The sequence below is a fragment of the Nicotiana sylvestris genome, chromosome 1, assembly GCF_000393655.2.
Source record: "Nicotiana sylvestris chromosome 1, ASM39365v2, whole genome shotgun sequence".
NCBI lineage: Eukaryota > Viridiplantae > Streptophyta > Magnoliopsida > Solanales > Solanaceae > Nicotiana > Nicotiana sylvestris.
In genome coordinates, this window is record NC_091057.1 from 118,956,162 (window position 1) to 119,028,250 (window position 72,089).

At 39.1% G+C, this 72,089-nt stretch overlaps 1 protein-coding gene across 3 annotated transcripts; it reads left to right on the forward strand.

The window, feature by feature from the left end:
- Positions 1-18,818: 18,818 nt before the first annotated feature.
- Positions 18,819-42,288, forward strand: LOC104229126 (UDP-glucose:glycoprotein glucosyltransferase). Of its 3 annotated transcripts, none has more exons than XM_009781712.2 (37): positions 18,819-19,147; positions 19,984-20,433; positions 20,556-20,706; positions 20,869-21,040; positions 21,724-21,797; positions 21,995-22,091; positions 22,178-22,290; positions 22,403-22,518; positions 24,060-24,117; positions 24,783-24,935; positions 25,027-25,125; positions 25,254-25,418; positions 26,906-26,974; positions 28,062-28,144; positions 28,304-28,466; positions 29,268-29,402; positions 29,496-29,601; positions 29,687-29,781; positions 29,906-30,018; positions 30,132-30,342; positions 30,883-30,951; positions 31,158-31,303; positions 32,150-32,251; positions 36,463-36,610; positions 37,452-37,508; positions 37,597-37,727; positions 37,817-37,905; positions 38,030-38,382; positions 38,878-38,973; positions 39,061-39,125; positions 39,563-39,665; positions 39,765-39,923; positions 40,048-40,188; positions 40,299-40,342; positions 40,427-40,541; positions 41,242-41,394; positions 41,507-42,288. In XM_009781712.2, exons 1-37 carry the CDS (start codon positions 18,987-18,989, stop codon positions 41,681-41,683), a joined length of 4,932 nt encoding a protein of 1,643 aa, XP_009780014.1. In that variant the 5' UTR covers positions 18,819-18,986; the 3' UTR covers positions 41,684-42,288. The 3 variants fall into 3 exon arrangements, with proteins under 3 accessions (XP_009780014.1, XP_070023494.1, XP_009780015.1); XM_070167393.1 differs by having other exon boundaries at positions 39,064-39,125; XM_009781713.2 differs by having other exon boundaries at positions 39,067-39,125.
- The last annotated feature ends 29,801 nt before the right edge of the window (positions 42,289-72,089 follow it).

Consider the following 72,089-nt stretch of genomic DNA (forward strand, 5'->3'; position numbering starts at 1 on the left):
TTCTTGAAGGTTGACGTTGGTAGAGATTTGGTGAACAAATCAGTCGTATTATCACTTGAACGAATTTGTTGCACATTGATATCACCATTCTTTTGAAAATCATATATGAAAAATAACTTTGGTGAAATGTGCTTTGTCCTATCTCCTTTTATGTATCCTCTCTTCAATTGGGCTATGCATGTTACATTGTCTTCATATAAAATCGTGAGTAGTTTGTTACACGTCAAACCACATTTGTCTCGAATAAAATATATTATAGACCTCAATCATACACATTCTCGACTCGCTTCATGAATAGCAATTATCTTACCATGATTAGATGAAGTAGCCGCGATTGGTTGCTTAGTCGATCGCCAAGATATGGCACTGCCTCCACATGTAAACACATAGCCGATTTGAGATCGAGCCTTGTGTGGGTCGGATAAATAAATAGCATCGGCAAACCAACAAGATCGGGACTGCAATTATTGCAATAAAATAAGCCTATGTCGGTAGTCCCTTTTAGAGACTGCAATATGTGTTTGATTCCATTCCAATGTCTCAATGAAGGAGCAGAACTATATATTGTTAAGACATTAACTGAAAAAGTTATGTCAGGCCTTGTTGTATTAGCAAGATACATTAGTGCACCAATTGCACTAAGATATGGTACTTCGGGACCAAATAACTCTTCATTCTTTTCTTGAGCTAGGGACGGATCCTTATTCACATCAAGTGATCGAATAATCATCGGAGTACTTAATGGACGTACTTCATCCATGTAAAACCTTTTTAATACCTTTTCTGTGTAGGCAAATTGATGAACAAAATTTCTGTTTACCAAATGTTCAATTTGCAAACAGAGACATACTTTTATCTTTCCGAGATCTTTCATCTTGAATTTCTTCTTTAAATAATCAATTGCCTTTTGGAGTTCTATAGGAGTTCCAATAAGGTTTATGTCATCAACATATACGGCAAGTATAACAAATTCCGATGTTATTTTTTTTATAAAACATTATGGACAAATGGCATCATTATATAACCATTCTTTAATAAATACTCGCTAAGACGGTTATATTACATTCGTCCTGATTGCTTTAGACCGTACAAAGATCTTTGCAATTGATTGAAAAAAATTTCCAGGACTTTGAATTATGTGCGTCAGGCATTCTAAATCTCTCGGGAATTTTCATATATATCTCATTATCAAGTGAGCCGTAAAGGTTGGTTGTAACCACATCCATCAAATGCATGTCAAACTTTTGATGGACAACAAAATTAATGAGATAACAGAACGTTATATCATCCATAATGGGTGAATATGTCCCTTCATAATCGACACTAGGCCTTTGTGAAAATCTTTGTGCAACAAGGCGTGTCTTATATATTTGTACCTTATTTTTCTCATTCATTTTGCGTACAAAAACCCATTTATATCCAACAGGCTTAACACCATTAGGTGTTTGGACTACATGCCTAAAAACTTTACGTTTTGCAAATGAATTCAAATCTGATTGGATTGATTCTTATCATTTTGGCCAATCACACCTTTTTCAACATTCTCCAACAGATTAAGGTTCAAGATCCTTACTATCTTTCATAATTCTAGATGCAACATTATGTGTAAAGACATAATCTACCACAATATTCAATCGATTTAAATGTGTCTGAATATCGATTGGATTTATTAATAGTTCCTTATTTTCTTGAGTCTCAGGCTCATTAATTTCCTCATGAATCTTAGGATTGGTTAAATCATGGGTTTCTTTATAAGACTCATTCGTAGTGTCATATTGATCATTTATTTTTATTTTTCTAGGATTTTGATCCTTAGAACTCAATGGTCTGCCACGCTTTAGGCGTGCTTTTGACTCGTTAGATATGGCACTAGAAGATTGTCCAACAGGGACATCAATACGGATTGGAACGTTCTCTGTAGGGATATGTGATTTTGTTATCCTTTTCAGATCCGCAAATGATATGGCATTTGATTTGCTATTTTCTGCAAATGGATAATCTTTTGCACATCTTTTTCACAAATAGAGGCATGTGGATCAAGATGAGGCAATGATGGATTTTTCTACGAAATTTTCCGTTTGATTTCACTAATTTCTCCCCCTAATTTTAGGAAAAAATGCCTCATCGAGTCGACAATCTACAAATCGAGCTGTAAGCAAATCTCCCGTTAATGTTTTCAGGTAGCGAATAATGAAGGATGATTCAAACCCAACATATATTCCTAATCTTCTTTGGGGACCCATTTTGGTGCGATATGGCGGTGCTATAGACACATATAGCATCCAAAAATTCTTAAATGGGATATATTAGGTTCATGACCCAAAACTAATTGCAATAAAAAATATTTATGATAATTTGTTGGTCTGAGACGAACTAGCATTGCTGCTTGCAAATTGGCATGACCCCAAACTGAAGTAGATAACCTCATTTTCATGAGTAACGGTCTTGCTATCAATTGCAGACGTTTAATCAAAGACTTTGCAAGGTCATTTTGTGTGTGAATATGAGCTACAGGATGTTTCACTTTTATAAAATTGATAAGCAATAATCATTAAATATTTGGGATGAAAACTCAGTAGCATTATCAAGTCTAATAGGCTTAATTGGATTATTGAAAAATTGTGCCCGTAAACGAATTATTTGTGCCATTAATTTTGCAAACGCCAAATTGCGAGATGACAATAGGCACACATGAGACCATCTAGAAGATGCATCTATTAAGACCATAAAGTATCTAAATGACCCACTAGGTGGGTGAATAGGTCCACAAATATCTCCTTGTATACGTTCCAAAAACGTAGGGGACTCAATCCCAACCTTTGTTGGTGATGGTGTAATAATTAACTTGCCTTAATAACAAGAAGTGCAAGGAAATTCATTATTTAAAAGAATCTTTAAATTATTTAATGGATGCTCATTTGAGTTTTCTATAATTCGTCATCATAGTTGATCCAGAATATCCCAATCGATTATGCAAAAGTACAAAAAAATTGGAATCAGTAACTTTCTGATTTACGGTAGAATATGTCTCAATTGCACTAATTCTTGTCCAATACAGGCCACAAGATAAAGATGGAAACTTTTCAATAACCCTCATTTGGCCAGAGGCATTTTTGCTAACGATGAGATATTCAAGATTATTCTCATCTATTGTCTCAATATGATATCCATTTTGGCGGATATCTTTAAAATTCAACAAGTTCCTTCTGGGCTTGGAAGAGAATATTGCATTATCTATGATAAGTATTATTCCCCTAGACAAAGTTGTAGTAACACTTCCAGAGCCTTCAATTAGATTACTACTACCAGAAATTGTAGTAATATCTGCCTTACACATACTTAAATGAGAGGAATATTTATTCTCTTTAAATATTGTATGTGTCATACATGAATCAATTAAATAAATATTTTTACAATTAAAATTTGATCTAAGTTTACTCTGTGAGATATCTATATTTGCTTTCCATGATTGGACATACAAAAAAAATATACGAATGAACATTAGTACACAAAAACATAGGACAGTCACTATGTTAAAAAAAATAAGCGTCACAAGTGTTATTTAAAAGAAAAATAGCTATAGATGTAGGGGCAATCGTTTTCAGTATCCAATATACAACAGAATTAGCATAGTATAAAATACCTTCCTTGCAACAGTGTCATATTATTCAGTTGGATCAAGTTGCTTCTTGTACCTTATTCATTTTGAACTATTAATGATTTCTAGTAATATTTTTTTTTGTTTTGGTAAAACTACTCATGATTTTGAGCTTTTCACTTTAACAGTCAAAGCCATCTTTTCTTGTTGGTCTTTTAATAAGATCAATATAAGTAATAAGATTCAAACACAGTAAACTTTGAAGGCAAAGCGTTGTAGTGCATCTGTTAGCAAATAACAAGTAGACTAAAACCAATAATTTTATTAAATGAAGTATTGTACTAATTCGACACACTGATTAATTCTTACTGTAAACTACTACACATCTAAAGAAATATGATTGCATGATGTTTATTCACTAGCTACTATAATTAGGTAAAAATAAAAATCAAACTACTTAATCATCTTTGATCATAGATCCATCACCGATCAGTGGTCTATTTTTCCATCAAGGTATTCAAAGAAATTTGTCACATCCAAGTGGGTGATGTCAAATTTATTGTCAGAGATAAAATTAGTTTAAATGCCTTTATTCTTTAGAGATACTTGATAAAGCTCAACCAAATGTCTTGGTGTACGACAATTATTTACCCAATGCCCTTTTCCACCGCAACGATAACGTTCAGTTTCTGAACCATTTGCTATTGGCTCCTCATCTTTCTCTTTTCACTTTTGTTGGTTATTTTTCTTTGAGGGATGATTAACACCAGAAAAATTTCTTCCTTGGCCACGGCCACAACCACGACCACGAACAGGGCCACAATCTTTTCCACGCTTAGAATAATGGGAATACGCCTCATTCACTTCAGGCAATGGTGTAGACCCAATGGGTCGATTTTCATGATTTCTCATGAGCAAATCGTTATCTCATTCGGCCGCAAGGAGAAGAGAAATCAACTCACAGTACTTCTTGAAACCTTTCTCTCGGTACTGCCATTGCAAGACCATAGTGGAGGCATGAAACGTTGTGAACGTTTTTTCAAGCATATCATAGTCACTGATACTATCTCCACAGAGTTTCAATTTAGAAGTAATTGTGAACAATGTAGAATTATATTTAGAAACAGACTTAAAGTCTTGGAGTCTCGGATGAGCCCAGTCATATCGTGCTTGTGGAAGAGTGATCAACTTTAAGTTGTCATATCTTTCCTTTAAGTCATTCCACAAAACAAGTGGATCTTTGACTATGAGATATTCTATTTTCAACCCTCCATCAAGGTGATGACGCAAGAAAATCAAGGCCTTAGCACAGTCGTGAGTAGATGCTTTATTTTTATCTTTGATGGCGTCTCCAAGACCCATTTGTATCTAAATGGATTTCAACATCTAACGCCCATGTCATATAGTTCTTGCCCGAAATTTTAAGGCAACGAACTTTCTTTTCATAATATCAGTCATAATTAAAAGAGGAAGAAAATTATACGTTAGTCTTCTCACAGAGCTTCTTAATATGGCAGAGTCTCGTGCTGATAACGTATAATAAAACAATAAAAGAAGAAGAACAATATTGCAGAGAAGAGAGAGAGAGAGAGAGAGAGAGAGAGAGAGAATTCTTATTAATTTTGAGTTGATTTACAATGGGGTAAAACCCCTTTATTTATAGGGGAAAAAATGACTAAGCCACAAAGTAACAAACTCTCTAAAAGATAGATATTCACTCTAAGTACAATTCTATTCATGACACTTTCTCTAATTATGTGAGAGTATTTTAGTCAACGTGAAGAAAAAATGGAACTTTCAGAAATAACTATAGTCTGATAGCTAATTACTCAGCGTAGCTACGATTTGCATAATTACTATTCGTAGCTAATATAGTATTTTCAATGTATCAAACACATACAACCAAACTCAATATTTGCTATATCAATGTGCTCCAAGGTTGTATCAATAAATACAACTTTGATGGAAAAATTGTATTAATTATACTCGTTTGTGCATAATAGTTGTATTAATGAATACAGTTTTGATGGAAAGTTGTATCAACTGTAGTTGTTCGCACATAATGGCTATATTTTGGGTATAGTCAATACAACTTGTGAGATCTTGGATATAGGTTAGAAAAATGTATTTACCATGTGAAAACTCTAATACAATTATCAAATAGCTCAATTATACACTATAACAAAAAAACAAAAACATCGATAAATAAAATCAAATACAGCTACATTCTCAATGTATATATGTAGAGAAAAGAGGAAAGTTCGTCGGAGATGGCCTTTTTCGGCCAAGCTAAACATTGAATACACTGTATTTATTCTCAATATGGAGACGAATAAAAAACTGGTCAAATTCGAGAATACATTATATGCATTGTGTCACGACCCAAAATCCACCAAGGGTCGTGATGGCGTCGTTGTCAGGCAAGCCAATACGGAAGTATTAGTAAATTCTTATTTTACTTACTCGAATCGGTTACAACATTTCTTAATTTGCAATTAAAACAACTGATGATAAGCAATATATAATAATAAGTATACAACCCAAAAGAACTGTCTACTAATGTGTGTGCCAAGATCTGGTGTCACAAGTAGTGGGCATCTAGTAGAATGTGCAAAATAATAATACTATCCTATTGTCTAGGATAAAATAGATAGCAAAAGTAAAGAAAGACCTCATCAAGCTGTTGAACGACATAGGAAGGGAACAACTCACCGTGGAAGTCTCGGTCTAAGAATCAGGGGTGCGCACCAGTCTGATAGCCAGATATACCTACCTCAGATCCTGTACAATTAAGTACAGAAGTGTAGTATGAGTACATAAACAATATGTGCCCCGTAAGTATCTCGTATAATCTCGAAGAAGTAGAGACGAGATGTCGACTTGATACTCACTAAGATCAAATAATACAATGAAGTGTTACACTAAGAAGAAGTAGAGACGAGATGTCGACTTGATACTCACTAAGATCAAATAATACAATGAAGTGTTACACTAAGCATGTAAGTCACAAATAATCAGCAGTTTGTAGCAAGAGGTAATATGTCATGTTCTTAACAATTTTATAATTAGCCATTTATATTTCAAATATTTAGTCGGTCAAGTCATGGATAATATTTCATATAGATATCATGCGCACACTATGACGAGGTCGACGACCCGATCCAATAGAAAATAAATTGTGCACTGCCAGAGGGTCAAATGGCGCAAACCATAGATACATCTATTTCTACCGAGGCGATCGACTCGATCCACAAATATCAATTAATATCAAGAATAAAAAAATGAATGTGCATTTAATTCCAAGTAAATTCATACAAGTGTCCAACAAGTGTATACATTTGCTTATATTCCTTTTCAAGTCTCTAGCATGCCCTAAGTGGTCACATTAGTAAGAAAATATAGAGACATTCACAAATATAACATGATACGGGTCCTAGACTACCCGGACAATTAACATAATAGTAGCTACGCACAGACTCTCATCACTTAGTGCATATGTATCCCCCCCGCATTTAGCAGCAAATTACTCAATTATTGCACCTATGAGGACAATTCCCTCTTACAAAGTTAGAAAGGAGACTCACCTCGCTCCAAATTGCACTTCCAATCCCAAGAACATTTTCAAGCCCTCAATTCGGAGCCGAACGATCCCAAACTAGTTAAATGAGGTAGGAACTAGTAAATATAGGCTCACAAGATCGAATTCTAGCTATTTAAGCAATTTCCCAGTCTTTAACACAAGTTTCCTGAAATCTGACCCGGGCCCACGTGTCCGGATTCCGAAATTTTTCGAAGGAAGTTGTTTTCTATAACCTAAGGATCAATAATATATAATTTCTAATTTATTCCATAACAAATTTCGTGGTTAAATCTAACTTTTATTAAAATCCTAGGTTTTGCTTAACCCTTTGATTTTACCTAAATTCTAGTGTTTAATCTACCTAATACACAAGTATTAAACTAAGAATAGGTGGGATAAACTTACCTCAAGATACTAAGTGGAAGTCTTCTCTCAAAAGCTCCCAAAATCGCCAATGGAAGAGTGAAAAGTGGTAAAAATTGGCTTAGAACCCGTATTAAATAAAGCTTACCACTTCAGCGATTTCCGCATCTGCGGTCAGGGGATCGCATCTGCGGTTTGGTCGGGCCTTCCTCGGACGCATCTGCGATAGATGGACCGCATATGCGTCTCGCACATGTGGTCCACCAACCGCAGGTGCGGTTATGACAGAAGCAGCAACTTCAGCACTTCTCAAAAATTTCAACTTTACTCGAGCCTCGTCCGATTGACGCCCGGGGCTCCCGGGCCCCACCCGAACATACTGATAAGTCTAAAATCACGAAACGGACCTACTCGAACCTTCGAAATGCCCGAAACAAAGCTAAATCTAAGAATCACCCCTTAAAACCAATTGAATCAAACTTATGAACTTTAAGTTCTTAATTTTCCTCTAACGGGACAAGACACCCTTAAACTACTCGGATTGACACCAAATTTTGCGGGCAAGTCTTAAATGATATATTGGACCTGTACCGGGCTTCGAAACCAGCATACGATCCCGATACCCGTGAAATCAATCATTAATTAGTTTCTTTAAATCCTTGAAACTTCAGATTAACAATTTCTAATAAAAATTCATTACTCGGGCTAGGGACCTCGGAATTCGATTCCGGGCATACGCCTAGGTCCCATATTTTCCCACGGACTCTCCGGGACCGTCAAATTATGAATCCAGGTCCGTTTGCTCAAAATGTTGACTAAAGTCAAACTTATTCTTTTAAGAAAATCCTAAGGAATCAAATGGGCATATTTCACTCAAAACTCTTCCAAATCCCGAACCAACCGTCCCAGTAAGTCGTAAATTAGCTAAAGCAAGCGAGAAAAGTTTTATTTAAGGGAACGGGGTTCTAAAAGGCAAAATGACTAGTCAGGTCGTTACATTCTCCACCTCTTAAACAAACGTTCGTCCTCGAACGGACATAGAAAAGTACCTGAGCTGCCGAATAAATGTGGATATCTGCTCTGCATGTCCTCCTCGGACTCCCAAGTCGCCTCCTCGATTGGTTGGCCTCTCTACTAGACCCTTACCACAGAAATCCTCTTGGACCTCAACTAGCGATCATGTCTATCAATAATGGCAATTAGCTCCTCCTCGTAACCCAAACTCTTATCCAGCTGGATAGTACTGAAGTCCAACACATGGGATAAGTCGGCATGATACTTCCGAAGCATCGATACATGAAAAACTGGATGAACTCCCGGTAAGCTGGGGGGTAAAGCCATCTCGTAAGCAACCTCCCCAACTCGTCGCAACACCTCAAAGGGGCCAATAAACCTAGAACTCAACTTGCCTTTCTACCTAAACCTCATAATGCCTTTTATTGGCGAGACTTTCAAGAGAACCTTCTCGCCAACCATGAATGAAACATCACGCACCTTCTGATCCGTGTAACTCTTTTGTTTGGACTGAGCTGTGCGAAGCCTTTCTGGAATCAACTTTACCTTATCCAAGGCATCCTGTACCAAATTTGTACCATATAACTTAGCCTCACCGGGCTCAAACCACCCGATAGGAGAACGACAACGTCGACCATATAAAGCCTCGTAGGGAGCCATCTCTATGCTGGACTGATAGCTGTTATTTTATGCAAACTCTGCCAAAGGCAAGAACTGATCCCACTGCCCTCCAAAGTCAATCACACATGCCCTAAGCATATACTCTAAAATCTGAATTGTCCGATCTGACTGCCCGTCGGTCTGAGGATGAAACGATGTGCTAAGCTCTACAAGGGTCCCCAACTCACTCTAAACAGCTCTCCAGAAATGGGAAGTGAACTGAGGGCCTCTGTTTGATATGATGGAAACAGGCACACCGTGCAACCAGACTATCTCCCGAATGTAGATCTGAGCATACCTCTCTGTTGTGTAAATAGTCGCCACTGGAATAAAGTGGGCCGACTTGGTCAACCTCTCAACAATCACCCATAGTGAATCAAACTCCCGCAAAGTCCGCGGCAACCCAACTACGAAATCCATGGTGATGCGCTCCCACTTTCACTCTGGTATAGGCATCTGCTGAAGTAGACCACCCGGCCTCTAGTGTTCATGCTTGACCTACTGGCAATTCAAACACCTAGCCACATACTCTACTATATTTTTCTTCATCTTCCGCCATCAATAATGTTGCCTCAAGTCGCGATACATCTTTGTAGCTCCCGAGTGGATGGAATATCGCGAACTGTGTGCCTCCTCTAGAATCCTCTCCCTCGGACCATCAACATTAGGAACACATAAATGACCACGGAGTTGCAAAATACCATCCTCGCCAATAGTAACCTCCTTGGCACCACCTTGAAGCACCGTCTCTCTAAGAACCGCCAAATGTGGATCATCAAACTGTCGGGCCTTGATCTACCCCAATAATAAAGACTAAGCAACCACACGCGAGAACTCGGCTGGGCTATGAAATATCCAACCTCACAAGTCTGTTAGCCAAGGACTAAATGTCCAAGGCTAGTGGCCTCTCCTATGCTGGAATGAATGCTAAGCTACCCATACTCTTTGACTTTCTGCTTAGGGCATCCGCGACCACATTTGCCTTGACCGGATGATAAAGAATGGTGATGTCATAATCCTTCAGTAACTCAATCCACCTACGCTGCCTCAAATTAAGATCCCTCTATTTGAACAAATGTTGTAAGCTGCGATGATCAGTATAAACCTCACACGACACCCCATACAGATAATGCCTCCATATCTTAAGAGCATGAATAATCGCGGCCAACTCTAGATCGTGCATAGGATAATTCTTCTCATGAACCTTCAGCTGGCGCGAGGCATAGGTAATAACTCGCCCCTCCTGCATCAATACATACCCCAATCCAACGCGCGAAGCGTCGCAATATACCGTATACATCCCTGAACCGGAAGGCAACACAAGGACTGGTTCTATAGTCAAGGCTGTCTTGAGCTTCTGAAAGCTCACCTCACAAACATCAAACCACTAGAAAGGAGCACCTTTCTGGGTCAATCTAGTCAGAGGTGATGCAATAAATGAAAAGCCCTGCACGAATCGTCTGTAGTAACCTGCTTACCCCAGGAAGCTCCTAATCTTGGTCACCGAAGTAGGACATGGCCAACTTTGAACTGCCTCAATCTTCTTAGGGTCCACCTTAATACCCTCTCCTGACACAATATGCCCCAAGAATGCCACTGACTCTAGCTAGAACTCACACTTGGAGAACTTAGCATATAGTTTCTGCTCTCGCAAGGTCTGAAGCACTACCCTCAAATGCTGCTCGTGCTCCCCCAGGCTACGGGACTATATCAAGATGTCGTCAATGAAGACGACGACAAATGAATCAATGTAAGGCCCGAATACCCTATTCATCAAGTCCATGAATGCCGCTGGGACATTAGTCAAGCCAAATGACATCACCAGGAACTCATAGTGGCCATATCTAGTCCGGAATGCAGTCTTCGGAAAATCTGAGTCCCGAATCTTCAGCTGATGATATCTTGACCTCAAGTCAATCTTGGAGAACACCCTAGCACCCTGCTACTGGTTGAACAAATCATCGATACGAGGCAACTGATACTTGTTTTTGTTGGTGACTTTGTTCAACTGACGTAATCAATGCACAACCGCATAGTTCCATCCTTCTTCTTCACAAATAACATTAGTGCACCCCAATGCGATATATTAGGTCTAACAAACCCCTTTGCTAACAACTCCTCAAGCTTCTCCTTCAGCTCCTTCAACTCCTTCAGAGCCATACGGTACGATGGAATAGATACAGGCTGGGTGCCTAGAGCCAACTCAATACAGAAATCAATATCACAATCCAGTGGCATGCCAGAAAAATTAGAAGGAAACACATCGGCGAACTCTCGAACTACTGGAACTGAATCAATCGTCGAAGACTCTGCGGTGGTGTCTCGAACATAAGCCAAATAAGCCAAACACCCCTTCTCGACCATTTGCTGAGCCTTCAGGAAAGAGATAACCCGACTAGATGTATCAACTGTGGAACCCTTCCACTCCAACCTTAGCAACCCTGGCACTGCTAAAGTAGAGTCTTGGCATGGCAATCTAGGACGGCGTGATATGGGGATAACCAATCCATGCCCAGGATGATCTCAAAGTCGATCATATCAAGCAACCATAGGTTCGCTCTAGTCTCGAAACCACAGAACGTGACCACACATGACCGGTAGATCCGATCCACAACCATAGAATCACCCACAAGAGTGGACATATGAATATGAGTGCCCAAAGGCTCAGGAGAAATAACTAGGAAACGAGCAAACAGAGATGATACATATGAATAAGTAGACCCTGGGTTATATAATACCGAAGCATCTCTACCACCGACAGAAATAATACCTGTGATGATGGCATCTGAGGCTAATGCATCTGACCTAGCCGGAAGGGCATAGAATCTAGCTAGAGCGTCGGTTGGCTGGCCTACACCGGACTGAGCAGTAGATGGATGACCTTTCCCAGCCTAGCCTCCACCTCTAGGACAACCCCTGCCCGTCTGCCCTCCACCTCTAGGTGGCGGGGCAGGCGGTGCTGAAATCATATGCTGCTGACCCTATTGTACTGCCTTGCCTTGAAGCTTGGGGCAGTACCTCCTCATATGGCCAAGATATCTGCTCTCGAAACAACCCCACAATATGGCAACATGTTGTCTTGATGGCTGACCCTGATGGCCTGTAGACCTACTGAAAGAAGTTTGAATAGCCGGTGGACGGTATGAACTCTCCGGCATAACACTGAAATAAGAATCAGAAGAGCCCTGAGGACCTGAATACCCTAGAGGAACCCTGAATAGCTGGCGGGCGATACGAGCTTTTTGGCATGACGTTGAAATAATGACGTGCTGGAGCACCCCGAGCAGGCGATGGTGCTGAATATGGGGGCATACTGGGCTGACCCCTCCCAAACTGACCTCTACCCCTAGCCGGGGCACCTCTGACTCTCCAGAGAGTCTAGCCCTCTTATCCTTCTGCATATGCTCTCTACCCCTCTGGCGATATCCCTCAATCCTGCGAGCGATCTCTACCACTAGCTGGTACTTTGTACCCATATCCACCTCTCGGGCCATGCCAGATCGAATACCGGGGTGCAACCCTGCAATAAATCTCCGCACTCTCTCTGCATTTGTGGGAAGTATCATGAGTGTATGGAGAGACAACTCAAAAAACCTCACCTCATAATCGGTCACAGACATCTGACCCTGTTCAAGATACTCAAACTGATACCGTAGCTCTTCCCTCTCAGAGGGTGGATTGTACCTATCCAAGAACAACTGTGCGAACTGACCCCAAGTGATGGGAGGAGAACCTGCAGGCCTGCCTAGAACATAGGACTGCCACCATTTACGGGCCCTGCCCTCAAGCTACAAAGTAGTGAAGTCAACTCTATGCGACTCCAATATCCTCATGTTGTGTAGTCTATCCATGCACCTATCTATGAAGTCTTGGGCATCCTCATGACGCTCGCCCCCAAAGACCGGAGGGTGAAGCCTAGTCCATCTATCCATTAACTTATGTGGATTGCCATCCGCAGATGGTCTGGGCTGGGGTGCTACTGCAGTAACTGGCGGAGCCCCATCTGCGAGTAGTGCACCCGGAGTCTGATACACTACAACTGCATGTCCAGAAGCCTGAGCAGTAGGGGTCTGTGCTCCCCCTCCTGCTTGTGATGTAGCTGGATCTACTGGAAATAAACCAGCCTGAGTCATAGAATCCATGAACCGCAGTATACGACCCATGACCTCCTGAAATCCCGGTGTTGTCATAAAGTCCGCCGGGGTGGGCTCATCTGCGGGCACCTCACCCTGCTCCTTGATGATAGGATCTCCTGCGGTATCTGCTGGTGGTACTACTAGGATGCCCTCATCCCCTACCTCGGGCCTATGCCCTCCCCCGGCCTCTGCCTCGGCCTCTAGAAACAGGGGAAGAAGCTCCGCCCGGGTTTGGAACATCAGTCGTACGTGTCCTCACCATCTGTAAGATAATAGAAGAGGGGAATTTAGCACAACAACCATTGCACGATAGGAAATGAATAAAAAGTAGTTTTTCCTAACACCCCGTAGCCTCTCGAAGATAAATACAGACGTCTTTGTACCGATCCACAAGACTCTATTAGGTTTGCCCATGACTTGTGAGAGCTACGTGAACCTAATGCTCTTATACCATGTTGTCACGACCCAAAATCCACCAAGGGTCGTGATGGCGCCCAACATCGTTGTCAAGCAAGCCGACACGGAAGTATTAGTAAATTCTTATTTTACTTACTCGAATCGGTTACAACATTTCTTAATTTGCAATTAAAACTGGTGATGATAAGCAATATGTAATAATAATTATACAACCCAAAAGAACTATCTACTAATGTGTGTGCCAAGACCTGGTGTCACAAGTAGTGAGCATCTAGTAAAATGTACAAAAGAATAATACTATCCTACTGTCCGGGATAAAATAGACAACAAAAGTAAAGAAAGACCCCATCAAGCTGTTGAACGACACAGGAAGGGAGCAGCTCACCGTGGAAGTCTTAGTCTAAGAATCAGGGGCGCGCACCAGTCCGATAGCCAAATATACCTGCCTCAGATCCTGTACAATTAAGTACAGAAGTGTAGTATGAGTACATAAACAATATGTACCCCATAAGTATCCCATCTAATCTCGAAGAAGTAAAGACGAGAGGTCGACTTGATACTCACTAAGATCAAATACTACAATGAAGTGTTACACTAAGCATGGAAGTCACAAATAATCAACAGTTTGTAGCAAGAGGTAATACATTATGTTCTTAACTATTTTACAATTAGCCATTTACATTTCAAATATTTAGCCGATCAAGTCATGGATAAGATTTCATACAGATATCATGTGCACACTATGACGAGGTCGACGACCCGATCCAACAGAAAATAAACTGTACACTGCCAGAGGGTCAAATGGCACGAACCATAGATGCAACAATTTTACCGAGGCGATCGGTCCGATCCACAAATATCAATTAATATCAAGAAAACACATGAATGCACATTTAATTCCAAGGAAATTCATACAAGTGTCCAACAAGTGTATACGTTTGCTTATATTCCTTTCCAAGTCTTTAGCATGCCCTAAGTGGTCACATTAGCAAGAAAATATAGAGACATTCACAAATATAACATGATACAGGTCCTAGACTACCCGGACAATTAACATAATAGTAGCTATGCACGGACTCTCGTCACCTAGTGCGTACGCAGTCCCCCCGCATTTAGCAGCAAATTACTCAATTATTGCACCCATGTGGACAATTCCCTCTTACAAGGTTAGAAAGGAGACTCACCTCGCTCCAAAATGCATTTCCAATCCCAAGAACGAGTCCAAGCCCTCAATTGGAGCCGAACAATCCCAAACTAGTTAAATGAGGTAGGAACTAGTCAATATAGACTCACAAGATCGAATTCTAGCTATTTAAGCAATTTTCCATTCTTTAGCACAAGTTTCCTAAAATCCGACCCCGGGCCCACGTGCCCGGATTCCGAGATTTTTCGAAGGAAGTTGTTCTCTATAACCTAAGGATCAATAATATATGATTTCTAATTTATTCCATAACAAATTTCGTGGTTAAATCTAAATTTAAACCCTAGGTTTTGCTCTAACACCTTGATTTTACCTAAATTCTAGTGTTTAATCTACCTAATACACAAGTATTAAACTAAGAATAGGTGGGATAAACTTACCTCAAGATGCTAAATGGAAGTCTTCTCTCAAAAGCTCCCAAAATCGCCAATGGAAGAGTGAAAAGTGGTAAAAATTGGCTTACAACCCGTATTAAATGAAGCTCACTGCTTCAGCGATTTCCGCATCTGCGAGAAAGGACCGCATGTGCGAAAGGGGCTAAAAAGGTTGGGACTGCTTCTGCGGTTCGAAAGCCGCTTCTGCAGTTTGGCCGGGCCTTCCATGGGATGCATACGCGGTCTCGCACCTGCGGTCCACCAACTACAGGTGCGGTTATGACAGAAGCATCAACTTAAGCACTTCTCAAAAATTTCAACTTCACTCGAGCCTCGTCCGATTGATGCTCGGGGCCCCGGGCCCGCCCGAACATAACGACAAGTCTGAAATCACGAAATGGACCTACTCGAACCTTTGGAACACCCGAAATAACGCTAAATCTAAGAATAATCCCCTAAAACCAATTGAATCAAACTTATGAACTTCAAGTTCTTAATTTTCCTCTAACGAGCCAAAACGCCCTTAAACTACTCAGATTGACACCAAATTTTGCGGGCAAGCCTTAAATGATATATCAGACCTGTGCCGGACTTCGGAACCAATATACGATCCCGATACCCGTAAAATCAATCATTAATTAGTTTCTTTAAATCCTTAAAACTTCAGATTAACAATTTCTAATAAAAATTCATTATTCGGGCTAGAGACCTTGGAATTCTATTCTGGGCATACTCCAAGGTCCCATGTTTTCCCACGGACCCTCCGGGACCGTCAAATCACGAATCCAGGTTCGTTTGCTCAAAATGTTGACTAAAGTCAAACTTAATCCTTTAAGAAAGTCCTAAGGAATCAAATGGGCATATTTCACTCAAAACTCTTCCAAATCTCGAACCAACCGTCCCCGTAAGTCATAAATTAGCTAAAGCAAGCGCGGAAAGTTTTATTTAAGAGAACGGGATTTTAAAAGGCAAAACGACCAGTCGGGTCGTTACACATTGTATTTATCATTTGAAAATGTGGCGGTTTGAGAGTGAGGCCTCCAGGCTTCGCGTCACCAGAGACGAACTAAAATCCAGCCAAATCTAAGAATACAATGTGTTTATTATGTATTAACATTTATTCCAGCCAGATATGAGAATATAATGTATGTATTGTATCATTGTATATGGCTCCATAACAAAGAAGAGAAGAAAGTTCGTCGGAGATGGTGTCTTCCGGACCAACAAAACACTATATACATTGTATCAAAACTAAAAATGGAGACGAACAAAAATTCTGCTGAAAACACACTATTGTAGGGAAACATTGAGAAAATTTTTCCTTCAAAAATCCGACCAGATCTGAGAGATCATTCAGTGTAGCCAAACATTAGCTAGCGATGGCCATTCGCCGGAGAGGACGAAGCTTTGCCGGCGGAGTAGTGGCAATAGAGCAATAGTGACGGAGCAACGATGATGGATGTAATGAACAAAAGTAGAGTTTGTGACTTGGGTTTGGGGCAAAGAGGCGTTGTAGTTGAGATAGGCTTTGAAAGTGGGTATTTTCTATAGAATTCAAAATTTTGCTATTTATTATAATTATTTTAAAGTGTATTTATTTATGATAAATATAATGTATAAGTTAGTTATGGGGTGTAAATTTTCTAAGAAAAAATTGTAGAAATTTTATGATACAAATTTGAAATACACGAATCGGGGTCAAAACCAGTTATTACCCGACCCAGGGGAAAGTTATTTGAAAAATTGGCATCCTATAACAATACATAATAGAAATTGGCAATTTTTTAGCCTTATATTAGGTTTGGCAAAGATAGCCCCAAACAATTGGCATTATATAGCTAAATCTTAAAAAAACTATTCTCTTTTATATTCTCTCCTAAAAAAAATTACACGCTTATTTTGGCTTCCCTCCCCATTTCTCTCATTATATTTCTTCTTCTATCTCAAAGAGGAGGGGAGAAAATTTAGATTTTTTTAATTTTTCCTTTTATCCACACCAATTGCATCGTCAAATCAGCATCCACAACCACCAATGCCTTGCTGATGTTGTCCAGTTAATTTTCACCGCAATCGAAGAAGAGCAACCTACAAGATATGAATGCTACGAGATTCTTAGGTTTTTGAGGAATTTTCGGATCCTTCTCAAACTTAAGAAAAATACATGAGGGCAACTAATCATGTTATTGAAATGGACGGTGATTCACTCAGCGTAAATGCGCGCCTAAACGAGACTATATACAAAATTTGAGCAAGATTAGCAAAAACTAAGAGAGAAAAATATATTTCAACTTTGTTTTTCTTCTCTCTTCCTTTTTTGGTTAGATTGAATGAGTGAGTGTAATTGAAATTAGTTGAAAATACCTAAACGAGGTTATATACAAAATTTGAAAAAAATTAGAAGTGATTTAGATTGGTTTCATGCTAAAAATCAGACCTAAAAATCTAACTACGACTTGTGTATAACATATTGTAAATCGTGTACGTCAGTGTATATCACACACAAGTTTTTAAGTACGTCCGTGTATATCACTTTGTATATCGTGTATACAACAAAATTTATTTATGGACGCCCGTGTATATCACATTGTATATCGTATATATAAAACAAATTTTCATGGATATACACAAATACAGATAAAATACATGAGATATTACTGATGTACATAGAGATATACACGAGTTACAATAGGGGATATACATGTGGAGCCGTCATGAACTTGAGTTTTCAGTCTGAAATGTGTTATACAAAGAACGAAAATAAAATTTTAATAAACTTTTTTGATATACACATTATTATTATTATGTTATACACTGTGATATACAAATAATATAATTGTTAATTATTGATCAAAAATGGAAAATAAATTTTTGATATAGCATGTTTAAGCAAGTTCTAAAATATAAAAATAATAAATATAATTGTGGGAGTAAATAATATTTTGATATACAAAGAAAATTAATTCTTGATATACACAAAGAAGAAAAATAAATTTATGATATCTATTTTGGTATACACATGTCCGATGTGCTATACACTGTGATATACAAATAATACAATATTTTTATTGTGATATACATTGATATAAAGACAATAATAAATATATATAATTTTATATTATTGATATACAAAAAATAATATTATTTATATACAAAGAATGAAAATAAAATTTTAATGATATAGACAAAGAAGGAAAAAAAAGTTGTGATATACATATTATTATTGTGATATACATTTATTGGCTATTGATGCTAATATCTGTAACTAGGGCTATTTTCTGCCAATTACATGGGTATATTGTTATACCATGCCAAAACCCCAAGTTATTTACTTAGCGCCTCACCAATGAACAACTGCCATATCAGAAAATGAACGTGGAAATATTGTGAATTGACTAAACTACCCTTGTTTCGTTCGGTCAAAACCCGGAAAGTCCATGCACTATAAAGCTGCCCCTTTCCAATCGCAGGTACAGATTTGAGCAACGTAGGAGGACTTCACTGAGCCCTAACATACTCCTAGCGCAATAGTCTTTGATCTGCAGTCCAACTAATGTTTCAATGTTGATTGTTGGATTTTATTGTATGGCTTAATTCTTTTAAAAAATCCGAAAAAGCCTGATCGATATTTATCAAGATATCAAGAATGGAGACCCGTTTCAGATTTGGGTTTTGGGTTGTGATCGCAGTAGCTTTCTGCATTTGCCTTTCTGGGCATTCAGTTTCTGCTGTAACTAGTAAACCCAAGAACGTTCAAGTTGCTCTCAGGGCTAAGTGGTCTGGTACCCCCGTACTCTTGGAAGCTGGGTATGTTTTTCTTCACCATTATAACTGAGTTTTACATAGCATCTTTGCATGTATATCATTCTAATTCCTTTTCAGACTTGATAAATTAAGACTGGTTTAATCATCACAAATTATGGTGACACAATATTTCTTGCTAGAGTTTAGGATTCCTAAATTTCAGTAGAAGATAGTGTTCTGTTTACTTCAATGCTTCTATGGGTACTCCTTGTCGTCTAGTTTGGTGTGTGGAAAAGTAGTGTTATGTTATATTCGTTTTTCTTATGGAGTGGTAGGCCACACGAGTGTGTGTAATGAGAGATTTTTGATATTCACATTGTTCTGCCATTGGGAAACCTGAGTCATTATAGTGTTTAAGAACATGGTTCCATGAAAGTAATGCCAAATCTAATGTTAGAATGTCATGTGTTTAAAGAAAAGTAGTAAACAAATTTGGGTGATAAAATTGCAGAAGGAAAGCTAAACAGTTGTAGGTAAGTTTAAATAAGGATACTTGCAACAATTAACATATCGTAAAGAAGCATGTCTAGAAGATCAGGTAGTAATAAATAAAGGAGGAATTTGACGGCAAAATTAAGAGATGCAGATATCATGGTTACCTATATCATGTATGCTCAAGCGCTTTCAGTCACATGAAGGAAATTTATTTACACATTAAGGTTATCCCTTTGGGGACATCTAATAAAATTGAAATGATATAACGAAGATATAAACCACACTAAAGATTCTTTCTAGTGCCAAAGCGTCCTCAAAACAGTCTTTTAATAGGTTTCCTTATAGTAGGAGCAAACCGTGCCTTATCCTTTTATATTTTGTGATGTTCTGCTCATGATGGACAGGGAATTGCTATCAAAGGAATCTAAGGACCTCTACTGGGATTTTAGTGAGTTCTGGCTTCAATCTGCAGATGAAAATTCTGATTGCCGTACTGCCAAAGATTGCTTAAAGAGAATTGTAAAATATGGGAGGTCTCAATTAAGTGAATCTTTGGCATCAATTTTTGAGTTTTCTCTCACTCTACGATCAGCGTCTCCTAGAATAGTGCTGTATCGTCAATTGGCAGAGGAATCTCTTTCTTCTTTTCCACTTGCCGACGATAACAGCTCAAGCTCTCCTGAAGGAGGAGTATTTCAGCAAAATGATAATGCAAAGAACAAAAAGGTTAACCCTCTGCTTGTTGGTGAGAATCCAAGAAGTCCTGAAGGAAACTGTTGTTGGATAGACACTGGTGGAAGACTATTTTTTGTTGTTGCTGAGTTGCTAGTGTGGCTGCAGAACGCCAAAGAAGTGTAAGTCTGTCTGGCTTTCTTTTCTCTCTATGGAACATAAGTAGATATCGTTGATTTATGCCCAAAAATGTTTGAGCTCTGCTTCTCTTTAATAACTGACGTGTATATAATTTTGTATTCAGATCTCTCGACACATTTCACCCTGAGCTATTTGAGTTTGATCATGTCCATCCAGATTCAAATGTAGGAAGTCCAGTAGCTATTTTATATGGTGCTCTGGGGACCTATTGCTTCGAACAATTTCATCGTACCTTGGCGAATGCTGCCAGAGAGGTCAGCTACCATGACTCTATGCTCCTCTCTACTTTCTGTTTATCTTGCTTCTTAACTAACAGTGGGAATAGCCCCCTTCTCTATTTTTGTACTGTCTTTCCTATTACTAGAACCAATAGTTTCAGAATTGTTCTATTATTGACTATCCAATAACTAGCACAGGGAAAAATTTATTATGTGGTTCGGCCTGTGTTACCTTCTGGGTGTGAATCAAAAAGTGGCCCCTGTGGAGCTCTTGGTACCAGAGACTCCTTGAATTTGGGTGGTTATGGTGTTGAACTAGCACTGAAAAACATGGAATACAAGGCCATGGATGACAGCACTGTGAAAAAAGGTAAGTCCTGTTATGCACTCATCTGCATTGTGCTACTTGATGCAAACAGTGGTATTGATGCGATAATTTCCGACAGTGTCTCAGTAATTTTGTCGGCATAGGATGTTTTACTGCTTGATATGGGATAACATTGACTTTTCTAAGATGAGAAGCTTGACACTATCTTGTTTCAGGATATTTTTCGCTTTTTCATTAACATTTTCCATGGTTATGCTGAAATTGCTTGGATCAATGATAATAGTGATTGCATCTTCAGATCTCATAATTTTCTCAATAGAACTTCAACATAAAGAAACGTCCTTTATTTTTGTGATATTAAGGCTAAACTTGTATGAATTTCGGAGACTCAATTTTCTGTATACTTTTTTCCCATGCTGATAGTGTCTATACTTTTGTTAAAAAGTTGTTTGTGTATTTGTTTTCCAAATCCTGTTAAAATGTTTTTGAAAAGCTGAATTTTAGGAGTTCAAGCATACTCTTATCAGTTGAGCAAAACTTTAAGTTTAATAAGATCCACCCACTTTACATCTTGAAGAAATCCGGATTTTACTTAATAGTGGTATTGATCTAATATTTAAAGTTACTGCTTTATTTGCATCATATCTCAAGTATTTTTATGTCCCAAGTTCTTGGTTCATTATCTTTTCTTTAGCAAAAGGTATCTCATTTTATCATTGTTGCAGGGGTCACTCTTGAAGATCCTCACACTGAAGACCTTAGCCAAGAAGTCAGAGGATTTATATTCTCTAGGATTCTGGTTTGTATTATCAACTCTTTATAGTCCCATGTACATGTTGATGAATTTTGGACGTACTGTTCAGCCAAAAAACAAAAATAAAGAAAAAAGAAAAAGAAACAAAGAGAAAAAGGATATTGCCTTACTGACAGTTGCATGCAATCCACTTTGCCAAGGCTGTAGATTGAAGAACTGATTCCGTCTTCCCATATCTGTAGGAGCGTAAACCGGAGTTGACATCTGAAATCATGGCTTTCAGGGATTATCTTCTATCGTCGGCAGTATCTGATACACTTGATGTCTGGGAATTAAAAGGTGATGATAATTTTACTGTTATGAGCCAGTACTTATCATTGTTAGAATGAGAGCTTCTTTTTGATTATCTAAATATTCATAAACAGATTTAGGGCATCAAACTGCGCAGAGGATAGTTCATGCTGCTGATCCTTTGCAGTTAATGCAAGATATTAATCAAAACTTCCCTAGTGTTGTCTCTTCTTTATCTCGGATGAAGGTAAAATATTTTGCAGTTACAATATTTGGTGTTCCACCTGTAAAACTTTTTTCCAAATAACGTGACATTTATTATGAATCTGATTCTTTGATATGTATTTAATTTTATGCAGCTCAATGAATCTATCAAAGAGGAAATTGTTGAAAATCAGCGAATGATCCCACCTGGAAAGTCGTTAATGGCCTTGAATGGTGCCTTAGTCAATATTGAAGATATTGACCTTTATCTGTAATACTTCCACTTGCTGCTAGGCTATCCTCCTCTAATTCCTCCCCCTCCCACCATTTATTTTCCATCTGTGTAATTCATTTATTATAATATCTGTTAATATGTGCTATTGTTAAACTGTCAAGATATGTGGTGAAGAAAAATAGAAATGAATCTTGTTTAGAATTTCTTAGAGTCAGAGAGATGATTCTATTGAAACAAGGAAGTGAATACTGGAACTAAAACTGTCAACATTGCCCTTAGGAAGCGAGCAACATATATTGTCTCATCCTTCCAATGGTTTTGTGTCTTTTGACTTTGTTTGTTATGTTGATCCCTCATTAGAGATAGGAAAATAAGCTATAGAAAAAATGATTCCTGTAGGGACAATTTCAGATAGACCTGCGTTGTGCTTAGGAAGTCAATATAGCAATCCATTCTGATTAGAATCTAAAACACTGCAGCTAGCAATTTGATAGTGTTTTTGTGTAGAATGGTTATCACATATAATCCTTGCCTTGGGTACTTTGGACATCACTATTTAATACAACTTTGGTTAGCTAGATGAAGGATTGCATGGGTAGCATTGCCATATTGCACTGTTTACATCTCCTGTAAACTTATATCCACATTTCACCAGAATCGTATGTGATTGGAGGACTTATGCTCTAACTGTTCTTATCATACCTGAAAAATACTTGCAAAAATAACGAAGATGTGGGAGTTCTTGAACAAAACGCAAACAAGTGCAACATAATGTTGCCTGGCAGTTCAGCGATACTATCTCAAAATATTGCATTCTTTTCGGGATTGAGAACATTTAGATAGGGACTGGAAATTGCAATATTGAGTAATAAGAGATGGATCAGCCACCCCTTTACCGTTGTTGTATTCCCCCTTTTTAATCCTATAACTCTGAATTCGCACAAGCTTCAACTTCCCTAGATGCATAACCACAGCTGTTTTTCATAATTTGACCCTACTGAGAGGCAAAATAAACTGACAACGGAAATGATGGCAATTGTTTTCCTTATTCATCATTTTTATTTTTTCTTCTCCCTCAGGCTTACTGAATTTTTTGTTTTACTGTTTTCTTCAAGGCTAATGTATTCTTATTTCTTGGTGTGTTGTGGTTCTTGTACTTGAATTCAACAGTAGTGGAATTTTGTGCTCTACAATGTCAAAATACAGCCGTAGTTTGATTCAAACTAGCTGGAAAGAAGTGATCATGGCATATCAGATTGCCTGACAATATACTGTGTTGCGCAGACCATCCCTACACTTTGCATGCCTTCAATGCAGCATTGTGAAATATCCGTCAACTCTTAATAATGGCCATCCTTTGTTACTAGTATATGTGCTTCGATGAAGGTCTCCGAGTGCTTGGTTATACGATTCATAAGACTGATAACTTCAATTAAGCGTATTGCTTGTCGGTGGTTCAATTTGTTGGTTTCACCTGATTTTACTTTTAGGATGTGTCTTATTGTCACCAAGGTGTTTCACTGGGAGAAGCGGAGATCGTCCTATTTACTGTTTTAATTCTGAACTTTGTTTTCCAGGCTGGTTGATATGGTCCATAAGGAGTTATCATTAGCTGATCAATACTCTAAAATGAAGGTGCGAAGCTCTAGAACCTTCTCAAGAAAGCTGACTAACTCTCTTTGGGCTAGCATGTGAGCATGTCTGATACAACTTCCCTGGGTTTTAACATCTTTTTTACTTATCTGAGATTTTCTTCTAATGCTTCCGGTGAACAATTACCTAATTTACTGGGGTGTTATACAAGGATATGCTGCAGAAACATCTTGCTGCAGGGACTAAAATGCTTCATGTATTTATACGGCATACAATATACTGTATTTTCCCTCATTAAAAAAATGAAGTCTATAGTGCTTGAACCTTAACTATGATTTAGCTCATTATTTTGATTACAAAGCTAGCTCTGCTAAGATGGCCATTATGACAGTTGCCTCAGCTTCTACTCATGGAGAGTAAGTTCAGGACTTAGAACATCGATTGGAACTTTTTCATCAATTGTGCATAAAATATACTATGATTACAAATCTTAGGAAATATATCATTTAACATGAGACTGAACATGGGAGATGAAGTTTCTTCATACCTCAAAATTTATCACTTGTCTTTTGTTTGTGCATTCATCCATATCGATATTATGTCTACCATTTTTATTTTTATCCCAAACGTCTTGGATGTTAATTTTTTTCATGAGCATTCTGTTAAGCAATATGCTGATGCAGTAACCTGTTGCTTGAGAATTTCAGATTCCCATTAGCACCGTGAGGAAGCTCCTTTCAGCACTGCCCCCTTCTGAGTCCAGTAATTTCCGTGTCGATTTTCGCTCAGATCATGTTCATTATCTCAATAACTTGGAGGTGGATGTGATGTATAAACGTTGGCGGAGCAATTTGAATGAGGTACCGTGTTCCTCTGATCTTTGGGCTGCGCTTTTCGGGATCATCTTCATTAGCTTTTCATTTTCTAACTGTTTGCATCTTTCTGCTTTAGATCTTGATGCCAGTCTTCCCCGGACAATTGCGTTACATCCGGAAGAACCTCTTCCATGCAGTTTATGTTTTGGACCCCGCTTCCATTTGTGGGCTTGAGGCAAGCTCTATCATCTTGTGAACTGAAACAAAATGTTTTTGTGCTCATTTGTGTTTGAATTGGTTTTGTGTTGTTTTCACCCAATCAAAGGCGATTTGTGGGTTAATAGTTTTTCTAAAATTTTGCAGACAATTGACACAATTGTTTCATTGTTTGAGAATCATATTCCAATGAGATTTGGTGTGATATTGTACTCTGCAAAGTTAATTGAGGAGATCGAGTCGAGTGGTGGTGAACTTCCCCTTTCTTATAGGGAGAAGGATAGTCCTAGTCAGGAAGACTTCTCCAGTTTGGTAACTACTCGGAATCTTTTCCTAATAAATAGTAAATGATTGAATAAGATGATTTGTAGTTAAACTCATTTTTTTGCTCTTGGTATAAGCCAAGTAACTCAATGTTTACAAGTAATTACTGGTTTCTTTTGCATGACGCATGGTAGAGTGGAAAGAAAATGCTTTCAGATTAACATGCGAGTCAGGTTACAATTACTAGATTTCTATGCCTAATTTTGCCCTACCTATAGCGCAGAAGTACTAGGAGAGTGTTTATTTTGATCAATTACTTATTAGTGTATATAGCCATGTAAAACAAACATGATTTCTATGCCTTTTCCATCACCCCTTTTTTTACGTATCATAGTTGATATGCCGGTTATTGCAATTTTTTTTTCTGCAACATACTTCTATAAGGCGCTTGTCATATGCAACAACTACAACAAACCCCGTGAATTCTCACAAGTGGGGTCTGGGGAGGGTAGTGTACGCAGACCCCTACCCCTACCCCTACCCCTGGGAGGGCAGAGAGGTTGTTTGAAGAAAAAAATGAAAAGAAGTAGTCGCAACAAGCAGTAACAACAACAAGATATTACGAAAACCGAAGCTAAAGATAGCACAAACTGTGGGTAGTAATAGCAATCTAAGAATAAAGAGATGCTAAGAATAAAGAGATGTCATATGAACTTATTATATTCTATGACATGCTATGTTATTGGTATCATGCAATTAAAATCACAACCGGCTAGCCACTTATAGAAGTATTTAATTCGACCCTATTTGGATCTTACTCTAATAGCTTAGATTAAATTACATGCATACATCTAGTTTTTCTTTTTTGGTAGGTAAATAGCAATGCATGCATCAAGATGTTGAGACTTCTTATTAGAAGCAGGAGAAACACTTTTACACTCATTCACATATTTGAGGATTTCAGTTGGAATAGGAAATTTACTCATTCACATATTTGAGGATTTCAGTTGGAATAGGAAATGTTCGATACTAAATGATTCGGGTCCATAACCATGTATTCAGATGTACCTGATCTTGTAGCACTTACCTATGAGGATTTGACCCTGTTTCTGAGATGGCAAATTCTTCTTTGTTGAAAACTCAAATTGATTATCCATGTTGCTTTTCCTTGAGCCATTGATGTGACGTAATAACTGTAAATGCAAATTATCTTACTTCTGCTCGTTCCAGCTTTTATTTAAACATCTCTGTCTACTTTGATATAGATAACGAATCAAGATTTTTGCTGTTTCATATCTACAATCTGTTATTCTTGAGTATTCATGCATGGTGTGTTGCTGTAGAGGCAACCACTCCGTAACGTTAGCCTTTGATGGTATTGTTACTTTCTTTTAGAACGTAACATAATTTATTAAAAGAACTCTTGTAACTGACCCTATTTTGGTTCCATTAAGTTAACATTTTATTTCCAGGGAAGTTCAAATTTTTGTTCGTGATGCATGTGAACTGTTGAAAACTGTAATGTTTCTTTGCAGATTATTCGTCTTTTCATCTACATCAAGGAAAACCAAGGAATTGCAACAGCTTTCCAGTTCTTGAGCAATGTATGATTTTAACACTTTCAGTTGTTTACAATGCCTATTAAAGAATATGTTAGCTTGCAGGGATGCCAAATGTGTGATTACCATGTTAGTATGTGGATAGCTGTGTCTGAAGGTTAAAAACTTGATGCATACAGGAGTCTGTTTAAAAAGCCCAAAAAAGAAAAATTGTTTGCCCTCTGAGAGGAGCCATATTGTATTAGCTAGAATTTCCAAGTACTCCCTCTGTTTCAAAATTCACGAGGCATAATTTGAATGGACACAGAGTTAAGAAACTTTTGAAACTTCTAATCTTAAACAAGCCATGAGATTTATGTGATTATAAAAGCATACCATTAAGGGTGAAATGTGAAGTTTAAAGTTAAATTGCCATCAAGTATAGAAATCTGCCATTCTTTTTGGGAAGGACTAATAACGATAGTGCCACATAAAATGAGACTGAGGGAGTACTATTTCTAATCTGCCATGTAATTCTGCATGTTCCTGATCTCTTTGTGTTTCCAGAACTAATATTTAGTGTTCTGTGAAATCCGTTGCTGGTGCCCTTGTTTTTTGAAGGAAAAAATATATTTACTTATCAAAGTGATTAAATTTTACTTTAACATGACCTGCCATAGCTTTGGGTCATGTTGAGCTGTGAACCTAATCAGTTCCGTTCCATTCCATTGCTTCTCACACCTCATAGGTGTTTTATTCTAGTCAGTCATATTAATCTTTTTTTCTTTTCACCATTCGTTTACGTGTAGATGATTGGTTGTCTTTTGTAGAGACCCATATTTTGCGCGTGTTCTCTACTTTTTGTTATACTTCTCATACATGGAGCTTTCCCCACAACATCGCTCCCCTAGAAAACTACCTTTGCTAGTGTAAATTTGAAAACAATTATGTCTAGAGTATCTCTGATGGGGTGTAAATTCGAGGAGTAATGGTGGCTAGCTCTTTTTATATTTTCTGTTGATGCTTTGTTCTTTAAAAATGGTGGTGGGTCATTACAAATATACACAGTTAATATTTTCCCCTGTCACTGTGGTAGTGTTGTGGTTTATTACAAATATACACAGTTAGTAATAGTTTTTACCTAGAAATGTAGATAAACAAATTGCGAATCGAGTCAGCTGCTGACGATCCTCTTGAAGTACACCATGTTGAAGCGGCATTTGTGGAAACACTGCTGTAAGTCTACTATTTTTCAAACATCCAGTTATATGTTTCTGCTTGTTCATGAGAGCTACATGCATTACAAGGGCTTTTCATTCTTCTTTGTTGGAGCTGATGGATTGTATCTTTCTTGATTTGTGTTCCAAAACATTTACAGCTAGTGTCTTTTTGTAGACCTCAGGCCAAAACTCCACCTCAAGATACTTTACTGAAACTGGAGAAAGAACATTCTTTCAAAGAACTCTCCGAGGAAAGCTCTCTGTTTGTATTTAAGCTAGGGTTGGCTAAGAGGCGTTGTTGCCTCTTATTCAATGGGCTTGTCCATGACCCTACTGAGGTATTACCCTATTTATGATCACATAGTCAAAATATTGCAAAGAAAAGCTTGGCATCTGAGATTTTAACTTTAAGTTTGCATCTCTACTAGTAGTTGTGCAACCAATTTGCCAAGTACGTAACTGGTCTCAATAATTGGTGCTTTTACTCTTTGCTGAATTTTGGTTGATTGAGAAGGGGGAAGGAAAAATATCCTGCACAAGTATGACATAGAGCCCGTTTGGATGGGCTTGTTGTAAATGGCTTTTAAGCCAAAAGCCATAAGTTAGGAATTCTAACTTTTGGCTTTTGGCTTATTTTTGTCATTTTAGCTTAAAAACAAGTGCTTAAAAGCACTTTTTTACTTTATCCAAACACTATAAAATAGCTTAAAAGCTATTTTGACTTAAAAGCACTTAAAATAAGCCAATCCAAACGGGCTCATAATTCTAGGAACTTGATTAGTTGGGTTGTTAAATTGTCCTATATTCAGATTTTCTGAGTAATGTCATTGTCTCACGAACCGGCCTCTTTTGTGCTTTGGTTGCTCTAGGAAAGATATGTTTCCTATAATATGGAATTTGCTTTTGGAAAAAGGTTTAGGGAATGAGAGTTTTTTCTTTGGAGACCTGATATACGCAATTGGCAGCTCATGTGATTTTGTAACTAATTTTTCTTGTTACTGGACTTTAAAGCTATCTTAACTATATCAGGTAGAAATATTTATTCCTGTGGCGTTTGTTATCTGTCATTGAAATTTATTTCTTGGAGGGGGAAAACATCCTATAGCATGATATAATATGCCTGGAACTGCTATTGGCAGGACGCTCTTATGAATGCAATGAACGATGAGCTTCCTAGAATACAGGAACAAGTTTATTTTGGGCACATAAACTCTCATACAGACATCCTGGAAAAGTTCCTATCAGAGAGTGGCGTGCAGCGCTATAACCCCCAGGTACAGTTCTTTATCTTCTCTAAATATGTTGTATTGACTTTAGTGTTTAGTGCTTGAAATAATTGATTACATTGCGTCCCTTTGTTGACTTAGATTATAGCTGAAGGGAAAGTCAAACCAAGATTCATATCGCTTTCTGCTATAATTCTAGCAGAGGACTCATTTCTTAATGATGTCAGCTACTTGCATTCTACAGAAAGTAAGCTATACTCGGCCTAACACTATATTTTTTATGGAACATGTTTGAGTATGTTTGTGATTTGTGTTTCCGTAATTTCTTCCAGCAATAGATGATTTGAAGCCAGTGACTCATCTTCTTGCTGTCAATATGGCTTCAAAGAAAGGGATGAGATTGCTTCGTGAAGGAATACATTATCTGGTAGTTCTCCTTCTCTTCTCTTATTTTAATAAAGATTTTGTGGCATTAGTATTTCATTTGTCATCATTTATCGCTTATATATACTTTTCTGTTATGGGACTTAAGTGCTTGGTTTCTTCTGCAGATGGCAGGCACAACAACTGGACGCTTGGGAGTGCTTTTTAACTCCGTTCTAGATCCTCATTCCCCGAGTTCTCTTTTCATGAAAGTTTTTCAAATCACAGCCTCATCATATAGGTCTCTACTGATTCTTTTGACATGATTTCTTTAGGCACTGTTTCTCTTCTAAATTGCTTCATTAACTACACTTCTTCTCTTTCTTCATCTTGCTTTATAATAATGACTTGCAGTCACAAGAAAGGCGTTCTGGAGTTCCTGGACCAAATTTGCTCGTTTTACGAACATGATTATATTCATGCATCTTCTGCGGGCACTGAAAGCAGTGAGGCATTTTTGGATAAGGTCTTTGAACTGGCTAATTCAAATGGATTGTCCTCAAAAGCACTCAAGTCTGCTCTTTCTGGACTTTCTGACGAGAAGTTGAGGATGCACTTGAACAAGGTACCTGACTATTCTTGCCTTTAGCTAGTCTGTTCATCAATGCATCCAAGGCCTTGAATTTTAAATTTTAATCAGGTGTCCAATATGTGGGACTGGCCAATATATGGGAGCAAATTCCATGCGATAGAAGTTGCAAATGCTTAGGATGTCAATTTATATCTTCTATTTCTGATAGTACCTTAGCTATGCTTAGTGAAATTCTTGGAAACATTTGATAGTAATTTTGTAGACAACATAGCAGAGTTCTGCTTTGACCCACTTCATGGCTTAGCTGTGTCAATAGCTAAACCCTTCTATCAATCAGAATGCTTAAGTTTACCAGTGAAACGAACATTTATCATTAGAACCCAGTTTCTCAGATGAAAGAACAAAATTACCTACTGAATTGGTGCACTCTATGGTCAAAATGTTCAGAAAGACTCCAATTTTGCCAATATGAACTCTGTGTTCCGGTAAGGTGCTATGGGGCTAAGGTATTGATGAGATGCATGCTTGGCGAGTAGGTTCTCCCCTTATCTTTTATTTTCAATACGTTTGCAGGTGGGAACGTTTTTGTTTGGACAAGTTGGCCTGGAATATGGTGCCAATGCAGTTATTACAAATGGGAGAGTAAGTTTGACTTCTGACAATTGCATTTAATTTGAAATGCTGATTTTTTATTGAAATTATTGTCCTCCAATACTATTTTGATTTTGAGATCTCATCCTCATGTTTTTCTGAGTACTGGGGTGCTTTGAAGAGACATTGTTTAATCTGTTTTTGATGAGCATTATATTATTCTTTGGATACATAATGTTCTTTGACCTATTTGATAGGTGATTGGCCTGGTTGACGACACAACATTCTTGAGCCATGATTTGCAACTTTTGGAGTCTCTGGAATTTAAGCAAAGAATAAAGCATGTAGTCGAAATCATAGAAGAAGTAAAGTGGGAGGAGATCGATCCTGATATGCTAACAAGGTTTGTGCTCTTTTGCTCTTCAATGTGCTCTCTTCTTGCTTCTCAAATGCTGATTGTGAACACCTGCTTACTGCTTTTAAAGAAAGCATGAAAAGTGATTTTTCGAGTTTGATACCCCTGTTTCCTTCCATGAAACAAGCTGCTCTTCCCTTCATAAATAAGCTGCTTTTGTTACATATCTACACTATATATGATCCTATTCTATGGAGCTAACAGATATGAATATTATCTTCAACTTCTGCAAATATCTGCTTTAAAAGCAGGTTCCCCTGAAGTCAGATGATGGCATCGCAATCAACCACTGTTATTGAGTTATTGCGCAGTCTGTTATCCCAGCATTGCTGTCATTTAATGCTACCACATATTCCTGTTGCTGCTTTCTAGAAACTGGGCCATCTTTGTCGATTTATACATGACAGGATATTGCTGTTTCTGTAGAGACCTACTCATGTATCTATTCTCCATTACCCTTCTTAATGACTTTGTCCTTTGGGTCATATTAGCACAATTGTTTTTTCCATCTAAAGATTTGTTCTCATCGACTGTTAGATTGCTATTATTCCACTGGGTGAGAATTTTCATGAACCATTGTGGTACTTCCGCTTAATTTACTTTAAGTTTTGATGAAGTGCTTGGCCAACTACCAGCATAAGAAGTAATCCAAACCTTTGGTTTCTTGGAATATTTTCTGGTCTTTTATTATATTTTCTGCTTCTGTTATGAACCTAGTTACTATCTTTCAACAATTTAAGCTAATGGGGTGCTTTGGTTATTTCTTCAATTTCAGGTTTTCCAAACTATTTTTCTTCATTGTGCTAAAAAATGTTGTGATTTTTCACATTGTAGTAAATTCATCAGTGACATTGTCATGTCTGTCTCATCTTCAATTTCTATGAGGGATCGGAGTTCCGAAGGTGCTCGCTTTGAACTTCTGTCTGCAAAATACAGGTAACACATTTCAAAATTCATAATTTTGTGAACGCACATTTGATTGATGATTTGGATCAATCTTTTTCACTTGAAGAGTTATTTATAAGGGATTGTTTATGTGTTTGACAATGCTGTCATAGATTAGGCTCTCATTTATTACTTATAATATATGTAAATAAGGATATGTATATAAAGGAAACAGAACACACCTAAAGCGTGTATGGATAAATACATAGAAGACAGCAAAAAGGTATCCTTGAAGAGACTACAGGTCAGATAAAGAGAGTTAATGCTAAGCTCTTTAATCCCATATATTGGACTACTGTTCTAAAAGAACAAGGCCGCTAGGTCAGTTTACTTGTCATAGGATAGGCATGGCCTTAAAGCCCAGGAGTTTTTTGTTTAGTTGTTGAAAGATTCTTGGTTGTCAAGAGAATCATTACGAATGTTTTTAAAAATATTTGTAGTTATGATGTCATAATAATAAAGAATTCCAAATCAATGTTATTAAAAAGACATTGGCTTTGTTGCTTAAAGCGAGAAGCAATGCGAAGCGAGGGTTTGTATTTTTTTTTTTGTGGGCATTATTCTAGCTCATTCAAGTGATTGAGTAATTCCTTTTCTATGTGCTGCAAAGATTACTTTTTCTTGCTCTGCAATTATCAGTCCTTTTCGAGGGCAGAATTATGACAGCACTTTTTGTGATAACGTAAATTATATTTTTAATAAGGGACATCCCATATACAAACAAATATACTAAAAATAGAGAACCTACACATTGATGGCACCACTTCCTTTCAAAAAATTGTGCACTATTCCAGCTGATGTTTACTATTCTGCTGATTTCCACAAATAGTTTTTCAATTTAAGTAAGTATTCTTATTTTTTTAAAGAAAAATTCAACTCAATATTGACCGGGCGTCTGCTTAGTATTTCTTATTTTTAGGATAAACAAACCAAGATGTGTTCTCCCACCTTGAGATTGGGCGGGAGTATGGCTGTCCAACGGGACGGCCCGTCCCGGTCCCGGTCCCGTCCCGGTCCCGTCCCGTCCCGGTCCCGTCCCACTTCATTTTAAACGGGATGGGTCAATGTTAAACGGGACACGGGATGGGACGGGACGACCATTTCGTCCCGTTTGTCCCGTCCCATTTTGTCCCGTTTCGTCCTGTCCCGCCTGTCCCGCTTGTCCCGTCCCTTCCCGTCCCGTCCTGTCCCGCCTGTCCCGCGAGTTTTTATGGTATATTTGTGGAGTTTTTGTTGTATTTGGTAAGTATAAAACAAATTCAACTTATGCACCGGCCATTAATGAAATGATTGCAAAATTTAAAATGTATTTTTTCTCTATTCCCCAAGTTTATTTAATTTCTACAATACTTAAACCATATTTAAAATTAAGAGTACAAAGGGACTTGTTCGTAAAATTTATCAAAATTTAGCAATTCAAGAAAATAAACAACTATCTCTCGAAGACTTCCAAGCTAACATATATTCTTGTGCTAGAATCTAGATCAATGTTTGATAAATATAAATCTATGGAAATAACAGGTGGTGAAACTGCTCCTTCTACTTCTAAGTCTAGAGTAGAAGTTCTATAGGAAGATATGAATTATATAACATGTTTTGATTCCTCTATTGATGATGAACTTGATTCTTAGCATCGGAGAATGCTTTTAGTGCAACAATATTTCAAATCGGAGATCATAAAGGCCTAATTCAAACAGAAGCCTTCCTAGAAGGTGGCTGTGTAGAATAGGTGCTCTTCAAAAGAATTATATTCGTATGTGAGATTTTAAAGTTCTATTAATAAAATAACAGGCTCTAAGCGTTGAATTTTTTTTATGAATTGTCTTAGTTACTTAATACTTTGAAATTATATTAAATAAATTATAACTCTATTTTAAATTTGCAATTACTAGAATATTTCATTACAAGTCTATTGTTTTAATATTTTATAATTCTTTACTTAGTTTTCTAATTTCCTTTTTAACATTTAAGTTTATTAAATAAGTAAAAAAACTAGCCATTGTAAACTTTAAAAACTTAGTCATTTTCAAAAAACTAGACGTTTTTTTTTATTAAAAAAAAACTACACTTAAGTCCCGCGAACCCGTCCCATCCCGTTTGTTAGCGGGACGGGATGGGCCGACCGTTTCGTCCCGTTTGTCCCGTCCCGTTTCGTCCCGTCCTGCCACCATCCCGCTTAAATGTTGTCCCATCCCGTCCTGTTAATTTGGTCCCGTCCCGTCCCGTTGGACAGCCATAGGCGGGAGCGTAGAAAGTCAGAAAAAGTTATTAAGAATTTTTTAGAATAGTATCATAATAATTAGTAATATCGAGAATTGAGAAAGTTCCTCTATTACATGTGACTCAAAACTCTTATATAAGGAGTCTTATTGTATGTACTTGACTCTCAATTCAATATGAGTTTTCTTTCTCACCTTTTCTCTTTTTACATTGCTATTCTAAAATAACAGTGATATGAAAAATTAAACAAAATGCGTTAAACATCGTATATAATTCAAAAAATAGAAACTTAAAAATTAAAATAAACTATTTAAAATAGAATAACATATGAGCATAAAAGTTCTGGGTCGCTAAAGGTTAAATACACGTAGACGAAAAAGAGATAATAACACAGCCAGTGTATTAGAGGTTCAACTCGTGGGCATCATATATTCTAGGATTGTCGAAGAAAGATGTTGTGATGGTTGTGGTTAAAACCAATTTTTTTGGACAGAATCCCAGAAAATATACTGAATGGAATGAGCAGAAAAATATATTTCTTCAACGTGGATAAACAGATAATATATTTGGCAAAGTTGTAAACTTACAAGATAGTCTATCCCATTTTAAAAATAAGGATGAAAGGAAAACAAAATATTCAAAACAGCACTAACATTTCATTTTTTTCACATTGAATGGAACTAATTGAATCCATTCGCATGAGATTTGAGTAATCCAAGTTAATTAGTTTTAACTTCCAAACCTCTCTACACAGACCCCTCCCTCCAAAAAAAAAAAAAGAGAGGAAAAAGAAAAAAGAGAACACAGTATTTGCCTATTCGGCACCTTTGACGGCGTGAAAAGAAAGATATTAAGTCATTTGGCCTTATTTAACTTTAGAAAATTGAGACAAGATTGTACTACTAAATAGCAGAAACTTTGCAGGCAATTCACGTTGAAAATAAAGCAATATGGTCGGTAAATTTTCGACCTTAAATTTAGGAGACTATATTGGACTCAAGTTGCACTCTCCATGGCTATGATCATCTACTGGTTTACATTGTAACTTTAAATAAATTACTGCATTTTCGCTAACACTTTGACCTCTATTTTAACTACACATAGGTGATATTGTTGGTCAAGACACTGACAGCCTCATAAATTTGACAGCCAACATTATATATACAAAGAAAACATTTTCTGAAAGTTATTTCCAAATGCTTAAAGAAAGTGTAAGAAATAAAATGTTCCAGGGCACATAGGGCGAACAACCAAAGCCAGAAAGCCATTTGAGACTTTTGCTGTTCATGATCACTCGAGAGCTTTTAGCCGTGAGATGAGTCCCAGCTTTGCCTTTTAAAACATTAGATTACAAGGACATATGAGTTCGTTAGCAGCCTTTCATTGTGGTGGTTTACGTTATATGTTTCCCGAAATTTGAAATCATAGGAAGCGACAAGGTTGGTTAAAGATTTAAAGTAGGGACTGGAAGAAACGGAAACTCTAAGCAGAAAGATAGTCTTCTGCTTGATTTTAAAAAAAAAGGATGTACTCCATATCTTTGGATATGTTGATAAACTTCTGTGAAGAAATACCTAGCACCGCTCAAGTAGGTATGCCTTAGGCTATTCTATTGTCTCACTAACCAAAGATGCTGCACCAACTGTCGTGTAACACTAGTTTCTTTAGTTTTCTCTCGTTTTTTGGGGTTTGAGAAGGAGATGACTGGGCTCTCATTGTTTTGTCTTGCATACGGTTCTTGCTTAAGGGTTTATGAGATATGAAGCTAGAGTCTACATAAAACTTTCTTGATGTGCAATGTGCTCGAAGTTCAGTCATGTTGTAAACATACATCTATAAGTAAAAGATGCTTTATCAAACAACAATGCTCTGCATGTAAATCAGCCATCAACTTTATGCTGTGAACTAGATTTTTGCTGATTTGACTTTTCTTGATTTTGGAATTTCCATTGTACTGAAAGCAATTAATGTGTTTGTGGCAGTGCTGTTGTTTTAGAAAATGAAAGTTCCAGCATTCATATTGATGCTGTCATCGATCCCTTGAGCTCATCTGGTCAAAAGTTGTCTTCTCTTCTTCGGCTTTTGTCAAAGTCCATTCGGCCAAGCATGAGGCTTGTACTTAACCCAATGGTGAGTTGATCTCTGTATGTAGTATATGACAACCATGAAAATGATCACTACTTTTTTCCATAATTGGGGACTGGCAGTGGAACTGCCTCTGTATTGTGTTCTGCAGTGGTAAAAGTGATTTGCAGATATCACTTAGTGAGAGTCGTGGGCAGGCCTAATGGGGCTTTTAGGGTTTCAAGACAGGCTTGTCCTTGGGCTTCGTCACATGAAAGATGCATGGGTGAAGAAGGAAAATTAGCCAACATCAGTGCGAGGTTTTATAATCTTGTGATTGGCGCAAGATCGAGCGAATGATAGGATTCAAAATCGACAAACAATTTAGGAACCATTTCAGCAATTTATTAATTGTAAGCTTTTGCCGTTTAAATATTTCAAGCAGAGGTTGAAAGGAAAGAAAGTCAGATACATTCCCCTTGCTAGTGATTGGAGATGAAACCTAGTTTGAAACAGCTGAAGCTTAAGCAGTTAAATTTTGAAGTGTCAGAAATGGCTGAACTTAGAAGATAGTGTTTCAAAAATTTTCGTGTCCCTTTTGTTATTAGGATGCTCCAAATATGAAGTGTTAATACTGACCATCTTGCTCTTGTTCATTTAGCAGGCTAAACAGATTGTACAAATTTCTACTTACTTTAGCTTTTAACATACAATTTGCATTTTCTGTCTCCCAAATATCTGCATGTCCTAAGGTATATTGCCTCTGTATTAATAATATGGAACATCCTCAATGTGTGCATGTCCTATGGTATATTGCCTCTTTATTAATCATATGAAACATCTCAAAGTAAAGGCTTTGTCAGTAAACGTCAGGCTTAAGAAATTAGCATTATCTTTTTACTTGCAGAGCTCACTGGTTGATCTCCCGTTGAAGAACTACTACAGATATGTTATACCAACATTGGTATGCCAGTCATTCCTTTTTTTTGTTGTTGATAAATTAAGCCCTTTAGACATATCATGCTCCCCGTCTCATTTTGCTAATTTTGCAGGATGACTTTAGTAGTGCAGATTACACCATTTATGGTCCCAAAGCATTTTTCGCTAATATGCCACCTTCTAAGACGCTGACTATGAATCTTGATGTTCCTGAGCCTTGGCTTGTTGAGCCTGTTGTTGCCATGTAAGTATTTAAAAGAATTGTGGAGCTAATTACCAATGACATATATGGCAGGCTACCTAGTCATGTCTAATAGTTGCATAAACTTGCAGCCATGACCTAGATAATATATTGCTTGAAAACCTAGGAGAGACTAGGACACTGCAAGCAGTGTATGAACTAGAAGCACTTGTCCTAACAGGTACTTGACTCTCCTCCATTTGATGTGATCGCTTTAGTAACCTGAAATATTGACTAGAGAAGAATAATGTCATGGTTCCGCTGCGAGTGAGTTAATTTCTCTAGTTTCTAAACCATTTGACCAGGTCACTGCTCCGAGAAGGATCATGAGCCTCCTCGAGGCCTTCAGCTGATCCTTGGCACTAAGAGTACACCGCACTTGGTTGACACACTTGTCATGGCCAATTTGGGTTATTGGCAAATGAAAGTGTTTCCTGGAGTTTGGTACCTGCAGCTTGCTCCAGGGAGAAGCTCAGAGCTTTATGCTTTGAAGGAAGATGGTGATGGTGGTCAGGAGACAACTTTGTCAAAACGGATCACTATAGATGATTTGCGTGGTAAACTTGTTCACATGGAGGTGATGAAAAAAAAGGGCAAGGAACATGAGAAACTCTTGGTTTCTGCTGACGACAATAGCTATTCACAAGAGAAGAAAAAGGTGATAAGTTCCCTTTCTTTTATATTGTAAAACATTTCCCTTTACAGAAAATTTTATTATGTATTTGTAACAATGTTATCAAAAGCGCGCTTAAGCCCTGAAGCGAGGCTCAAAACATGTTGAGCGCTTCGCCTCGCTTAGCAGGCCCTTCAGTGTTGTCATCAAGGCTCTAAGGCATACTTTTCCTTGCCAATGAGCGTTATCCTGAAGAGGCGACACTAAATAATTGATATTTCGTTTTATCATAAATTTTCTTCAATTTCTTTGTCCATATATTTGGTATTCATGCTTATAGATATTTGTCTTGGACTACACACTCATATTTATAGTTTTTCTCCTTTTGCGCATTTCTTCATTAAAGCCTACACTTTATTTGCGCTTTGCACTTAAAGTCCCAACATACCTTAGTGCTTTTTTGCGCTTTTCGCCTTTGATAATGTTGATCTGTAACTCTGAAACAATATGCCGCTGGAATACTAATTTTCTTGTATGCAGGGAAACCAGGACAGTTGGAATTCTAATATTCTTAAATGGGCTTCTGGATTTATCGGTGGTGGTGACCAGTCAAAGAAGAGTAAAAGCACTCCAGTGGTAATTCCTCAAGTTTCCCTCATCAAATATAAGTAATCTAAATGAAGAGAACCATGATGGCTAAACAGTTTTCTATTCCTTGTCAAGAAGCAGGTAACCAGTGGTCGTCATGGGAAGACGATTAACATATTCTCTGTTGCTTCCGGACACTTGTGAGTTTTCTGTTTTGGATTCATCTTTTTTCTTCCCTGCATTTATATGGTCCTTATGTGGCCCCAATTTCTTTTTGTGTAGTATGATGTCCACTCCCTGGCCCATCCCCTTCCTTTTGTCTCTTCGAATTCTTATGTTTTTTTTTTCTAACAAGAAAAAGAACCAAAGAAAGAAACAAAATCTTATTGCCATTGTTAATAAATTCTCATATTTTTTTACTTCTAATGTCATCTTATATGTCTATTCTTTTACAAGGATCTTACATGTCTATTCTTCTAATAATATATTTGGGTAGTTATATAGTTCTGGTCACACTTATCTTTTAGTTGTTAAAAAGATGAAGGTTTAGGTCAGACTTGACTATGCTTGCCCTACTTTTATGCTTCTTTTGTAGCATATTTTTCCTTGCATAACAGCCTTAAGATGTACTATGCAGATATGAACGCTTCCTAAAAATTATGATACTAAGTGTTCTGAAGAATACTCAACGGCCAGTGAAGTTCTGGTTTATAAAAAATTATCTCTCTCCTCAGTTCAAGGTTCTCTAACTTTTGGTTTTCACCTTTAATTCTTTCTAGCAGGTTGTTTTAATGTATAAATTTTTGATGTTGTACTTATGAGATATTTTGTTCTTTTAGGATGTAATTCCGCATATGGCTCGGGAATATGGTTTTGACTATGAATTAATTACATACAAATGGCCTACATGGCTGCACAAACAAAAGGAGAAACAGAGAATCATTTGGGCATATAAAATTCTATTTCTTGATGTCATCTTCCCCCTGGCGTTGGAGAAGGTATTAAATTTTTTTTTCTCTCTTCTTTTTAAAAAAAGAATTCAATAGATTATGCTACTAGATCATTGTTTTTCTTAGTTGTCTCGTTATAGTCAATTGAAGTTCTGTAATTGTTATCTTGCAGGTTATTTTTGTAGATGCAGACCAAATTATCAGAACTGACATGGGAGAACTTTATGACATGGATTTGAAGGGACGACCCCTTGCATACACACCTTTCTGTGACAACAACAGAGAGATGGATGGATATCGTTTTTGGAAACAAGTATTGGCATTTTGTTCTAATATTTCATCACTTCTTTACTTGCTGGTTTCACTTTTTTGTCCATTTACTGACTCAACTATTCGCTAATGTTCTTTGTATTTATTTAATAGGGCTTCTGGAAGGAACATTTACGAGGAAGGCCATATCATATTAGGTACCATTGAATGAAACTGGCATAAATATTACTTGTATTTTTTTGAAAAATAAACAAGCTTTCCATGATGAATGCAACCTGCAGTGCTTTATATGTTGTTGATTTGCTCAAATTCCGGGAGACTGCTGCTGGAGATAATTTACGAGTGTTTTATGAGACCCTGAGCAAGGATCCAAACAGTCTTTCCAATCTGGATCAGGTGAGTCAAAGCTCTTATGTGCAATCATCATATCATTCTACACTACTGGCTCATCATAAATTATCTCATTTTTTGTTGTTCCTTACATTTGAAACAAGCCAATATTGTCTTGACTTTAGGCTGCAAGGTTTCTTTGCATTCTACTAATGCTTTCTGCAAGTGCATGCAATAAAAGTAAATATAGTCTCATGTAATCGGATATCTTTTTATTTTGAATTTGTGCTTCATTTCAGATTGGAGAACTTAAGAAGATATAGAAATCACTATACAGTTTCCTGGAGATAGTTTGACAGTATTATCCTGTTAGACCTGTGGAGGCCCAACATGCCTATTTTCCTCCTGATTCTTTTTTTGGTTGAACGACTTGAAATTAGTAATTCACACACTTCTGTTTTTATACGTGCTCTTACATGGTGATATTCAGGACATATTGTAAGCTAGATGGACAACCAAGCAGACCTGATATAAGTAAAATATCAATGGAAAGTTACACCAATCATATTATGCTAGTGTAAAGTTAGGAATCTGCCCATTTCAGCAAAACTTTAGGCTTTCCTGGCAAATTTCTTTGCTTCTATATTTCATTATGTGGTCGAGACATTCCGACCAGGCTGATGTTTAAGATAATTATATTGCTCTTTATTTATTTATTTGTTTATTTATTGTGTGATTACTGACAATTATCCTTGTTGTATATCAGGATCTTCCAAACTACGCTCAACATTCCGTACCCATATTTTCACTCCCACAAGAATGGCTATGGTGCGAGTCATGGTGTGGTAATGCGACAAAGCCCAAGGCAAAAACAATAGACCTCTGCAATAATCCCATGACAAAGGAACCCAAGCTCCAGGTATGCTTCACCTAGAATGTCTCAATGGCTTCTTATTATCGACAGCCCTCATATCTTTTCTTGCACTTTGTCCTTTGTGTCATTTGCTCCACTTTATCTTCTTATTTTGTAGGGCGCCAAGAGGATAGTGGCAGAGTGGCCAGAACTCGACTATGAAGCAAGACACTTTACTGCAAAGATCTTGGGTGAAGACTTTGATCCCCTAGAACAGGCAGCACCTTCTGCTGAAACACAACAAACCATTAGTGATACTCCATTAGAAGACGAGGAATCAAAGTCCGAACTGTAAATTTGCAAGGCAAGTTCTCCTGATTCTTTGACACCTTCGAATCAGATAGATGTTATCTCGTTATGTTGTGGTGCATCTTAGCTTCAACGTAGAAGACTAAGAGCAGAGTTTCTTGGAGCGTCTATTGAGGCAGTGATTCTGAAAAATCTGAGTTAAGATTTAGATGGATTATGAGGTGCCAAAAGAATACCAACTATTAGCGAGGTGTGCTTGACATCTCATATGGATTGTTACAGAAGATACTTCATAAGGACCTGGTAATATCTCAAATTTTTTCTGTCTCTCTTTACAGGCCCATAGGGCGCTTAGGGAAACATACAACTTTTGTTGTTAAAAGCCAGAACATTCTGCAATTTTGATAGATAATATTGAGGTCAACTACATTGCAGTAACTTGAAAGGCATGAACAGTTAAATAAATCTGAGCCCTCCCCAACCCACCCCGAAAACCCCAACCACAATGTCCGTGGAATCGATAAGTAAAATGGATTTGAACAAACGTTAATTTTGGCTTTTGTAGACAAGTGCTCTAGTGTGAGTGTATCAGGTTGTAATTATCCATGAAGCTATCTTTGCGATTATCATTCTTGAATTTAAGTACTCCAAGGCCGGCGACTTATAAAATTGATAACAAGAAGACGATATTGTTTTATGGATTGGCATCATATTTGTTGGCTGCAGACTGTGTTATCTGTGTTCCAAAAGATGTAAAAAAAAATACAGTACCTGAAACAACACTCAGGCACTGTATTGCTGCAAGGGAGGAGGTTGTTCGAATGAAATAGCTAGCAAATGACCAAGTTATCTATTACCACCTTCCTAAATATTGGTGTATTTGATATGACGGAAGTTATTTTTAAAGAGAATATGGTATTTGGTTATATGGAAATATTTTTCATCAAGAGGAGCTTTCCTTACTTATTTGGGTGGAAGTCATTTTCCTTAGATGGCACTTGAAAGACATGATACAAATTATATCCCCCTCTTTTGCTATTGCAAATTTCGTCCATCACGTTTTTTTTTGGTTGGTAAAATTAGGGGAGAAATTCAAAAATAGCCAGATTTACAAGTGGTCATTCAAAAAAAATCAGGTTCAAAAGTAGTTGAAATTTAGCCACTTTTCATGTAAAGATAAATCTAAACGAAAACACTATTTAAAATCCAGAAAAATACTCTAGTATATTATAGTTCCAGCATAAGTATATATACTGGAGTTCCAGCTTAAGTATACTGGAACTCCAATATATTATACTGGAGTTCCAGTATAATATACCAGTCCAGCATAATATATTGGAGATTGGAGCACCGGTGCTCCAATGTTCAGTATATTAAACTCGTGTGTTGGAGTTCTAGCATAATATGCTGGATGTTCAAACACAAGTGCACCGTTCTTCAGTATATTATGCTGGAACTTTTCGTATTGCAGTAAAATAGTGGCTATTTTCAATGATTTTGCAAACGCTGGCTATTTTTGAATGACCAGTTCGAAAACTGGTTAGCCCGTGCTATTTTTACTAAAATTAGGGGTATTATCCTTTTTAGCCCGCGCCAAAGATTATTTATATTCGGTTGCGAAAAAACTGTATAAAATTTATATAATTTTTGTATGTAACATATAGAATGTATATATATAATATTTTTTCAGCTATTATTTTGAGAGCGGCAACACACTGTCATTTTTCCTAAAATTACACGTCACTTCAAAGTTAAAACCAATCGATTTATACTAAAGGCTTCCTTCATTTCCTCAGTTTCTACAACTGCCATTTTCCTAATAATCTCTTGACGCGCTACCTAATACGGCTCTTTTATTCTTCAAACTTGTCTAAAGAAGAAAAAAGATCCAATTAATTTGGCGTATCTTCTTAGCAATAATAATAGCCACTTAAATTAAAAGGCCGATGAGTGCATGCCAATTTTCCAATCACTAAGCTAACGTCACGCAGCTATTTCTGATCACAAGTTGTGCTGTCTGGACCTCGTCTTTTTCTTTCTTTTTTGCTTAGGAAAAAGATTGGTATACTCGCTCATTAATCTAGCAATGGTTGCTAGTTTGTTTCCATGTTGGTATTTCAAAAGCCAATTTGTGTTTGATCAAACAAATTTAATAAAAGTTAATGTAGTTTTTGAAAATTAACTTAAAAACTTCTAAACCATAATATTTACCATCTACCATTTTTTTTTTTTTTTTTTATCAACGATGGAAATTAGTAAATTAATTTAGAATCACAAAATCAATGGAGGGGGAAAGAGGAGAGAGGTAAAGGGGAGTTGTGGATTGAGTCTGTTCATCAAAATAGACCACAATTAATGCAGTAATTTCTAAAATGGCGGGTAATGGGGCCTTAGGATTGTGAGATCAGCTAATACAATACTTTCTTGTTATACTTGGCCTTTGTTTTGTATGTCAAAAGAGACAAATAAAGCGTCAGAGGATGTAGATTTAACACATCCAGGGATCACAATTTCCACTTCTTTCTATACTTTGCAGTTAATATTGTTTAAATTATCTATCCATAATCTTAATTTAATACTTTTTTATTTAAAAAAGACTTTTTTAAAGCCAGAAGACACAGGCACATTCAGGTTTAGAGGCAGTTTGTTTAGAACGAGTATGATCTCATTTTAACCAGTAAAATTTGCCCTAGATCAGCCTCTACCTGCCAGGCCACTCTTTTCTTTTAGGGCTCATTAGCTATGAGGGATAATTAATCTCGGGATTAAATTTGAGATGAGTTTATTATATGTTTGGTTGGGATAAAATAGTGGTATAACTAATTTCGGGATTATATTATTTTTTTTATCCCTATGGAGAGTGTGATAACTAATCCCAGGATAACTAATTCCGAAATAATTATTCATGAGATAACTTGTTTCGCGCCAAACGACCCCTTAGGGTCATGACTCTTGTGAGAAATTTATCTCTGTTTATTCCGCATTATGTTCGACATGTGTGCCAAAATCTTATTCCAAACATCGTCCTCTTAGTAAACGAAATTGATCATAAGAGTTCTGGAAATAACATGTTACCTTGTCTGTGAATATAAATTGGGGCTAATGAGAATGCCGAAACTTAGTCGATGGTCTATTAGAAACAACCTTTCTGCCTTCACAAGGTAGGGGTAAAGCCTGCCTACACACTACACACTATCCTTCCCAGACTCCACTTATGAGAATTCATAGGATTTGTTGTTGTTGTTGTTGAGAATGTCGAGACTTGATCGGAGAATATGCTATATTTTGTTGAGAAAGTCTCACTTTATACCCATTAAGCCCAAACTATTTACCCTTAAATATCCAAACCTAAACTATTTATTTTTTATACCTATGCAACCAAGACTATTTACCCGGCCCACAGCTATTTGCCTTCGCATTTGAAGTACAGAATGTTAAAACATTTGGCTTCATTTTTGCAAGCTTACTTGGTAGTGGACTTAAATGGATCTACTTCTCCTCTGTCAGATCGATCTTCATTGAGAGGGTCAACCCAAGCTATTGCTCTACCTCCTCTTCTTATAATTTTTATGTGTGTATGAAGACCCACCATTGTTGAGCTTGAAGCTCCAGAATTTGAAATTTTATTTTGAAGATTTATTGTTTGATTCGATGTGGGTGCTATAAAATATTGTTTATAGTATCTTCGAGTAAGCTTCCCAAATCTAAATTTTTATGTGTATTTGAATATCTACCATTGTTGGGCTTGAAGCTCAATTTTATTTTTGAAGATTTCTTGTTTGATTCAAAGTGGGTGCTGTTAAATATTGCTTATAGTACCTTCTGGAAGTTCATACTGAAATTTGATAGCATTTAGAGCTAATTTGAGGTGATTGAGATCTAAATTTTCAGCTGAAAATCGAAGAATAACACAATTACCCAATAATATATCGCTAAGGTATACAATATGTTGCAGGAGTATGCAACAATATACTATTATAGTTTACAATATACTGCAACGGTATATTATAATAATCGAAGAAGAACACAGTTACCTAACAGTATACCGCTACAGTACTATAGGAGTATATAGTTATACTGCAACAATATACTATTATAATATACTATAATAATATGAAATATACTATACCATTATGCTGTAATAGTATATAATATACCATAATAGTATACTTATTACCCATAAATTCTTTTGACTTTTCCCTTTTAATTTGCTTTAAGCTTTTACCCAGAGTGAGGGGCAAATTGAAAATGCAAAAAAATAAAATAAAATATATATTATAGTATGCTATATAATGTAACGGTATAATTTTACAATTAGATCCTTTTAGAATTTTTTAAAATTTTTATTGACAACTGATATTATTTCAGTTTAATAATTGAGTTAAATTTTTTTTTAACTCTTTGCACACAATTGTATACCCTGGTGGTATTGCTATATATTATACTGGTATCATATATTATTTAATATTTCTTGGTTGTATTAGCTACATTTAATTGATACACATTTTGATTTTTCTTTAGTAATAGTATAAAAATAAGAATAATAAAAAATTGTGAAAATAGCAAATAAAGTTAGATTATGAAGAGAAAAAGAATATATATAAAAAGAAGTTAAATGAAATTAGAAGTGGAAAAAAGAAAAAAAAAAGAAAACGAGAAAAAAGTAAAGGAGAAAAAAAAGAAGAAGCATAGAAATAAAAAAGAATTGGAGAATAAAGAAAAAATTCTCAATAAAAACTATTATGGATAGAAAATGCAGTTAGTTTATGGATATAAAAGTAAATAAGTAAACAAGAGTAAATAATTTTATTTTTGTGGATAACTACGTCATTTTCTCTATTTTGTTCCATTCTGGATTTAAGACTGAATGGTTTATAGAGTATAGTGAGTCATTTTTCCAAAAGGGAGTCAGAGAAAAGAGTCTTAGTCAAATTCATACATCGTGTGTAGTAGACTCTCATTAATATCGTACGTTAATCTGAATGTTTGGTTGTGGTTGTATAAGTCACTTGACAATTGGACATAAACCTATAGAACAACAACAAAGTTAAACCAGCAAATTTCTTATTTGTCTAGAACGTGGAAGACAATAGTATAAAAGCCAATTTGCATACTAAAGATTCCGTGCAATATATTATTGATAACAACATATCGAAGATGGAAGACCAATTGCAGACACTGTGTTTTAGAAGTAAATATAAAGCCAAAATTATAAATCCAATCTTTTTGGCCAAATAGTTAATAAAAAGCCTACTCCATGGCCTGTCACGACCCAAATTGGAGGGCCGCGACAGGCATCCGGTGTCTTACTCAACCGAGTACTAACGTAACATATCTTTCTTATTATATCATCATAGATAAATGGGCCAGAAGGGCTGTCATGAGATAACCAGAATAAAACATAAGAGAATACTCGGCTTTGGATGACCTAACATGATATACAAACATATATGTGACATACATGCCAATAAGGCCGACATGATCATTTGTACACTCAAAACATAGGCCGACAAGGTCATGCAAGTATCCATATACATGATATCTGTGTACAAGCCTCTAAGAGTACATAAACATCATAAAGATCGGGATAGGCCCCGCCATACCAATCAATACATGTCCAAAGCAAACTGATCAAATAGGCAACTCCGGAGCAAGTGGAGTGCACCAACACCTTCCGCTGAGCTGATAGCCTACTAGGAGGACTGTCAACCTGTATATCGGGATCTGCAGGCATGAAACGCAGCATCCCTAAGAAAAAGGGACGTTAGTACGAATAAAGTACCAAGTATGTAAGGCAGGAAAGCATAAATAAGAACAGTAATGTAAAAAAAGATAGAGAAGATACAACCTGTAACATCGGAGTGCCTCTAAGGGCGATTGACACGAAATGCATGATACATATATATATATATATATATATATACATATACTTTTAAAACATACACCTCTGTGGGCATCATTATCATCATTATATCGTACCCGGCCTCGAAAAGGACTCGGTAAAAACATACCCTATTATCATAAGGCTCGGTAGAATTTTACTCGGCCACGTGGAGCTCGATAAAACCCAACTGATTAGTGGTTGCACAATAGGTGCCGTACCCGGCCGACTATAGCGCGACTTAGTTGAGTAAAATAGATACATATATATAATGAATGTTGGACTCATGGAATCGCGTTCTAAACCTTTCAGAGTGACGTAAGGTCGTCACACCTTTGATTAACATTATGGACACCCACACCATCAATATGAACCTCAATAGGATTCAAGGCTCATGCATACTTGTTTAGAATAACTTTATAAAGAAAGAACAACATGGACAACCTTAGTTGCTAGGAGTAGATCAGTTATGAAATAGCATATCGTGTACGTCCATTTCACTTTAGGTCATGCCAAAAGAAAGAAAGAAATTCTTTAACATACCTGTATGATCTTTTCCTTATTCCTCCACCAAGTTCAACTCAACTTCATGCGTCTACAACACGTGAAATGATATTGTCGTCAACATATAATGTCGTACCATCGTATTTGGATAGTCGAATAACTTACAGAAATCGGGAAGCAACTCCCCTGTTAGAAGGGACTCCTCCAATATCATATCCAACAACAACCAGCAATGCAATAATAACAACATCAACAATACAGTACCAAATATTTCATTAACAAGTCATCGAAATATCACAACGAGCGGCAAGCTCGGATTGAATCTCTTTAGCCCCCTTCAACCCCATTATCATACATTAGTTAACTTAACAACATGTCCACCATGATACCAAGAACAATTGGAGGACTTCTAGCCTCCTATTAATCACCTAATTCACACTCAAACAGCCCAACAATCCAACAACAACTGCAAGTATAACTTTCAATTGTCATGTTATCTTTTATCTTCTTATTCACAATACCAACAGAAAGATCGACATGTAGACAATGTATTAATGAAGACAACAACATAAACAAATTATTTTTCAAGGTTTCCAACCATTTAAAGTTCATGGAAACATCCTTTCAAAAACAGTCCATTAAGAACAATAACATCTCAAACTATTTTAAGTTTCCTCTTGTAGTATCTTGCTCAATTAATGCAACCAACATACAAACAACTTCAAGCACATTTAGTAGAGTATTATACATACCTAAAACAGTAGCAACCACTTGGAATTTCAGCCAACCACTGCTCACACTAATTCTCAATGACAACACAACCTCAAAGACGTGTTGTCTTCACTAGAAAAAACTTTTGATGTTGATATATGATGTAATCCATTTGGAAGATTTGAAATAAGCTAGGGTTGATATGAAAACCTTGGGAGATTATTTTAAAGAACTTAAACCACTTAAAACAACCACCCTCCCATGAGCTGGAGCCACACCAAAATCAGTAACCACAAGAAGAACAAGAAACTCACTAGCGCCACGGGATTCCCGACACTTGATTTCTGTTGTTTGTTCTTTGTTTGGGTCTTGGATCATGAGAGAACTTTGAGAGAAGTTTTTTTAGGTATCTAGGGTTTGAATAAAATGAGAAAGAATGAGTGAAAATGGGCTGTAGTCATCACATATATATCAAGATATCTCAACCGCCTAAGGGGTCCCATAGGGAGCTACTTGCGCAGTTTCACAAAAATATAAATATCTCTCTACTACGATATCGTATCGATGAACGGTTTAATGAGTTCAAAACTAGACTCGCAGATCTTCAATTTGGTAGGTAGATTATCTCTTAATTCCAAGTACATTGGGAGAAAATCTCAGCTACATTTAACCTAATTTTTATCACATTTATGAATATAACTTGTCATGAGATTTGCAAACTTTTGTTTTACATCTCGCTTGACTTCGAAACATAACACACGACTATGAAACGACTAAAATAACTAATAGCACAACCTCCTAATAATGTTAATCACCCTAGTCTCACCCCAAAAGTACATGGTATACCATTCCCAACTTGTCGACTTTTGGCAAAACTTATTTTCTTCAATTTGATTAGCTTCTTAACTTTCCAACCCTCACGATACTTCCTTAAAACTTGTTGTAAGCACGTGATTTTTGCTTCGCGGGAATTACTCCAAAAAGAAAAAAAATCCTAAGTGTCTTTTGTCATTGAGTGATTGTATTTAACGTTAAATTGTGTGTTAATTGTTATAGGTGTTAACCAACATGTGTATGATTTCATCTTTAATTTTTACAAAATTTTATTTTTAGGAATTTTTAATTTTGGTTGTAAGGAAAAGGTTGTGGGAAAATCGGATTGGGCCCCAAAGTGAGGCCCAACACCAGCACACAGGTCCAGTTCAGACCAGGCCTGCCCAAGCACACACCCAAACGACGCCGTATCAGGTACCTGGGTTTTGATCCGTTGATATGATTTAGATAAACGGTCCCGATCAGACCACTCATTTAATCATAACGACGCCGTTCAGGGCGATTGATCTGAGCCGTCCAATCCCCATTGATCCAACGGATCTAGGACCTCCCCTAGACCCGTTAATCTGGTCCGACCCATTTCCTTACCCGGTCTAACCCACCACACGCCTAAACGACGTCGTCCTTCCTAAGTGAATAGATCCTGGCCACAGATCTCACTTGATCCAACGGCCAGGATCTAAACCCCCAATGCATATATAAACCTAACCCTTTTACCCCACCCCCTACCCAAACACCCACCCCCGTTCCTTCGTCTCTCTCAGAAGGGACCCCAAATCCCCGAAACCCTAGCAGCCGCCCTGGTGCCCTTTCAGCATAAATCCGGCGACCAGGATGCCGGTGGCTACCATAGTTACACCACTGGACCTACGAGCCCCCCTGAACACAAATCCCTAATCACCTAACTTCGAATCACCTCCAAGGTGCTCGAATCTTCGATCAAAGATTCGAGCCAAAACCTTAAGTCACCAGATGAGTCCCAAATTCACCCTAGTCACTCCCCTAACATCCCTCATACCATAATCGGCTTTGGTTCCGGTCAAATATAAGCAGAACTCTTCAAATCCCAAATCTGAGTTCAAGAACCCTAAAAACAAAAACCTGGTTCGTGTTGAGGTAAGTTCCCGATGTAATCTTCTTTTCTTTCCTTTTGTTTGTGCATATGTTCGTATATTTGTTCTGAATCTTTTGATTATTTTCTGTCAGTTCCCCCCATCTTCAAAAGACCCTTTTGTTTGGTCGATTTCTTTTCTTAAATGTTAATGGAGTGTTATAAGATGCCTATTCGCTTCGATTGATGTTGTCAACTAGTTTAAGTTTCATAAACTGCATAATTAAATGTCTTGAGTTTTGAAATAAATTGGTACCCTGTTTAGTCTATGTTGTTAGTCGTTTAATTGTTACGTATGATAGTTCGTATAGTCGACCTGAGTAACGTCGTCAAATAATTAAGTGTTGTAAAGTTCCAGTGTTGTCCGAAAAGGGCTTGAAACACTCAGTTTGTTTCTGTTTTAAGTTTAGTTGATTAGCGACTAATTAGCATACGTTATAACTCGCAAAGTCGACTCGACACATGTTTGACGTTAGTTTCACAGTATTAAATAACAAACGACCTAACTCTTACTGGCTGATTTTTGTTGAATGGTTGTGTTGGACTGATTATAGGTTGGTTTGTTAGCTGTGGGGGGGGTGTTCGAACTAGTTCTCAAAGGGTCATAACTGGCAGATCCAATAGAATGAAAGGGTGGGGCAAAGCAGCATGGATCAAGGGTCGGTTGGGTAATCTTGGTTGGGCAAAGACTGATTAAATATTCAGGATTAATGGGCTATCAATTGTTTAATCAGAAATGCTATTAATCTAGTATTAGTGGGGACAAAACATAAGAGTATGGGAGTTTAATACTTAACTAAACCCATGACTCTTGAATAGAGAAATAGGCCAGGTGTGGGGAACCAAATGTTTTGCATCAAGAAGATGCTTAGGCATGGGGAATGAAGGGGATGGGCAGACCTTAGGCTGGAAATTCCAGGCAGACTTGAGGGGGTTCTCTTTTAGGTTATAAATAGAGCTATTTTTAGCTAAGAAGGGGCTGGACACTTTTAGTCTTCAGAGGGGGAAAAATAGAAAGAAATTTCAGAATACTGTGAATGAGTACTGTCTGAAAACTGCATAAGAGTTCAAATTGGTCAAGCTATCTTTGCTAATTGTTGTTGGTTATTTGCCAAGCTGTTTGTGATTGTTGAACTGCTGGTGCTGTTACATTGAATACTCTGGTTTTCTGTTGGTTCACCATTCTGTTCCTGGGATTGCCTGTTTATTGCTCGACCACTTGTGAGCTTCATCATTGTGGCTGGTTGTTTGTTGCTGTGTTGTTGCTGTTTATCTGCTGTTGCTGTGTTTGTTGCATACTACTCAGCTGATCATTGTCCTTCTTCTTTTGCTTTGCTATACCAGGTACACGATTACTACTGTCCATGTAACTTGAAAAGTTGAGCATGAATACAAAAGAGAAGAGTTGAAGATTGTTTATTTTTAGACATAGCTTGTATACTGAATATCACGGAATGTATAGTAGTTTTACATTTCTGTTTGGATACTTGAGTTAGCTCTCATACATAGCAAATATCAATGGTAGGGTAGCTTGATATTTTATTATGTGTGTAGGTTGATAGATAAAAGGTTTGACAGTATAATAGGCTATAGCTCAGAAATGAGCTATGTCTGTGATTAGCATGTCCATTAATGCATGAAAACTATCCATCATTAGTTAAACCTCCTTCCCTTTTGATAAACTGCCTTATTATAATTGATAAACCACACCTTTAGAACAAAGAACACAAGTTTACTATCTCAACCTCATGAAGGTCGATCCCAAGTTGAAACGGACCAAGCAGGCCCTCGTCAGAAAGTCAGCGGCCCAGGCTTGGCCAACCCCGCACAAGCTGGGTTTGGGCCCATGAGATTTGATCGCTCGCCCGTAGGCATGGCCCTGTTTTTTAATTTTGTAAAAGTATTCGGAATCCTGCTGTAAATAACCGGCAAGCATGTAATTAACTAGGGCTATTTCTGCTTTCGATTAGTAGAGACAAACGCGACAAGAAACGTAGCTGCTATAGGATATCCTTTTAAAATAAAGACGGGATGAGCCTCGACAAATAAAAACGCACAAGATGCGGGGCCCTCGTTCAATGTATATATCAAAGCATTCAGTTTTCCAGGGCGGGTCGTTTAGCAAATTTCATGGCCCCACCCAAAGTAATGACACGCTAGTCGCTTTAGGCGCGTATTTAATAATGCTATCTCCTTAAACTCGGGTGCACATTTATGTGACCCAAATCCAAATCTCAACGGAATCGAGATGTGTCTCTAATCACGGGTATATTGATTATGGCGTGGCCCGAGATGCATTTCCATGACGTTGCAAATTCTTTAACAATAAATGAGACGAGCCTCGACAAACAAATGTACAAGTTGCGGGGCCTTCTAAATATATATATATATTGAAGTACTTAGAATTCGGGACAGGCCGTCTAGCGAATTTTACGGCCTTCTCCAAATAACAACACGCTAGTTGCTTAGGCACGCTTTTAATAACCTATTTTCCTTAACTCGGGTGCACATTTATGTGACCCAAATCCAAATCTCAACCGAGTCGAGATATGCCAACAACCACGGGTGCATTGATGTAACGTGGTTCGAGATATATTTTCACAACGTTATAATCCCTTATAAAAATAATAATAATAATTATGAAAGCGGTAAAAAGTTAAAATTTACACATAAGTTCATATTAGTATAAAATCAGATAATCAAGCCGAATATAACAGTTGAGCGACCGTGCTAGAACCACGGAACTCGAGAATGCCTAACACCTTCTCCCGGGTTAACAGAATTCCTTATCCGGATTTCTGGTACGCAGACTGTAATATAGAGTCATTCTTTTTCCTCGATTCGGGATTAAAATTGGTGACTTGGGACACCCTAAATCTCCCAAGTGGCGACTCTGAAATGAATAAACAAATCCCGTTTCGATTGTCCTTTAATTGGAAAAACTCCCTTGTACCCTCTCGGGTACGGAAAAAGGAGGTGTGACAGCTCTGGCGACTCTGCTGGGGATTTGGAGGGACCCAGAACCAATGGTTCAGGGTTAGAAATTCGAGCTTAGATAAATTGTTATATTTGGTTTTATCTGATTTTTACATGTTTGAGCCTAACGTGCCAAATGCTGGTTTTACCGCTTTGATATTATTTGAACTGTACATATAAACTGTGCCGAAACCCTTCTCTTCTTACCTCCGGGGAGAAGCTCGCTGGTCGAGACTCCTTATTCTGTTAGTGTCAATGCCCAAGTAGAAAGAGGCTCGGATAAGTTACAAAGCCGGACGACCCTGCGGGTCCCCGATACGTAGCCCCCTCCTCGACTCGAGTTGTCTGCTCGTGTAAGCCAGGTCTAGAACAAAGCCCAGTTTGAAGCTTAGTAAAACATAACTCCATGCCGGATCCCTAGTAGGAAAACGCTTATTTGCATCACGTTGCATTTGACTTAGGGGGCTCAACATAGGGGTTGGGCCCGTCCAGGAATAGCAACCTGAAACAAAAAGGGGGACCATCATGTGGCATTTTGTCTATTATCGCATTTAATTTGCTTCAAATTTGCATGTTGACCGGCGGGTGATAACGGAAGTTTCGATGGCATAAATATAATAATAATAAAAAATAATTATAAATACAGGGTTTTTCAAAGTGCTTTAAAAAGGGACAAATGAACAAGCCGGGATGACACATGTTGTTTGAAGCATAGCATGTTAGAAACAGTTAACTGCCTAGGAGCATTGCATCCTCAAGGTGTTGTTATCAAATCTGTTAATCTCTAACGCTAACGAAGTTCGTTGTTTGTCTGAATCCAGACAGTTAGTTGTTAAAGAATTCTGGCAACACACTCTTACCAAACCAGATCCAAAGGACCAGTAGCAACAAGCATGACTACTTCAGAGAATAGTAACGAGGAAGAAAGGCCGATGAGCCAGTTGTTAAAAGAAGCGATGGAAAAGATTGAAAGGATGGGACTAGAAATGAGTGCAATGCAGCTAGCTCTAGCTAAAGCACAAAAGAGCCCTGAGCCACTGGGGCACATGCCGGAATACCCTCACTCCGGTCCTTCAACAAGCCTCCCGAATCCCCGTTATCATCAGGAAAGAAGCCCCCATGATTCCCAAGCTCCACCACCCCATCAACCTCTCCCAACACCAAATATTCCCACTTTTGTGGGACCCACATCAGCAACCCTGCAAAGGACGACCAATGAGCCATTGTTTCAGGCTCAAGATACGCAATACTATCCCCATGAGCCTACATTCCACGCCCCCGAACCACAGGCCTACAATCCGCACTTGGAGGTACCGACAGAGACTGAAAGGCCGGTTATATCCCCCGAACAGGATGAGGTATTGAGGAAGTTCAAAAGCCTGGAGCAGTCCTTCAGGAACCTGCACGGATTGGGCAACCAAGTCAGCGTGGCTTACAAAGATCTATGCCCTTTCCCGGACATCCAACTCCCGGTTGGGTTCAAGATGCCCAAATTTGATTTATATGAAGGGCACGGTGATCCCATGGCATATTTGCGGGGATTCTGTAGCAAAATGAGAGGGGCAGGCGGCAAAGATGAGCTGCTGATAGCTTATTTCGGCCAAAGTCTGAGCGGATCTGCACTGGAATGGTATACCAGGCAGGATTCCAGCAGATGGTACACTTGGGATGATCTGGCGCAGGCTTTCGCGGGTCATTTCCAATACAATCTCGAGATAGTCCCTGACCGTCTCACATTATTGAGGACCGGGAAGAAACCCGGGGAAAGTTTTCACGAGTTCGAGTTCCGCTGGAGAGAGCAAGCGGCCAGAGTCGATCTTCCCATGAGAGAGGGAGAGATGGTGGACTATTTCTTGCAAACATTGGATCCAACCTACTTTGGTCACTTGGTGACGACGGTTGGAAAATCCTTCAACGAGGTGGTGAAGATAGGGGTCATGATAGAAGAGGGTCTGAGGTCTGAGAAAATCCTGAATTACTCAGCACTCAAAGCAACGACCCAGGCTATTCAGAACGGCACGGGAGGTGCGCTGAGAAGAAAGAAAGAAGAAATGGCCACGATCGAGGCAGGCAGTTGGACCGGGTCCGGCAAGCCACACTACAACCAACCCAGAACTCACAGGCCAAACTACCCATACAACCCACCACATCACTACTATCCACCCCAAGAACCGCATTTCACCGTCCATCAAGCCCAGACATACACCCAACCTCCGGTTCGCCCACAATGGCGTGCGCCAGCTCCCCACAATACATACCCAGCTCCACATAATACCTACCCACCACCACAAAGTACCTACCCTCCACCCAGAGCATACAGGAACCCTCCAGGGACAGGTTTTCGAGGGAGTCAAGCTGCTAAGAATGATAGGTTACAAAAACATAGAGCCTTTACTGAGCTGGGAGAGTCCTATACCGCCGTATTCCACAAATTGAGACGGTTGGGTTTGGTGAATCCTGTCGAACCTAGAGAGCAAACCCCCCCATCCCAAAATGTGAACAGGTCAATAAGCTGTGAGTACTGCTCAGGAATGCTAGGACATGAAACTGAAAAATGTTGGAGACTGAAGCAGGCGATACAAGACCTCATTGATGCTAACAAAATCGAGGTCCAGACGCCGGAGGCACCTAACACCAATCAGAACCCACTGCCAGTGCACCACGAGACTCACATGATCGAGTTGGTGTATGAGGGAGGAGAGTTGAGACAGCCCTCACAGACAGTGATGATGATCCAGGCCGCTCCGAAAGAAGGATCGACCAATGGAGGGACGGGGGTACAGTCGCAAGGGGAATGCGTCAAGCCAGTAGTGATATTGGGAAAGAGCCCGGCCGCCATAACAAGCGAACTCGAGCCAAACAAGTTAGTAATATCAGGGACTCCACCCACGCTTGCAGTTGTGTTGAAAGGGGTGTACAGGGAACTGGTCACTATAAAGCCTGTAGTCCAGCTGCCGATGATTGATAGCAAGGCTGTGCCTTGGAAATACGAGAGGGCAGCGGTGATGTACAAAGGAAAACAAGTGGAGGAAGTTAGTTGTGAAGCGCAAGGGCTGACTCGATCAGGTCGGTGTTTTGCTCCGGTGGAGCTAAGAAGAACCAACCTCGCTACAACCAAGAAACCTGTGTCCGAAGAAGAGGCTGAGGAGTTCTTGAGGAAGATGAAAGTGCAGGACTACTCCGTAGTCGAGCAGCTGAGGAAAACACCAGCACAGATCTCGCTGCTACCATTACTGATCCATTCTGAGGAACATCGTCGGGCCCTGATGAAGATATTGAATGAAGCTCATGTGCCCAACGAGATTTCTGTAAACCACCTGGAAACCATTGCCAACAAGATTTTCGAGGTGAACAGGGTAACATTCTCAGATGATGATCTGCCGATGGAAGGTACGGAGCATAATAAAGCTCTCTACCTAACTGTCAAATGTGAAAACTCGGTAGTCACTTGGGTATTGGTGGACAGCGGTTCAAGCGCCAATATTTGTCCATTGTCCACCCTAAACCAGTTAAAGATCGACCACGGAAGAATCCGCAAGAATAGCATCTGCGTCCGAGGGTTTGACGGAAACGGAACAGCCACTGTGGGGGATGTTGTGCTTGAATTGACCATCGGTCCAGTCCTGTTCACCATGGAGTTCCAGGTGTTGGATGCCACAGTATCTTATAACCTTCTGGTAGGACGACCATGGATTCATGCAGCCAAAGCAGTGCCTTCCACCCTACATCAGATGGTCAAGTTCGAGTGGGATAGACAAGAGGTCGTACTGCACGGAGAGGACACGACATACACCATGGGTGGCCCCATTGTGCCTTTCATACAGACCGAGGATGACAAAGGTCCTTGGGTCTACCAGATTTTCGATACAATGTCGGCAAATAAGATTTCTGAGGGTGAGATCCTTCAGTACCCTAGGGTAGCTTCTGCAACAATCATGATGGTCTCGGAGATGCTGGGCAACGGGTTTGTGCCGGGAAAAGGCTTGGGGGTTGAGCTTCAAGGGATTGTCCAACCTGTCTCCCTGCCCAAGAACCTGGAAAACTTTGGTTTGGGGTTCAAACCAACCGCGGTAGATAGGAAGCAAGCGCGAAAAATGAAGAAGATGGTTTGGTTTCTGCCCAAGCCGGTGCCACGTCTCTCAAAGTCTTTTGTCAGAGCAAGTGCCAAGGGGCCGCCAGTCCCAAAGATTCTAGGACCATTGATTGGTATGGATGGGGACCTGAATCAGAGTTTCGAGAGGCTATTCGCTGATGTCAGTGTGGTAGAAGCTGGAGAAGGTTCCAACAGAGCAGAGATACAGTTTGTGGGGCCTGAGGCCAAAACCAACAATTGGACAGTTACTCCTCTTCCTGTCCGAGGGGAGTCTTGGTAGTAGGCTTTGATTTATGTTTTTGTTTGTTTTGTTTTGTTCGGATTATTCCAGGGTGTAATCCAAATTTTACTTTTGTTTTGTAAAAGTGTGAACCCTTTTATCCCGCAAGTTTAATAAAGTTCTCTTCTTTTGTCTCATTTTAATTTTGTTTTGTTCTTTTTCTTTCTGAACAGTTCTCTTTTTACTGGTTCTAATGACATGGCATGCACAGCGGATCTTCGACCTAGTCTAATAAATCAATCTGAATCCGACTTAATAATACAAGAGGTCGTTTGTGACGATGACTCTGAATATGACGAAGATGAAGCCTTCGAAGAGATAAACCGAGAACTGTGCCAATTTGAAGAAAAACCCAAACCTAACCTAAATGACACTGAGGCTGTGAATCTAGGAGACGCTGATAATGTCCGAGAAACCAAGATCAGCATCCATATTGAGCCGAATGTCAGGGAAGAATTGATCAAAACCCTCGTGGAATTCAAAGATGTTTTTGCATGGTCATATGACGATATGCCGGGATTAAGCACCAATTTAGTGGTTCACAAATTGCCCACTGACCCGGCATACCCTCCGGTCAAGCAAAAGTTAAGGAAATTTAAAACAGAAATGAGTGTAAAGATCAAAGAAGAGGTGATTAAACAGTTGCAGGCGAAGGTCATTCGGGTCACTCGATATCCCGAGTGGTTGGCCAATGTGGTACCAGTTCTAAAGAAGGATGGGAAAATCAGGGTGTGCGTCGACTACCGCAACCTCAACAAAGCAAGTCCCAAGGACAATTTTCCATTGCCCAACATCCATATCTTGATCGATAATTGTGCTGGGCGCGAGATTGGATCCTTCGTGGATTGCTATGCGGGTTATCATCAGATCCTAATGGACGAGGAAGATGCGGAAAAGACAGCTTTTATTACGCCATGAGGAACTTACTGCTATCGGGTAATGCCGTTCGGATTGAAGAACGCCGGGGCAACGTACATGCGATCAATGACTACTGTGTTTCACGACATGATGCACAAAGAAATTGAGGTGTACGTAGATGATGTGATCATAAAGTCTTGGCGTCAAGAAGACCATGTAGCAGACCTAAGGAGATTTTTTCAAAGACTCCGAAGGTATGATATCAAGCTCAACCCGGCCAAATGCGCATTCGGGGTTCCTTCATGAAAGCTGTTAGGATTCATCGTCAGTCGACGGGGGATTGAGTTAGACCCATCCAAAATCGAATCCATCCGAGATTTGCCACCGCCAAAGAACAAAACAGAGGTAATGAGTTTGCTGGGTAGACTCAATTACATCAGCAGGTTCATCGCTCAACTCACAGCAACTTGTGAGCCCATATTTCGGCTGCTGAAAAAGGATGCTGCGGTAAGTTGGACGGCAGAGTGTCAAGAGGCTTTCGACCAAATCAAAGGGTATCTATCTAATCCACCCATGTTGGTCCCGCCTAAGCCAGGGAAGCCCTTAATTCTTTATCTGACGGTCCTGGAAAATTCGTTTGGTTGTGTATTGGGGCAACATGATGACACAGGAAGGAAAGAGCAGACCATTTATTATCTTAGCAAGAAATTCACAGTATATGAGGTCAAGTACACTCAACTCGAGAAAACATGCTGCGCCCTAACTTGGGTAGCTCAGAAGTTGAAGCACTACCTGTCCTCGTATACTACGTATCTCATATCCTGTTTGGACCCATTGAAGTATATCTTTCAGAAACCTATGCCCACAGGAAGGTTGGCCAAATGGCAAATTCTGCTCACAGAGTTTGATATCATCTATGTGACGAGGACAACCATGAAAGCCCAGGCGCTGGCCGACCATTTGGCAGAGAACCCCGTTGATGAAAAATACGAGCCTTTAAGAACGTATTTTACCGACGAAGAGGTGATGCATACAAACGAGCTAGAGTTACCCGAGGAACCGGGTTGGACGCTTTTCTTCGATGGGCTGCGAACGCGAAAGGGGTTGGAATAGGAGCGGTACTCATTTCTGAAATAGGGCGCCATTATCCTGTTACGGCTCAACTACGCTTCTATTGCACCAACAATATGGCCGAGTACGAAGCTTGCATTTTGGGTCTGCGATTGGCTGCGGACATGGATGTCCAAGACGTTTTAGTCTTGGGAGACTCGGACCTCTTGGTACATCAGATTCAGGGAGAATGGGAAACACGAGATTTGAAACTCATACCATATCGACAATGCTTGCACGATCTGAGCAAGCGATTTCGATCGGTGAAGTTCAAACATATCCCGAGAGTTTATAACGAGGTTGCGGATGCATTGGCCACCTTAGCATCAATGTTGCACCACCCTGACAAAATGTATGTTGACCCTCTGCACATCCAGGTTCGTGATCAGCACGCTTATTGCAACACGGTGGAAGAGGAAGCGGATGGCGAGCCCTGGTTTCATGATATCAATGAGTACCTCAAAATGGGGATATATCCGGAATAGGCCACTAGAGACCAAAAAAGAGCCCTTCGGCGTTTGTCAAATGGTTTCTTCCTCAGCGGAGGAGTGTTGTACAAAAGAACCCCAGATTTGGGATTGTTAAGATGTATAGACGCCGGTCAAGCCACGACGGTTATGGCAGAGGTACATGCTGGAGTTTGTGGGCCACATATGAGCGGATATGTATTGGCAAAGAAGATCCTTCGAGCAGGGTATTATTGGCTCACCATGGAACATGACTGTATCACTTTCGTGAGGAAATGCCATCAGTGTCAGATACATGGAGATCTGATTCATTCTCCTCCTACAGAGTTACATACGATGTCAGCACCCTGGCCGTTTGTTGCATGGGGCATGTATGTCATTGGCCCTATCAAGCCGGCAACATCCAACGGCCATAGGTTCATTCTGGTGACCATCGACTACTTCACCAAATGGGTCGAAGCTAAAACCTTCAAATCGGTGACTAAAAAGTCAATGGTGGATTTTGTTCACTCCCATATCATCTACAGATTTGGGATCCCAAAAGTGATCATTACGGACAATGGTGCAAATCTTAACAACAGCTTGATGAAAGAGGTATGCCAACAATTCAAGATTACACACCGCAATTCTACCCCATATCGCCCCAAGGCGAATGGAGCGGTCGAAGCAGCCAATAAGAACATCAAGAAGATACTGCGAAAGATGGTGGAAGGATCTAGACAATGGCACGAGAGATTACCCTTTGCTTTGTTGGGTTATCGCACTACCGTCCGAACTTCCATAGGTGCAACTCCTTATTTGTTGGTGTACGGAACTGAGGCCGTAATACCAGCGGAGGTCGAAATTCCGTCCCTCCGGATTGTTGCTGAAGCCGAGATTGATGATAATGAATGGGTCAAAGTTCGATTGGAACAGTTGAGCTTGATAGACGAGAAAAGATTGGCAGCAGTGTGCCATGGTCAGGTGTATCAAAAGAGAATGGCAAGGACATATAATAAGAAGGTACGCCCCAGGAAGTTTGAAGTAGGGCAGCAGGTATTGAAGAGGATCCTCCCGCATCAGGTCGAAGCAAAAGGCAAGTTCGCCCCAAATTGGCAAGGGTCTTATATCGTAACCAGAGTATTGTCCAACGGTGCTTTGTGTTTGACGGATATAGAGGGAAGATGTGTTGACATGGCTATCAATTCGGATGCATTTAAGAGATATTATGCGTAACTTCCTTGGTTATGGCAATTATTGGTTCGTTTATTTGTACTTGGTACTTATTGGATAATGAAATGACGGAGGCAATTCTTTCTTCTATCCAAACACTTTTTACCCTTGTTTCCCCCTTTTTGAGCCTTAGGTTATTCTTTCATATCCCTCTTTTGGAATCACTAATGAAAAAAAAATAAAAAATAAAATAATAATAAATAAATATGAAAAAGAGAAGGAAAAAGAAAATTGTAAAAGAAAATGAAAAAGAAGAAGATAAAATCACAAGAAAAACAAAACCGCGGGAACTACGTTTGACCTGATTCCTCAAAGAGGATACGTAGGCGCCTCACAGCTCGGTCATAGTGTGCATAGTGTACATAAGTACGCATAATAGGCACAGTGTGCGTAACGCACATAGCTCAACATAGTGTAAAAAATAAAATCCCCCAAGCAAGAAAACTGGGGCAGAGGTTATGTTTTAAAGTTCCAACAAAGGTTTGATTCCAAAAGTTGTAGCGGATCACCCATCAAAGTTATTTCATTTTTTGATAGCCTTTCTTTTAGCCCCACACCAAAACCAACATCGACGTCCAAAAGACCTCCCGATCAATATCCAAGAGGTGCCAAGTCAGGCAAATAAAGCCGAGAATAATACACTGATCCCCGGCGAAGAAGAGGATCATAAAACTGGAAATGAATTGATAGTCCAAAGGAATCTCCAAAAGAGAGGACCATATCGACAGCACTTCAATCCTCCGTTGAAGAAATAAAATGAGAGAGTCTTGGCGGTGAAAACCTTCGCAGGCACCACAAGGCGACGAAAGATGAGAGATATAAAACGAGAGAGTCTTATCGGTGAAAACCTTCACAGGCGGGAGCTGAGAGAAAAGAGAGAGTCTCATTAGTGAAAACCCCTCAAGGGCACTATGAGGCGACAAGACAAATCAGCAAAAGGATCCACGTTCACAAAGAAATGGACGCCCATTTATCCCCAGCAAGTAAGGTCATCAGGCAAGTTGATTGATACAAATAGACTGGGTCGGGAATCTATGGTGCACGTCATGATCACAAGGACCAGTCATGTCGTCCAGATAAGTTTTTCTCTTTTCCTTTTTCCACCAAGTATTGGTTCAGAAAGACTTTCCTCCTTTTTCTATCTCTTTCATTTTTCTTTCTAAGAATTCGTTTTGAAAGAGATTTTTCAAAGTTTACTACCAGAGGCCGAAGGGTCACAAAAGCAAAGTATGAAAAGGGTAGGCCAAGAGCCGAGGCAATAAGACAAAAGGCATCGGCTGCAAAACCAAAGGATGAATTGTGTAGAAAGAAGGGTGACGTAAAGAGAGCGGAAAATGACCGGTGAAGGACTTGTGGACCAAGTCCCGAGAAGGTTTCCCCGCAGAATGTTGATAAATCCCGGACCCAAATCCGAAGTGGTCGGACGCCACAAGAAAGGGAAATCAATCCGGTGCAAGGTATCCCCAGGCAATGCAATTCTATGCCTTGCAGTGCCGGGAGGAAGTAAACTCCTGAAGGGAGTAGTTTTGGGATTAAAAGCAGACTCCCACAGCATGTCCTGAAAAGAGAAAGCAGAAAGGAGGATAAATGGAAAACCACCCCCAGCAAGCAGCGTCGTCCACCAACCAGTTGTTGGAACATAGAGCAAGGAAAAGAAAAGGGAAAAATCGTCTCCCAGCGGAAAGGTCACCGTTGCCCCACCATGATTAAAACTAACTAAATCCTTTTGTCTGCTGCAGGAAAATAAAGGTTGATGATGGCAGAAGGACGCGATACCAGAAAGGTCACCAAAACCGGGGCAGAAAGTTTTCTGCCATTGCCAAATATTTTCTCGGAGGAACGAGAAAACAAAATCAAATATGTCTTAGTTTAAATAGGCGCCCACCTGTATAACGAGAGGAATACTTTTTAGTCTTAGTATAAATAGGCGCCCACCTGTATAACGAGAGGAATAATTTTTAGTCTTAGTTTAAATAGGCGCCCACCTGTATAATGAGAAGAATACTTTTCAGTCTTAGTTTAAATAGGCGCCCACCTGTATAACGAGAGGAATAATTTTTAGTCTTAGTTTAAATAGGCGCCCACCTGTATAACGAGAGGAATACTTTTTAGTCTTAGTATAAATAGGCGCCCACCTGTATAACGAGAGGAATAATTTTCAGTCTTAGTTTAAATAGGCGAGTGGAGTTTTTCCAATTTAAGTGACAATATTCGAAATGAGATTATTTAGTCAATTCAGAGTCGCCACTTGGGAAAGGTTTGGCTTTTGGTGTCCCAAGTCACCGGTTTATCTTGAATCCCAAATCGAGGAAATTTTCGACTTTTCCAAATGAAGTCTGCGAACCAGAAATTCTAAGTAAGGAATTCTATTGACCCGAGGGAAGGTGTTAGGCACCCTCGAATCCCGTGGTTCTAGCACGGTCGCTTAAATTGTTATAATGGCTAAATATCTGATTTAAATACATGTTATGACTTACGTGCTTTTATTAAGTTTAAAACCGCTTTTATCATTATCACTTATTTTTTATAGAATTGCAACGTCGCGAAAATGCGTCTCGAACCACGTCACAATCAATGCGCCCGTGATTGTCAACACATTTTGACTTCGTTGAGATTTGGATTTGGGTCACATCAATGTGCACCCGAATTTAAGAATATGATTTAATTAAACCGCGCCTAAAGAGCCTAACGCGTTATTATTTTTTGAGAAGGCCATGAGATTCACTAAACGGCCTAACCTGAATTCTAAATATTTATTATGATTATTTATCGAGGGCCCCGCAATTTTGTATTTTTTATTTGGCGAGGCTCGTCTCTATTTTAGAAAGGATATCCTAAAGTGGCTACATTTCTAATACATTTGTCCCTAAAACTAGAAGAAGAGGTACATGCTAATTTAATTATATGCTTTGGCCTGATCCGGATTCTTATGATTAATTATCTATGAAGTTAAGAAAACATTATACTTTAATGAAAAATGCTTTAATTTGACAAGGAATCACATACGAGCTAACGAAATACAACACTTAATCCGAACATTTCTTGAATTGAACTTAACTAAACTTATTTGGACTAGATTAAAGGATTTAGCTACTAGATATTGTTACTAATGAGACTTTGAATGTGACCCCAGGTACTGCCTAACGGAACCCGAAAAAAGAGACTAAATGAAACAGAAACAACATTGTATAAGGTCGGAGTATACATACCCCATACTAACAAACAACTACCGAACTAAAACACAAAGGGCTAAACTCAGTCGAATATCAGTACATACTTTCAAACTGTTGAATTATAAACTAATCAATTTTTACAGGCCCGTCAATGTACCATGAATATTACAACAAATACTTGAACTTCTTCAACCTTTTTCATTTCATGCTTTCAAACCGTTTCAGTTACATCAATATGGGACTTGAAATGTGTACCTGGAAATACTGAAAATGCAAAGGAGAAAAAGAAGAAGATGTGGAAATCAGCAGCAGCAAGAAACAGGACTAGCAATAGAAGCAGGACAGAATAGCAGCAGTCACAACTCACAAAACAATTGGAGTGAGATCAACACCCCAACTAGACCAAATTCTCGAGTAGAACAAACAACAACTAAGCAGACTCAGTTGGGGAGAAATCAGTGTTGCACAAAACAGGTCCAAATTTAGTGAAATCAAAACAACAGGAAAAAATGCAATTTCTAGTTTTGTCTGTCTGAGTTATCAAACAAAATTCTTTTCCAGTTTCTGTTTCCAGAACTTCACTCTCCTAAAGTGTCTCCTCTCAAATTACTCTGTTCTTGTCAATGTCTATCTCTATGTGTGTGTGTATATCTCTCAATGTGTATCACCTTCTCTCTCTTTCCCTTTCTCCTATATGCTCTGTGTGCATCTATTTGTATGTATTTCAGCTCCCTCTTTCAAAAAAATTTCTCACAGTGTGCCTCCCCCTGTCTGTGTGTGTTCTCTTTCAATCTTTAGGGTCCCCTCTTTTATATGCCTTCCATTAACCCTTTTAACAGCCTGTTTAGAATATCACCATACCCCTCCCATGTGCCTTCCATTTTCAGTTCCACTTTAGCTAATTAAGTATTAAACCCCATCATTCCCTTGGCAGGCTTAACTTTCCATTTTATTAACTAAAAGCAAACATGGGCAACAGGATGTAGTCTGACAGCACATGCTGTCAAACTATTTAATTCAAAAAGGGCCTTTATGCCCATGTCGTGCACATGCCCTCCAGTTCAGATTACCATTACAGCCTAACCTTAGATTTCTGAAATCAAATTAGCAATTAAAAGTAACTGAACTTGGTTCTTAATTGATTCAGGCAATGTTCAACAGAAGCAAATCGATTTATTTTGTTAAGACAGTTGAAACTAATTGACGACACATGTCGACTCGACTATATTAGCATTAACATACACAATCGTAGCCAAAAATCAGACATTTAAACATAGGACACATGACTCGAATTGTACTGATTAAACAGAATTGTACTTCGAGGAATCAGTTAATCAGTACAAATTTGGAATTCAAATTAATTGCACAACAAATACATATGCCTTATCAGAATAGGAGGGGGATTCAGACAAACACAGAGGTTCAGGTAAAGTGGACAAACAAAAGTTGATAAAATTAAAACAAACATGAACCGACTTTTAGTCAATCAAATGGACTAAACAGAAACAAGAAAAGAGAAAAGCAAGACTCACCTCAAATCTCGAAGAATCAAAACCTTAACTCGGACTTGGTCAGGCCTTTCTTAAGGCTGAACGGGCTTTAATCGAAGTGTTTCTCAGATGAGAAACACTTCGATTAAGGTCCATTAGACCTTAATCTCTTCGGCTCGGACGGACACAGACCAGTGATGAGGAATCACCCAGTTCCAAAACTCAGATCTGGGATTCATGCTTCCCTGATCAGATTCGGACCAAACCAAGTATGGTTTGGTCACGAGGGGGGTCTGGGGAGTGTCTGGTGTGAAGCTGGGGTTAAACGGTGTAGATCGAGTTTTGACTCGAATCTTCAAATGAAGATTCGAGGACCTAGAGGATGATTCGAACTAAACGGTCAACATGTCTATGTTCAGGGTGGTGAGGGGGTTCTATGGTGTTCAGGTGGAGGTCACCGGCGTCCGTACCGCCGGTTTTCATGGTGAAGAGTACAGGGGCGGCTCTAGGGTTTGGAGGTTCTGGTGAAGACGACGAGGCTGGGGTATTGGATAGGGGGGTAGGGTACGAGCGGGAGCTTATATATGGAGTGGATGAACGGATCCTGGCCGTCAGATGAGACACGATGAAGGGCCAGGATCCTTCAACTAACAGGAAACGGTGTCGTTTCAAAACTAGAGGGGGTTGGGTCGGTCCGGGTGGAATGGGTCGGGTTTTGTTTATGGGTTATGGGGAAGTGATCTTGGCCGTTGATCAATCTGAGATCAATGGCCCAGATCAGGCACGACCCAAACGACGTCGTTTGGACACCCTGGGTATCAACTCGGACTGGACCGGGCAGGCCTGGTTTGGGCATTGTTTGTTTGGGCCAATTTTAATAAATTGGCCCAATCCGGAAGAAGAAGGGATCTTTTTTTTTTTATTATTTCTTTTGGAGCGATTGTCTCGTGAAGCAAAAATCACGTGCTCACAGCTGCCCCTCTTTGTTCGGAAACACGAAGAGTTTTCGCGCAAAGATAAAGTGAGCGTGTATGAGCGATTTTTGCCTATGGACTACTCCGTGTGAAGCACATTTTTTGAAAGATCTGACCGAATCTTGCTTCAAAGATTTTCGTACATATCCTGGGCTAAACAGGAATCAGGTCAATGTAGTTCGGGAAAATTTTGGTAGCTGAGACTACCATGGGATTGCAATGCTTGCTGCTACTGCTGTTGCTGTTGTCACTGCTGCGTCACTGACCACCTTATTACAACCAAACAAAAATTGGAAACTGGACTAACTGTTTATATGCATGTCAACTGCTAGTTACAAGATTCCTATCTATGATTCTTTTACGACTTGATCTTGGGTCTTAGCTGATTCTGCTTGTAGACTCCGACCTGAATCTTGATGCTTGCGAGTTGCGGCGGCTTGTTTAATCTCTGGGATACTGAGTGAGACGCGATTGGCAGGGTTCAGAACCTTAACCAAATGTTGGAGTCAATCCGCCTTCCATTTACTCCGATATCTCGGGACATCTTCTCTCTTTTTCTTCTTTTCCTTCGTTGATTCCGAACTGGGACTCATCTCGTGGGTCATTTTGATCCATGTGGCTCGAGGTTGGACCTGCGGGAGAAAACAAACAAACGAACGAAATTTTCTGCCCCAGTTTCACTAGGAAAATTTCGTTAATTATTCGCCAGGAAGTTCATAAAATTGATGAAAGAGGATATGCATGCTCAGTTCAGGGTTGGAGCCCTAATACCGACTAGCTGGGGAAAGGTTCAGTTTAGGGTTTAAAACCCTAACGCCGAACAAAGGAAAAATTCAGTTTAGGGTTTTAAAACCCTAATGCTGATTGCATGGAAAAGCTCAGTTTAGGGTTTAAAACCCTAATGCTGGCTGAAGGAAAATTCAATTTAGGGTTAAAACCCTAATGCTGATTAAAAGGAAAATTCAGTTTAGGGTTTAAAACCCTAATGCTGATTGCATGGAAAAACTCAGTTTAGGGTTTAAAACCCTAATGCTGGCTGAAAGGAAAAAGTTCAGTTTAGGGTTTTAAAACCCTAATGCTGACTAAAAGGAAAATTCAGTTTAGGGTTTAAAACCCTAATGCTGACTAAAAGGAAAAAGTTCAGTTTAGGCCAAAAAGATTCATTGAGTTACGCCGGGGGAATTCATCGGGTTATGCCGAGAAGATTCATCGGGTTATGCCGGGAGGATTCATCGGGTTATGCCGAGAAGATTCATCGGGTTATGCCGGGAGGATTCATCGGATTATGCCGGGAAGGTTTATCGGGTTATGCCGAAAAGATTCATCGGGTTATGCCGGGAGGATTCATCGGGTTATGCCGGGAGGATTCATCGGGTTATGCCGGGAAGGTTTATCGGGTTATGCCGAAAAGATTCATCGGGTTATGCCGGGAGGATTCATCGTGTTATGCCGGGAGGATTCATCGGGTTATGCCGGGAAGATTCATCGGGTCATGCCAGGAAGATTCATCGGGTTATGCCGGGAGGATTCATCGGGTTATGCCGGGAGGATTCATCGGGTTATGCCGGGAAGATTCATCGGGTTATGCCGGGAAGATTCATCGGGTTATGCCGGGAGGATTCATCGGGTTATGCCGGGAAGATTCATCGGGTTATGCCGGGAAGATTCATCGAGTTATGCTGAGAGGATTCATCGGATTATGCCGGGAAGGTTTATCGGGTTATGCCGAAAAGATTCATCGGGTTATGCCGGGAGGATTCATCAGGTTATGCCGGGAGGATTCATCGGGTTATGCCGGGAAGGTTTATCGGGTTATGCCGAAAAGATTCGTCGGGTTATGCTGGGAGGATTCATCGGGTTATGCCGGGAGGATTCATCGGGTTATGCCGGGAAGATTCATCGGGTTATGCCGGGAGGATTCATCGAGTTATGCCGGGAGGATTCATCGGGTTATGCCGGGAGGATTCATCGGGTTATGCCGGGAAGATTCATCGGGTCATGCCGGGAAGATTCATCGGGTTATGCCGGGAGGATTCATCGGGTTATGCCGGGAAGATTCATCGGGTTATGCCGGGAAGATTCATCGGGTTATGCCGGGAAGATTCATCGGGTTATGCCGGGAAGATTCATCGGGTCATGCCGGGAAGATTCATCGGGTCATGCCGGGAAGATTCATCGGGTTATGCCGGGAGGATTCATCGGGTTATGCCGGGAGGATTCATCGGGTTATGCCGGAAAGTTGAGGAACGAGGTCCTATGCTACCATGATTTGTTTTTCTTTTGGGATGTTCATTTTTATTCCTTGTCTTCTTTCCTTCCTTTGGTTCTCCCCCTTATATTTATCAAAATGCACGAAAAATTTTTCGGGAAACTTACCTTTGGTCGTTTTCCGCTGCAAGGCTGTTTCAACGCTTGCGTGTTCTATTTCTTTTAGGCTACACTTGCTTCTTGCATGGCTGCTTTGGGCCGCACCTATCTCAATTTCCTAAACAAAGAAAAATTGTCAGTTTGAAGACGGCGGTTGGTCTGGGGACCTTGACTGTTCCAATTGCTTTGTTTTAGCCTAATTCTTGTTGAGAACTCTGCCATTGATTAGATTTACATGCGAAAACCCTTTGGGCTACTCAGACTTGCGTTTCCAGATTTTGTGATGATTTGCCTTATAAGGCTTTGGTTTTTCCGTCCCGTTATGCTTGGGGATTTTGGTGGGGATTTTATCAGGGAGACTCTGTGGGGATTTGTACAAGAGATCTCCGTGAGGATTTGTCCAATGCGAACTCTGTGTGGATTTTTTTTTTGTAGCAAACTTGCTGGGGATGTGCTGGGGTGGACTTCTTTGGGGAGTTGTACAAGGGGATACTCCATGGGGGATTTGTAACGAGGGATACCCTGTGGGGATTTGTCGGTTTTGGAAACAAATCAACTACCATGGCCAATCGGGATGGGACTGACGCGCCACTGAGGTCGTACATTTATTTGACTCTTGCCAAACGGAGCCCTATAAAATCGGTCCTGCCACCTTTCTTTGCGATTATTACGGAATTAAGAGTTAGATAAAAAAGAACTCAAAGAAAACTATGTAAAGGAGAATATATGAGTTTTAAAGAGAAACGCCCCTTTCGGGGAGAAAAGAAGGACTTATCTTGAGTGTATGCTGGCTTCAACTGACATGACATGCCTTTTGGACTGGATGCCCGACCTCCGAGAACTTGCATTTCCTCATGAATCAAAACAGATCTAATGTTTTCAAAACCCGGGAACCTTGCCAGGACTTTCTTGCGGTGGAAGCATCTTTTTGGCCGACAACGCCCTTTGTGGGTTTTCGCTAGTCGACCTCTCTCATTTCTCTTCGTGCTGTCGCCTGCTAGTACTCTTTGCGAGTTTTTACTGAACAAACTCTCTCATTTTCAATTTCTCTTCTCGCGTCGCCTCATGGTGCCCAAAGGTTTTCACCGACAAGACTCTCTCATCTTTATTCTCCTCATTTTGTTGTATCGGGCCCAAATAATTCCATCTTCCTATTTTGAAATGCTTTGCTGATTGATCAGAAGGACTTAAAAAAGGTTTGGGGTGAAAAGAATTTGGATTGAACTACAACTTTGGAACCTTTTGGGTGGGATTATTGCCGAATTATTATAACTTCTGCCCCAGTTTTACTTTCCGGGGAATTCCTGGATTTTTGTTGGTGTGACTGAACCCCAAGGAGAGGTTGCCTACGTATCCTTTTCGGAATCAAGTCAAACGTAGTTCAGGCTGTCCTTTTTTTTTTTGGATTTTTTTTTCTTATTTGCCTTTTTTTTGTATATATATTTCCGTATTTTTCCAATTCTTTCTTCTTCTTTCTCTTTTTTTTTTCAATAATATTTTCAGGTTCCAAAGAGGGTAATCAAAGAAGAGTAACCAGCTCAAATGGGTTTTGCAAAGGGTTGATAGTGTTTGGGTAGCGAGAATGAAAGCCTTCGTCATCTCAAACTGTGCAAAGATATCGCCAGAGTGATTTAGACATATCACTGCACCTGCTTTCCAAGCAAGGCTGACGTCGTTTCTTTCGACGTCGCCCAGATACAAATGCTCCATTTGGTAACGTTTTTCAATGACGTATGGACCATTCTTTCTGGGTACACTTGCTCGTGACAAACCGCAGTTATTAAGGTTATCATTCTGTACGGGTCTAAACCCATTTACTGCTCTCAAATTCTGCTTCAGCGACGGACATTTTCCAAACCGATGAACCAATTTTCTTTAGTTGTTCCTACTTTTCAAATTCTTTATATCTCAAATTTTGACTCATTATTTGAAGTCTGATCGGAGTTCTCGTGATCCGGGCATGAAGTCCGCAAACATGTCATGTTATTTAAAGCTGCATTTATCAGAATTGAAGAGAACACAAAAGAAAACATAGAAGAAGAAAGTGAGTAATCAAGCATGATTTCATTTCTTGGCATTTTGGGGAAGATAAGGAAAAAGGTTGACATTCAGGAAATTAAAAACATGAAACTGAAGAAAAACATCTGAGTCACCCTCTGGGGTAACTCGTGATGCAGAGAAAGTGGCAAGACATGTTCATTAGGACTTCCGTTTGATCAAGAATGGCGTAGCCTTCTAGTTTTGAAGCTTGGTGCTTGGTCCTATGTACGATACTTCAATGGTGCTAGTGCCTTCTCCTGGCTGGACCATGTGTATTTGGCATAGCTTTTCCCTTGTCGCCTCACATATTTCCTCACTCTCGTCGAGCGGGGACACCTTATCATCTTCCTCTTTGTTGTATTTTGGCTTCT

Coding starts and splice junctions, on each gene's coding strand:
- LOC104229126 (XM_009781712.2), top strand. CDS start 18,987: ATGGAGACCCGTTTCAGATTTGGGTTTTGGGTTGTGATCGCAGTAGCT. Junction 29,782..29,905: donor GTGAAGGAATACATTATCTG/GTAGTTCTCCTT, acceptor TTTCTTCTGCAG/ATGGCAGGCACAACAACTGG. Junction 39,924..40,047: donor TCCCCCTGGCGTTGGAGAAG/GTATTAAATTTT, acceptor GTTATCTTGCAG/GTTATTTTTGTAGATGCAGA.